Source organism: Jaculus jaculus, chromosome 8 (genome assembly GCF_020740685.1).
Source record: "Jaculus jaculus isolate mJacJac1 chromosome 8, mJacJac1.mat.Y.cur, whole genome shotgun sequence".
Classification (NCBI taxonomy): domain Eukaryota; kingdom Metazoa; phylum Chordata; class Mammalia; order Rodentia; family Dipodidae; genus Jaculus; species Jaculus jaculus.
Window position 1 is genome coordinate 13,104,793 of NC_059109.1, and position 60,948 is coordinate 13,165,740.

The 60,948-nt window shown below is 43.3% G+C and overlaps 2 protein-coding genes across 2 annotated transcripts in view; both read left to right on the plus strand.

Annotated features, from left to right (window-relative positions):
* Window positions 1-1,189, plus strand: part of Paqr8 (progestin and adipoQ receptor family member 8) — a 2,032-nt gene extending 843 nt beyond the window's left edge. The window contains exon 1 of the mRNA XM_004649448.2: window positions 1-1,189. This exon is cut by the window's left edge and continues 843 nt beyond it. Coding sequence (XP_004649505.1) covers window positions 1-283 — 283 coding nt within the window. The 3' untranslated portion in view covers window positions 284-1,189.
* Window positions 1,190-15,018: 13,829 nt separating this feature from the next.
* Efhc1 (EF-hand domain containing 1) lies at window positions 15,019-60,090 on the plus strand. The gene is made up of 11 exons (XM_004649447.2): window positions 15,019-15,192; window positions 20,675-20,896; window positions 28,582-28,869; window positions 33,813-33,962; window positions 36,590-36,782; window positions 43,103-43,323; window positions 46,399-46,539; window positions 50,423-50,636; window positions 50,944-51,091; window positions 58,388-58,598; window positions 59,857-60,090. The coding sequence occupies exons 1-11, from the start codon at window positions 15,130-15,132 to the stop codon at window positions 59,926-59,928; spliced, it is 1,923 nt and encodes a 640-aa protein (XP_004649504.2). The 5' UTR covers window positions 15,019-15,129; the 3' UTR covers window positions 59,929-60,090.
* Window positions 60,091-60,948: the final 858 nt, after the last annotated feature.

Below are 60,948 nucleotides of genomic sequence, written 5' to 3' on the forward strand. Positions count from 1 at the left end.
CTTCTCCTGCCCAGTGCCCGAGAAGTACTTCCCCGGCTCCTGCGACATCGTGGGCCACGGGCACCAGATCTTCCACGCCTTCCTTTCCATTTGCACGCTTTCGCAGCTGGAGGCCATCCTCCTGGACTACCAGGGGCGGCACGAGATCTTCCTGCAGCGTCACGGCCCCCTGTCGGTCTACGCGGCCTGCCTCTCTTTCTTCCTCCTGGCTGCTTGCAGTGCAGCCACCGCCTCCCTCCTGAGGCACAAGGTCAAGACCAGACTGATCAAGAAAGATTCCTGAGGCTTCTAGATGGGGAACGATTGCGGAGTTGACCTGCTGTGACTTGGGTGGTGGTGGTGGTGGGGGGAAACTTGATACAATAGAAGTTGACTTTTTTTTTTTTTTTTTTACTTTTTAAGGCTTGAATTTTTAAATGAATATGGATTTCGGTCTGAGGAGATAGCTCAGTTGGTAAAGTATTTGCCTAGCATGCATAAAGTCCTGGGTTCAATCCCCATCGTTGCATAATCCAGCTGTTGGTAGTGTGCACCTGTGGTCCCATAATTCAGAAGGTGGAAGTGGAGGATTAGAAGGTCAAGGTTATCTACAGCTGGCTAGTGAAGTCCTGGCCATGGGATTCAGGAGACCCTCTCTGAAAAAAAAAAATTAATATTTCTAAGGATATGGCTATAGCATTTGGAAGCCAAGGGCTTCGGGAGTTTTGTTCTTAGAGAGAGAACGTTCTGTTTCCTTCTGGGATATAGCCTTAACACAGGAAAGGATTTTGGCTCAGATTTGAGAAATGCTGAACTACAGAGAACCATCTTTATCCTTGAAAATTTAGCAGAACTTTGGGGCTTCCCAAGAGCAAGTCCTAGAATGGAATGGCTAGTAAAACTGGACTGAAATGTGAGCAGGTGGTTACCCCCCCCCCCCATCATATCAGAAAAGCTACCACCTACTCTGCCAGTCATTGGTAACTGAATAAATAAATTGACCCAGGGAGCATTGAGATTTCAGATTGTCTAGGGTGGAAAGTCAACATCTTCTGTTTGATTCAGTGAAACCCTTAGGCAGAATGAATGATTCAGTTGTTCTGATTTCTGGTCCCTCCTCTCTCGCCCACTGTAACACTGGTCGTTTTCTCAGGATAACTGTCTGTCTGGCTGTTCTGAGTGCTGTTCCCATTCCTGCTCTGCATGGTAATATACATGCTTCCAGGAAATGCTTGAAGCATATGGGCGTACAGGAATTTTCTTCTCATATAATACTAATGTTAATGGTACGAGGACGTACAACAGTGCCAAGAAGCTATCCAGAAACCCAGACAACAAGCATGGATGCCCTTGTTTGTTTGGAATCATGGGACCCTTCTATTTTCTCCCCATAGACTACAGTATTACCTGCAAGCTAGTTAAAGATTGCCTAGTTCTGAGGGTTGATATAGGGATTTTCCTGTAGGCTTGAACAGCATGTTTTAAAAGTTTAATAGGATAGATGGGTTCAAAAGTGGGTTTTTTTTTTGGGGGGGGGAGGTCCTGATTATTTTAAAAGGAACCTAAGATCCAAGGTCTAAATTTGTATGTAACTGCTGTTTCATAAGGGGCCAAGACAACCACCCGATTCAGGGTCCTCGAGCAGGCAGTTCTGCCTGAGATTAGAGAAGGCCTCCTATTAGAATTGTCAAGTCCCAGGATGGGCAAACCTGTGCTCATTGTAGTTGACCCCTGGTGCTCCTTGAGATAAGAATGAGATGCCCTGCAGTCAAGATGCTGTGTTTGTGACATTACCACCCAGCCGCTTCTGTGGGATGGGCAGTGCTTGCAGCGGGCGTGTTCTGACATGCAGCTCTCTCTGAGGATGGGCCTCTGTGCCAATCCAGTGAAGGAGGCTGCATCACAGGAAGGGCCCGGATGCCCGTCTTCACTGGGCACTTCCCATCAGTATAAGGTCCTTGCTTACTGAAGTGTGGGGAGGTATGCTTTGACTGCAGCTTGATGCCACTTTCTTCTCTTCAGCTTTTTTTGTTTGCTGCCTTTCTGTGAGAGTTGTGAGTTTTGTGCCTTATAAATGGAAATGTGTGAACACTTTATTTAATATATGCACATGTGGAATTTCCTGTGTCTTGTTATTGGGATAAGAAAGAAGAAGATATCTCTTTTCAAGCAATGAGTAAAAGCTAGACTTTCAACCTGTATTTTGGCAAAAAAAAAAAAAAAATTCAACTTGAAAATTTCCTATAATCTTTAAACCAAGAAAGCATGTGTCTTGTCAGCTACATTGGTTTGCTAGATGGATTTCTTGTTAATCCTTAAGTTCCTGAATTTTCATGCTACCCAGTGTCTTATGCAAGCTTCCAAACAGGCCAAATCTTCATGGCAAAACTGAACTGTACTGGACTGAGAAAAGGATGGGGGAATAATGCAGATGTTGAAAGTAGATACATTCAAAACAGGAACTGGAAATGTTGGAAATTTTCAGTGTTTTGGATTTCAGACTGTGTTTCTTTTATTAAAGTTGGTCAGAGAAGTGACCCAAAGAGGAGGGGAGGAGGAAGGTGGTGTTCATCAAGCACTTGGATGTAACTGTGGGAGTCTTGGCAGGTCAATGCAGATGCGTTTTAAAGGAGAGAGCAGGAGGTAGACCAGCAATCCCTCCATGCATGCACAGACCAGGCCTAGTCTGCCCCCTGTCAGCGATGGTCTTGTGACCCCTGCAAGTGAAAAAAAAGAAGCATCTGGCTTTGAGATATCACTATATAATTTTTATTTTCACTTACAGAGATATTGACTAACAAGTGGTTAGAAGTTAAAAAGAAAAAGAGTGGAAAAAGAAATGATTTTCTGTGGATCTGGAATTTGAACTCAAGGCGCTGGACATACTAGGAAAGCATTCTTCTGCCGAGTTACAGTCCCAGGCTAAGAAAGAGTTTTGCATTAAAGATATCTGAGAGAGATTGAGCTAGAGGAGTGTGGCATGCTCTCCAAGTGCCAGTACCTAATTAGACAAGCATGAACACGGGGATTCCAGATGGCTTTAACTTCTCAGACTTTGGAGTGGTAACATTCCTTTTAAAACATGTTCATAGCTGGGCATGGTGGTAGATGCTTTTAATCCCAGCACTTGTAAGGCCGAGGTAGGAGGATTGCTATGAATTTGAGGTCAGCTTGAGACAGGATAGTGAATTCCAGGTCATCTTAGGCTAAAGCAAGACCTTACCTCAAAAGAAAAATAAAAGAGTGTATCCATAAGGAACAGACCTGGTTGGCTTACAAGGAATAATTAAGAATTGTATAAAGGAGCCTGGATGCTCCTCAGTTAATCACAGGGATTCCTCCCCAAAAATTCAGCTTAAGGTGAAAAGAGGAAGAAAAAAAAATGGTACAAAGGAGTGGTTATCTCACTCTGCAGCAGCCTCTCCAACTCTAGAAACTGATTATCTTCCTCTATTTAATTAAGACTTTGCCCCTATTACAATGTAGATGCATCTGGTTAAGTTATCAGTCATTTCTATCTCTAATGAATGAAAATTCTGGTAGATTTGTGTGAAGCCCTATTTAGGACAGGACTGTCCTAGAAGCAGTATGCATTTGGGGAACCTGTTTGCTTGTCTCACTGTTTCCCCTGTCCTATATCTACTGATGAGCTGTATTTATTTTTTTGTTTTCAGATGAGTCTCGAGTTTCCCAGGCTAGCCTAAAACTCCTGATTCTCCCATTCTGCCAAATACGTGGGACCATGGGCTGCACGGCCATGCCCAGCTCTGATGAACTAATTTTAGTTTTCCTAAGATGTTAAGGTTTCATTTTCCATTTTGATTGGTAACAATATTACAGGATTTATCCACTGGAAGTCTGCAGTAGTAATAGTTCAGGACCATGAAGTGAAGTTTATTCTTGTCTCTGTTCCTATCTATTCAAGAACCTTAACTCTTGGAACATTAGGTTCTTTGGTTACTGCGCCACAGTTTCAAATAGCGCCTCCAGATGGCGCGCTTGCTTAGGAAGTAAAGGCTTCTGCCTAATTGTGTTGGTCTTATGTTTGCTTGATTGGTAACGTGGAACTGTTTTCTGTATCTTTAAGTGTCTTACACATGAATAACCATTAAACAGTTTTTTTGTATATGTATTTTTTTTAGTGTTAACTATTTTAAAGAAACATCTACCTTTTGGCCCTGGGACAAAATTCATTCTAAAGAAAGGTTTTGTTTATATTAACTCTGTCAGGAGGAGAATGGAACACTTTACATCCATCTAAAGCCAACAAAATATAGAGGATTTTAAAAGTCTCATACACACACCTATAATGTCTATTTGAGTTTAACAAACTCCTTTGAAAAGCTATGGAATTGATTTCTCTGAGGGTTTCAATATAACTGAACAAATATTCCTAGCTTAATACAATAATACTATTAAGGATTTCAGGATTTGGGGCTGTAGAGATATCTCAATGGTTAAGGCTCTTGCCTGTGAAGCCTAAGGCCCCAGGTTCAATTCCCCAGTACCCACATAAGCCAGATGCATAAGGTGGCACATGCATCTGGAATTCATTTGCAGTGGCTAGAGGCCCTGGGGCACCCATTCTCTCTCAAATAAGTAAATAATAAATAAAAATATTTTTAAAAGATTTCAAGATTTTGAATTGTTGGCCTATGGTTTTTGAAGTACAAAAATTATAAATTAGCCAGGCATGGGTGGCACATGCCTTTAATCCCAGCACTCAGGAGGCAGAGGTAGGAGGATCTCCATGAGTTCGAGGCCACCCTGAGACTCCATAGTGAATTCCAGGTCAGCCTGGTCTACAGTGAGACCCTACTTTGAAACCCCCCCAAAAATTATGAATTAAAAAATGATACTGTGTTTCTATTAATGCATGTCAACCAGATGCCTTTGCAGCTTTTGCTCTTAAGTAGCAGCACAAAAGGTCATTGCACTTTTATTCTTTTTTTTTTTAAATTTTTATTTATTTATTTATTTGAGAGTGACAGACACAGAGAGAAAGACAGATAGAGGGAGAGAGAGAATGGGCGCGCCAGGGCTTCCAGCCTCTGCAAACGAACTCCAGACGCGTGCGCCCCCTTGTGCATCTGGCTAACGTGGGTCCTGGAGAATTGAGCCTCGAACCGGGGTCCTTCGGCTTCACAGGCAATCGCTTAACCGCTAAGCCATCTCTCCAGCCCTGCACTTTTATTCTTATCATCACAACATCACAAGTAGATGACATTCCCACAGGTTGAGACCATGGATATCCCTCTGTCCCATCTGCTCGTTTTGCATGTGTACGTGTGTGTGGTGTGCATGTATGTTCATATGTATGTGGGTGCATGTGTTGTGTTGTGTAGTGTGTATGTTTGTATGCATGTGATGCATGTGTATAGGTGTAGTGTGTATGTCTGTCTGTATACATGTGGGTGCATGTGTGGTGGGGTGTGCATGCACACATGTGTGCATGTATATGTGGAGGCCAGAGGTTGACTTCTAGTGTCTTCCTCAACCTCTCTCTACCTTATTGATTGAGAGTCTCTCACTGCACCTGGAGCAAGTCACAAGGATCCTCTTGTCTGCCCCCAGACCTTTAATATATATTTGTAAGCAGAGAGAGGTAGAAAGAATGGGCATACCAGGGCCTGCAGCCACTGCAAATGGACTCCCAGTGCATGCATTGCGCCATTTTGTGCATCTGGCTTTATGTGGATACTGGGGAATTGAACCCAGGTCTTTAGACTTTGAAGGCAAGCATCTTAACCACTGAGCCATCTCTCCAGCCTCCCCACCTTTTTATTAAGTCACCAGCATGGGCCCTAGGAATTTTCTAAATGTTTCTCTTGTCCCTATTCCTTGTTTAACCATTCTTCACTTATTGGTTCAAGAGTTTAATGAGAGATGGCTCAGTGGTTAAGGCAATGGCTTGCTATGCCTAATAATCCAGATTCCATTCCCAGCACCCACGTAAAGCCAGACGCACAAAGCGGCACATGCATCTGGAGTTCATTTGCAGTGGCTAGAGGCCCTGGCTCTCGCTTGCTCTCTGTCTCTCTCTTTCCTTGGCAGGTGCCATGTTAACTCTGGAGCTGTGGCAGAGAGGGAAAGCAGACGCTGAACCTACGGGCAGAAAGCCTTCCACCTGCAGACAAGGACCAGCATCTGGCTCTGGGGCCTATGACAGACAAGATTCTCTTCATGTCTCCGTCTCCATTATAGCCTGAAGGCCAAATAACCCAGAGGCTGGACCTGCTTTGGTTCAGAATTTTCTCAAAAGGACTGTGCTTGCTCAGCCCCTTTTCTCACAGGCTACAACCCTGTCCACCAGTTAGCCTTCTGTTACCTCGACTGCTTGTCCAACCCTTCTCACTCACTGCCCTTGGGTTGTTTTTCCCTTTTTTCTTTTCTTTTTGGTTTTTTGAGGTAGGGTTCCACTCTAGTCCAGGATGACGTGGAATTCACTATGTGGTCTCAGGCTGGCCTCGAACTCATGGGCTCGATCCTCCTACCCTTGCCTCCTGAGTGCTGGGATTTGCTTTTTTCTTTAATATTTTATTTGTTCATTTCCAAGGAGAGGAGGATTGGGTTGTTTTAATTTGGGCCTGGGACACCGGACCCATCCAGGTACATAGAGGAACCCTAAATTTCCACAAACAGGGCAGACTTCTGAGGCATATAAAGTCACATCCTTCAGGGGAGGTCATACGTGGTTTTCAGCAGAGTACGTGTTCTTGATTACTAAGTTGAAAAAAAAATAAAGTCTGGAGCATAACTCAGGTAAAGGTTACCCATATGGTACATGATTCTCACGGGAAGGTGTGTTCACTGCATTCTAAGACTCCAGAAACCTGGGCATGGTGGTGCACACCTTTAATCCCAGCACTGAAAAGGCAGGTATAGGAGGATCACTGTAGTTCAAGGCCACATAGTGAACTCCTAGTCAGCCTGGGCTAGAGACTCTACCTCAAAACACTGGAAAAAAAAAAAAAAAAAAAAGAAGAAGATGATTCCAGAAAGTCTTGTCCAAATCAAAGGCTACAGAACAAAAGCATATTTTTATCATATTTTTTCCCCATGCATAGCTATTTGAGCTTGTAACTAACTGTATGTGGCAAGCGAAGTTAAAAGGTTTCCATCAAACTAAAAAGTGTTAGAAAGGGGGTGACTGCCCGGGTGTGGTGATGCACGTCTTTAATCCCAGAGCTTGGGAGGCGGAGGTAGGAGGATCACCATGAATTCAAGGCCTCCCTGAAGACTACCTAGTGAATTCCAGGTCAGCCTGGGTTAGAACAAGAGCCTACCTTGAAAACCAAAAAATGAAATAAAATGGGTGATGATTGGTTCAGAGTCACACAACTGGTTGTAATGTCTAAACTTAGTTTTCCTACAGAAAGATCCAGGTCTCTGCTAATCAGAAACATCAAGACCAAGTATTTGCAGAGTCCTTTACAGTATGTATGAAACAACCTTATACAGTATGTATACATTACATAATCTCAATTTAACTTCTGGCCCTAAACACCATAAATAGCCAAGTTTGCATTATTTCTTTTTGTCAAGGTGACTCACACGCCATCTCCTAGGATGCCAAGTGGAGCACTGCTTGCTTGTACCTTGTATCAGAGAAGTGTCTCAGAAATCCACTGGCTCACTGTCCATGGCTGGCCTAGATTACAAAGTCAAATCCCAGGGCTGGAGAGATGGCTTAGAGGTTAAGGAATTTGCCTGTAAAGCCAAAGGACCAAGGTTTGATTCCCCAGGACCCACGTTAGCCAGATTCACAAGGTGGAGCATGCATCTGGAGTTTGTCTACAGTGGCTGGAGGCCCTGGCGCGCCCATTCTCTCTCTCTCTCACCCTCTTTCTCTGTCAAATAAATAAATAACTTTTTTTTAAAAAGTCAAATCCCACTTGACTCAGCTCCCTGAACCACCTTTGTAACCTTGCATGAGAAGCTGTCTAGGTTTGATAATCTTGCCTAATTCCAAATCCTGTCTTGTGTTTTACCGGCAGTTCCTCAAATAATTGACTCCCAAATACTTTGACAGCAGACTGGAATTTGAAGATGGGACTTTAAAAAATGTTTCTGCCTTATAAAAGGGTTTTGCCAGGCCAACCATGGTGGCTTATGCCTTTCATCCCAGCACTCGGGAGACTGAAGTAGGAGGATCACTGTGTGAGTTTGAGGCCAGCCTGAGACTAATTTCATGGTCAGTCTGGGCTAGCACAAGATCCTACCTCAGGAAAAAAAAAAAAAAAAAGTATGCCAACTTCATAGATTAGTAGATAGTATTTTTTTTTAAATTAAAAATCATTCTCATTTTAAAGTTGCATATACTTATTTAAGAAAATGTAAAAATGAAACTTATGATCCTGTTACTAAAATGTAATTCCTTTTAGGGGAAAATAAAGGTTTTTTTTTTTCAAAATATTTCTTGTCATAAAAGGTAAGTTAGCAGTGTTATGTAAGGCTTCCTGGAAAAAAAAATGAGCGTGTGGTGATGCAAGCTTTTAATCCCTGCACTCACTTGGGAGGCTGAGGTAGGAGGATTGCTGTGAGTTTGAGGCCAGTCTAAGACTACCTCCAGGTTGGCTTGGTCTAGAGCAAGACCCTACCTCGGCAAACAAAACAAAAACAGAAGCTGAGCATGGTGGTACACACCTTTAATCCCAGCACTTGGGAGGCAGAAGTAGGAGGATCACTGTGAGTTCACCCTGACACTATATAGTGAATTCCAGGTCAGCCTGCACACCCTACCTCAAAAAGCCAAACAAACAAACAAAAACCCGAAATGAGTAAGGTGTGTGTGTAGGAAAGAGATTGAGAACATTGGGTGTCTCCATCACTCATCCATGTATTTCTTCGAGATTTCAGAGCTGCTGATTTCATGAGCCCTAGTGATTCTCTGATCTCTGCTCCCCACAGGACTGGAGTTAGTGACACGCTCTTGACTTGGGTGCCGGGGAATCAAACTCAGGCGCTCTCAGGTCTTCTTGCTTGCACAGAAGTACCCTTACACACTGAGCCAGTTCTCTGGCCCCAGGAACTAAAAATCTGAAGCAACCTAGTACTTGCATTTTATAAAGAACAAAAGCAAAAGCCGGGCGTGGAGGTGCACGCCTTTAATCCCAGCACTCGGGAGGCAGAGGTAGGAGGATAGCCGAGAAAGAGCCCCATGAATAGAGACAGGGAAGAGAATAGAAGGTGAGGAGGGATAGTATAAGACCTTGTAAGGACTTGGACTTTTAAAAAATAATTTTTGTGTTTTTTTTGAGGCAAGTCCAACAGACTCACCTTTTAAAATTATTTTTAGGGCTGGAGAGATGGCTTAGCAGTTAAGTGCTTGCCTGTGAAGCCTAAGGACCCTGGTTCAAGGCTCGATTCTCCAGGACCCACATTAGCCAGATGCACAAGGGGGCGCATGTATCTGGAGTTGGTTTGCAGTGTCTGGAGGCCCTGGCGCGCCCATTCTCTCTCTCTCTCTCTGCCTCTTTCTCTGTCTGTCACTCTCAAATAAATAAATAAAAATAAACAAAAAATTTTAAAAAGGAAATATGTAAAATAAAATTATTTTTAATTTTGTTTATTTATTTGATAGCAACAGACAGACAGACACACACACACACATACACACACACACACACACACACACACACACACACACGGGGGTGGGGGAGAGAATAGGCACACCAGGGCCTCCAGACACTGTAAGTGAACTCCAGATACATGCATCACTTTGTGCATCTGGCTTATGTGGGTCCTGGGGAATCGAGCCTCAAACCAGGGTCCTTAGGCTTCACAGGCAATCACTTAACTGCTAAGCCATCTCTCCAGTCCCCCCCCACCTATTTTTCCCCTATAATCACAGCACTTGGGAAGCAGAGGCAGGAGGATCAGAAGTTCAAGGTCATCCTCAGCTACAGTAAGCTGAGACCATTCTGGGCTACATGAGACTGTTTTTTGTTTTGTTTTTCAAGGTATAGTCTCACTCAAGCCCAGGCTGACCTGGAATTCACTATGGAGTTGCAGGGTGGCCTCGAACTCACAGTGATCCTCCTACCTCTGCCTCTCAAGTGCCGGGATTAAAGGTGTGCGCCAGCCCGGCAGCAAGTGCCTTTTCTAAGCTCTGAGGCACCTCTCCAGCCTGGGCTCTAATTTTACTATGGGGAAAGCACCTTTGCTCAGGTCCCAGGACAAAGTTTGTGTGCAGAAGGTGCTAGTGGCAGTGGCTGTCACTTCATACTGAGCAGGGTGCTGTGGGCTCTCTGCAAACATAGCCACCCTCCCCAGGCGTCTCTGTGCAGACATTTCTGACCAGGGCGGGAGCTCTTTGTCTTTGGGTGTGATGTCGCCCATCAGTGGAAGGGTACAATGTGTTTCCTCTTCCCAGGGAAATTCTGGGGAATTCTGCATGTGTTTTGGTAACTTTTTGTTTTCTCCCATATTTCTTTTTTTTAAATTTAATTTATTTGCAAGCAAAGAGACAGATGGTGTGTGTGTGTGGGGGGGTGAAGAATGGGTATGCCAGGGCCTGTAGCTGCTATAAACAAACTGCAGATGCACAGCTAAGTCATCCCTCTAACCCCTTCCATATTTCTTCTGACACACCTGGTGGTCACAGTCTCTCTCAGGCCTTAGGGGAGAGCCTCTCACAAGGACACAAAACCACTCAGACAGGCAGACAAAACTGCTCATTTTCACCATGATCCTCAAGTGTTCTCTGCCTACAGAAGAAACCTACGGGTCCACTCAATTCATCTTAATGCCATCTGTTATATGTTGAAATATACCCCATGTCCTGACATTTGGATACAGTGCAGTTCTTATATAAGTGCAATGAAGACCCTCTGCTATGAAGTGATCTTGGCTCAACACTGCTGCTGTTCTTATGAGACTTAGGGAAGAAGACAGCCATGTGAAGACAGACACACACGGGAAGAAGGCCACGGATGACAGGCCAGTTGCAAGCTAAGGGGTGCCCAGGATTGCTGGGAAACAACTAGAAGTCTGGAGAGATGAGGAAGCATGGTCTTGCCAAATGTCATGACCTCAGACTTCTTGCCAGCAGAACTGGCAGAGAAAAGAAGTCTGTCATTTAAAAAAAAATTTGCAGGGCTGGAGAGGTAGCTTAGTGGTTAAGGCACTTGCCTATGAAGCCTAAGGACCCAGGTTCATTTCCCCAGTGTCCAGAGAGAGCCAGATTCACATGGTGGCGCTTGTATCTGGGGTTTGTTTGCAGTGGCTGGAGGCCCTGGTACCATTCTCTCTTATCTGCCTCTTTCTCTCTCAAGAAAGTAAAAATAAAATGTTTTTTAAAGTTTGTAAATATTTATTTTCTTTATTTGTTTTTGAGACAGACAGAGAGATTGAGAATGGGCACACCAGGGCCTCTAGCCACAGCAAATGAACTCCACTTTGTGCATCTGGCTATATGTGGGTACTGGGGAATCATAGTTGGGTCGTTACGTTTTGTAGGAAGTGCCTTAACCACTGGGCAATCTCTCCAGCCCACGTCATTTTAAATCACTCACCTTTGTACCTTGGTAACCCTAGGGCAAATCTCATCTTTTTATCACTATTAAGTCAACACAGTCTCTACTCACCAGTAATTCTTGGTGTTCAACAAGGTGAGGAGAGAACGTAATAACAAGACCTCTTTCTCCTCCACCTGTTCCCTGTGAAAGGAAGAGGAGGCATTTGCAGGACTCAGCTGCATGTGAACTCAAGAATTATCAAAATACGAGGCAACAGAGCTTCTGTGGTAGGGAGTGCTATGCAACAGAGCCTCAGTGCAGCTCTGCAAATACCCTAGAGGCTTCCCTTTGAAGGGAGGGGCTCCTGGGTCGCATCCTGGCCACCTTTCGCCTATACTCACGTGTCTGCTCCGTGGCTCTCATAGTGGACTCGCTTACCTCTAAGCACCTTCACCTTGGGCTGAAAGGTTATGGTTCCACTGTCTAATCGTGCATCCCAGCAGTGACAAAAACCAACAACAACAACAAAAAAAAAACCAACCACATAGATGATGAACTAAACCAGCAGGCCTGGCTGTGGGAAACAGCCTTCCAGCCACTTCCGTGGCATACAGGATGGTCTGTGAACACTTTTAAAAAATTCCACCCCCCAAAAACTTAGGCTCAAAAAACACCTGGGTGTGCTGTTCGTGATGTTTATGCACAGTGGTCTGGGAGAGAGCTGTAAAAACAAAAGCCAGACCAGTCACATATGTCAAATCCTTCTAAACATTAGTCTTTAAAATGCCTAACTCTTTTATTTATTTTTATTTTTGATTTTTTGAAGTAGGATTTCGCTGTAGCCAAGGCTGACTGGGAATTCACTATGTTGTCTCAGGGTGGCGTTGAATGTATGGCAATCCTCCTACCTCTGCTCCCGAGTGCTGGGATTAAAGGTGTGCCACAATGCCTGGCTCTTTTTTTTATTTTTTAATTTTGTAATTAAAGAGAATGGGCATGCTAGAGCCTCTAGCTGCTGCAAATGAGCTGCAGACACATGAGCCACCTGTGCATCTGGCTTTATGTGGGTACTGGGGAACTGAACCAGGGTCCTTCAGCCCTTTCTTACATTTTTAAATTTTACTTATTTGAGAGAGGTAGGGAGAGGATGGGTGCTGGAGCTCATTTATAGTGGCTGGAGGCCCATTCTCTCTAACTGCCTCTTCCTCTCTCTCTCTTTTCCCCCTCTCAAGTAAATAAATAACATATTTTAAAAAATGAAATTTTCCATGAAATGAATGAAAAAGGAAAACATACTAAGTGAAATAACTCAGTCCCAGAGAATCGAAAATCACATGGACTCTCTCATAGGCAGGTCCTAACTTGTAATGTTTGCATGTATGTAATGAGGGGATGAGAGAGAAGGTATAGGCTCTAGAGGGGAGCAAAGGTGTTGAGCATAGGAAGGGGAAAAGAAGGAGATGAGGAAGGGAAACAACCAACACAAATTTTCTTTTGTTTCTTTTTTTGTGGTAGAGTCTCACTCTAGCCCAGGCTGACCTGGAATTCACTATGAAGTCTCAGGGTGGCCTCGAACTCATGGCAATCCTCCTACCTCTGCCTCCCGAGTGCTGGGATTAAAGGCGTGCACCACCATGCCCAGCTAACAAATTTTATTTCAAAAATGTCATAGCCATGTGTGATGGATCCCAGCACTCACAGGCAGAGGTAGGAGGGATCACTGTGAGTTCGAGGTCAGCCAGGGACTTCAAAGTGAGTTCCAGGCCAGCCTTGCACTACAGTGAGACCCTACCTCAGAAAAAAAAAATGCCACAGTGAAACCCAATTGAAAACAAGAAGAGTTTTAGAGGAGATAATGAGGCTCTGGAAAGATGAGAAGAGGCTTCCAAATCAGTTCACTGACCAGCCAATATTGAGCAATGTGCCCAACACAAATACACACACACAGACACACACACACACACAGACATACATGCAGCTTTACTATCATTTACACTTGTATGTGAACTAGCACAGCAATTCTTTCCTCAGATTTGTAAGAAAGGTGAGCCTGATGAGGGCTACGGTGGAGGAGGAATTCCCTTCTCAGGCTTTTTCATCCCCAGGCTCACTCCATTGGCCACAAGCCCTATGCTGGAAGATAGCTATGAATGCCAAACTACACAAAGTGGTAAACTTATTTGAAGTATTCTGAGATGTGTTTGTGATTTTCTTTTTTTAAAAAAAAATATTTATTTGCAAGGACAGAGAGAGAGAGAGGGAGAGTGGGCACATTAGGGTCTCTAACCACTGCAAACAAATGAACTCTAGACCCATGTGCCACTTTGTGCATCTGGCTTTTTGTGGGTACTGGGGAATCGAACCCAAACCCTCAGGCTTTTTACAAGCAAGCACTTTTTAAAATTGACAGCTTCCATAATTATGGGGACAATAAACCATGGTAATTCCCCTCCCCCCACCTTGCCTTTGTAACTCCACTCTCCATCATATCCCCTCCCCCTCTCTTTTTTTAATGTCATCATATTTTCCTCCTATTATTATAGCCCTGTGTAGACAGTGCCAGGCACTGAGAGGTGATGGATTATCCAGGTCTTTTTGTGTCTGGAAGAGAGCATTGTAAGCAGTCCTTTCCTTCCTTTGGCTGTTACATTCTTTCCACCACCTCTTCCACAATGGACCCTGAGCCTTGAAAGGTGTGATCAGAGATATTTCAGTGCCGAGCACTCCTCTGTCACTTCATCTCAGCATTATGGTGCCTTCTGAGTTATGCCAAGGTCACCACCATCTGAAAAGAGAAGCTTCTGTAACCAAAAGTGAGTTCATACATGGGTATGAACATTAAGAGAAGTGTTCACTGGTCAGTTTGGTGAGCATAGTATACACACGTAGCCAGACACTTTACAACCCTTGGGCTCACGACTTCCCCTATCATAGGTTTTCAGTATCAGGCATGTATTTCCTCCAGTGGAAGGGGGCCTGCAGTCCAGTTAGAGAGCCATTGGTTTCCCCCTAACAGACATGCCACCCTTGCACCAGTTGGCTCCTTTGGCCTGGCTGGCCAAATTTAAGACTGTAAGCAAGGACCTTTCAATGCTGAACCATCACCCCAGGCCCATGATTCTTTTTTATTTTGTAATTTGTTTATTTGTTTTTACTGACAACTTCCATAAGTCAAACAATATCCCATGGCACTTCCCTCCTTCCTTCCACTTTCCTCTTTGAAACTCCACTCTCCATTATATCCCTTCCCCCTCTTAATCAGTCTCTTGATTATTTTTCTTTATCTGGATTATTCAGGTCTAGGGTGAACTTGGTAGATAGGCGATAAGATAATGGACCCGCCTATATCATGACTCAGCTAAGCACGTGCCTGGATCCCAGGCCGGACAGCATCAGACTCTGCACAACCATTACGGAGCTGGGGGAGCCTGACGAGACTGAGGGGCGTGGCCTCCTGCGCAACGCCCACTAACTGCCCCGTGTTCCCGCGAGAACTCCCAGAGTCCCGCGGCGCACGCGCAGACCTATCCTGCGGGCGCCCCCCCCCCCCAGGTTCCACCTCCCGGGAGCCGCCCCTTCTGGTGTTTAGCGTTACCATGGAGCCCCGAGCCTCCCTCGGACGCGGCTGGTCGCCACGGGCAACCGGAGCGGCCGCAGGCAGACGGAGGTTTCGGCGAGCACACCGGCTGAGATGGTGACTAACCCGGTGCACGGCCTGCCCTTTATCCCGGGCGCGTCCTTTACGGACTGCACGGTGAGGACCTGTCCCCATCCCGGCCGCCCCGAAGTGTTCGGCACGTTGTGCACTTCGATTCCGCTCCCCCAACCCTATGTCCGGTTCTCCCTTCAAACCCGTCCTCTGCGGAGCGCATGCTTTTCTGCGGAGTTCCGGGGTGCTCCCTGCGCATCTTCCTCTGGCGCATCCTCCGCTCCAGGCTTCCCGGGGTATCTGCGCACCCCGGCCTTCGCTATGCCCGCTCCTCACCATGCCCCTGAATCCTCCTGCCCAGCCTTCTCTCACCCAGCCCCTCGTTGTGGTCCAGCCTGCAGCTCCGTTTCCTTTCTTGTATTGTCTCCTTTCTGCCTCTTCACTTCTTCCCGGCCAAGTCTTCACCTGGGTGAAGTGTCTGCTCAACCCTATACCTTTTCCCTTCAGCCTCTGCCTTTTCTAGAATCGAATTCTATCCCTAGCCCGTTAAAAATAAAAAAAAAAAAAAATTAGAGAGAGATGCTAAGAATATGGGTGCACCAGTGCCCCTAACCACTACAAACAAACTTCAGATGCATGTGCCACCATGTGCATCTGGCTTACATGGGTACCTGGGAATCGAACCTGCGTCCTTAGGTTTCACTGGCAAGCGCCTTAACTGCTAGGCCATCTCTCCAGCCCTGTTTTTTTTTTTTTTTTTTGTTTGGTTGGTTGCTTGGTTTTTATTCTTGTGGTTTTGGCTTCCAAATTTGCCCATCATCTTCCCTGCTTTGTAGCATCTCTCCCTTTGCATGTCCCGCAACTACAAATGGATCAGTTGCTGTTTTCACTTCCTTCAGTCTTAACATTTTTTTCTCCATAAAGGATTCCTATGCAGATTGTGTGAGCTTTTTGTTTTGTTAGTTTTGAGACAGTAGTCCAAGCTGGCCTTGAACCTGTGATTCTCCTGCCTCATCCTCCAGTGTGCTGGGATTAGAGGCATGCCAGCACATTGGGCTCTTGCTCAGACTTGAGTACTTCTTCTGTCAACTGTTTTTTATTCAGATTGTCCAAATAAAGTTCAAGAAAAATAAAGCAAATTAGCCTGGTGTGGTGGTACACATCAGGAATCCTAGCTCTCAGGAGGCTGAGACAGGAAGATGTCAAGGTTGAATCCAGCCTGACCCTATCTCAAAACAACAACAGAAACACAAACTAGGAGATGGAGAGATGACTTAACGGTTAAAGGTGCTTTCTTGCAAAGTCTGACAACCGGGGTTCAATTTCCAAGTACCCACACAATAAGCCTGATTCAAAAAGTGGCTCATGCATGTGGAGTTTGCAGCAGCAAGAAGCCTGGTGTGTCCATTCTGTCTCACTCTTCTGTTTCTCACCTTCTCTCAAATAAATATTTTTTTAAAAAGCGCAGCAACCCTCCATACCACCAGCAGCAGCAAAAACAAGCAACAATTTGGCACACTGATTATCATAGAAAATGCCATGGTAATTTTTATTTCTACAATTTAATGATTTAGACTGTTAAGTTCCTCTTCACATCCATTAAGATACAATACTTAGTGAACTTGTTTTCTTTGGGACAGTGAATTCAAATTTAAGCTGTAAATGTGGTTAGAGACTTTGGGTTCTGACTTTTCTGTTCTTGCACCAGGATGGTTTTGTTTTTAAGAAGCAACTTCACTAATGTACTTAAAGTTTTTTGGGGGGCTGGAGGGATTCCTTAGTGGTTAAGGCATTTGCCTGAGAAGCCACATTTGATTCCCCAGGATCCACATAAGCCAGACACATGAGGTGACGTATGCGTCTGGAGTTCGTTTACAGCAGCTGAAGGCCCTGGTGTGCCCATTTTCTCTCTCCCCCCCTCTCTCTCTATCTGCCTCTTTCTCTCTCTCTCAAATCAATAAAATAAGTATTAAAATACTAATTTTTTTTTCTCTTTTGGAAAGGATTTCATTCTGTACCCAGGCTGTCTTGGAACTCACTTATAGGCCAGGCTGGCTTCAGTCTCCCATGTGGTGGGGTTGCAGGCATGAACCTATGCCTGGCTAGCACCATAGAGTTTTAGTTACATTGAAGTGTTCAATTTTATGTAGTTTAGAAAATGTTGTGCTGGGGAGATGGCTCTGCAGTTAAAGGCACTTGCTTGCAAAGCCTGCCTACCTGGATTCAGTTCTCTAGTACACAGGTAAAAGCCAGACACACAAAGTGGGTCATATAGCAAGAGGCCTTGGTGTGCTCATGCACATATGCACACTCCTCTCTCTCTCAAATAAATAACTAGAAATATTTTTAAAAAGAAAATGTGATGAGCATTTTTCTATCCTGTACAGAATCAGTTTAATTATTTCGTGTCAGTCAGAGTTGAGTTGAGTTGAGTTGAGAAATTATAGAGGATAACTGGAAGCGCCAAGCTCTAAATATATACATGTATATATTTAGAGCTTATACATGTATAAATATATATACATATATATGTATATATATATATATATACATAAAGATGAACTGTGCACTGAGCATATTCCATATTTTATTTTTATTTTTTAACTTTTAAAATATTTATTTTTATGTATTAGAGGCAGGGAGAAAGAGTGAAAATGGGTATGCCAGGGCCTCTAGCCACTGCAAACGTACTCCAGACGCATGCACCACCATGTGCATCTGTCTTATATTGGACCTGGAGGATCAAACCTTGGTCCTTAGGCTTTGCAGGCATGTGCCTTAACCGCTAAGCCATCTCTCCAGCCCTGTATTCCATATTTTAAATACATTTGAGATTTGAAAGTATGGCCACTGGATCTTCATCAGGGAGGATAAGATCTGTCTAACTCTAAAGGTGCACCCTAAGCAATGAGAAGCTGGGGAGGCCTACGGATGCCTGGCCTGGGTCCGCGTGTGTCACAGTTGAGTGATACTAGGGGCAAGTGTTGATGTGAGAAAGCAAACCAAAGTCGGTGATGTTGCTCTTATATATTTATTATTGTTTTATTTATTTTGTTATATTATTGTTATTATTATTGTTATATTTAATATATTTATAATGTACAATATACATAATATATAAATATACTTATATATTTATATATTTTTTGTTATCATTTTATTATTGCTTTTTATTATTTATTATAGTTTATCATTTATTGCTTATATATTATTTATTATTTTATTATCATTTTTAAATTATTATTGTTTATTTATTATATAATTTATTATTGTTGTTATTTGATGCTGGGAATCAAATGCAGGTCTTTGATCATGTTACATTTGCATTCTGCCACTGAGCTACATATTCAGTCCCTACTTGTACTGCCTCTGTATTCAGAGATTTATCAACAGAGCATGAAGCTATGTATGCTGCCCAGAGACAAAATCAAGTATGTCTTGTGTAACCCTGAACACACAGCCTTTAAAAACAGCCCGTAGTCCATAACTCATGTAACGCAAGCAGCTTACTCTGTTGTGAATTTGGTGTCAGCTCAGATCTTGAAAGGTGGTAGGGCATGGCGCCAGTGAAATTTGGTGGCAGGCAAGTTATTCTTTTTGTTTTCTTTATAATAATGTGTTTTATGATTAATTCTAAATTATATGTAACTGCAATGGTTACATATATAAAAATTTGAAAGTAACTTCCCCATACAAAGAACAGAAAAAGAAAACCACCAAATAAACATAAGCTCTACTTTACCTTTCTACTCTTATTTAGTCCTATAGCTTTCCACCTACTTAAAAATATGTTCATTATAAAAAATCAACATAAGTTAGGAAGGTGTGACACAGAATGTTCAACAAGTCAAGTCTCTCTTCGTATACATGTGTATTTTCATGCATATAATTGTAATTTTATTTTTATTTTTGGTTTTTGAGGTAGGGTCTCACTCTAGCCCAGGCTGACCTGGAATTCACTATGGAGTCTCAGGGTGTCCTTAAACTCATGGTGATCCTTCCTACCTCTGCCTCCCAAGTGCTGGGATTAAAGGCATGCACTACCATACCTGGCAATTGTTATAATTTAATAAGACTAAGAAAGCAACACATAAAATAGCATGTATATTAAAATTATAATTAAGCTTAAATTATAATTATAATTAACTCATGGCAGTCCTCCTACGTCTGCCTCCCATGTGCTGGGATCAAAGGTGTGTGCCTCCATGCCTGGCAAGACCATTATTTTATGCATCTGGGAATCAAATCCAGGCCATTAGGCTTTTTAACCATTGAGCACTCTCTCCAGCCCTTAAAATCATCATTGTCATCATTATCATCATCATTATTATTATTACCATTATTATTTGGTTTTCTGAGATAGGGTCTCACTCTAGCTCAGGCTGACCGGGAATTCACTATGTAGTCTTAGGCTAGCCTTGAACTCATAGAAATCCTCCTAAGTAAAAATAAAATTCACAGAGCCACATCTTCTAACATCATAATTCATAACCCCTAGAGAAAATAAAACACAACAAACAAACAAACACGAGGAAGCTTCTACAAAATCAGAGTATACAAGAGATAATATGGTAGTTTATCATGTACGGTGAGCTGGTAGTTAATTTGTAATTACAAAGCAAAGCTTTAAATTTTGTCTCAGGGTTGGGGAGGTGGTTCAGTGGATAAAGTGTTCGTTGTACAAGCAAGAGTACCTGAGTACAGAACCCCAAGCCGCACATAAAAAGCCAGAAGCTATGGTGAGAATCTTTAATCCCAGCACATCCACCAGGAGACAGGAGGCAGAGATAGGAGAATTTCCTAGAAGCTCACAAAACAGTTATTCTGGCAAACCGAACAGAGCAGCGAACAGTGAGAGACTCTGCCCCAAAAACAAGATGGAAGATGAGGACCGACACATGTGCACTTTCACTCAAACAAGAACATACATGTGCATATGGAACCCGAAAAATTACAAGTTAAAAATGAATGTGTTTTTACCTCAGTTGGCTACTGCTTCTCTCCTTGTTCCTGTCCAAGTGTTTCAGTTTAAATTGCAGATTCCTTTGATGTGGCCAAACTTTTGGACATATGCTCAAAAGCAAAAGTTAGTTGTGGGCTGGAGAGATGGCTTAGTGGTTAAGGCATATGCTTGCGAAGGCTAAGGATCCAGGTTTGATTCTCCAGGACCCACGTAGGCCAGATGCACACGGTGACACCTGCATCTGGCATTTGTTTGTGTGCCCATTCTCACTCACTCTCTCTCTCCCTCTATCTATAATAATAAATAAAAAATAAATCTTAAAAAAAAAACTTTAAAAAAGTTAGTTGTGGACTGGAGAGATGGATTCGTGGTTAAGGTGCCTGCCTGCAAACCTAGGAACCCAGATTCATTTCCCCAGTACCCACGTAAGTCAGCTGCACAAGGTGGTGCATGCATCTGGAGTTTGTTTTCAGTGGCTGGAGGCCTTAGTGTGCCCATTCTCTCTCTCTCTTTCTGCCTCTTTCTCTCTAATAAATAAAATAAAAATTTAAGACATTAGCTGTTTTGCTTAAACATTTGTATGAGGTTATTAATGGCACACTTCTTTTTATTTTTTCCCCCCAGAAAACAGCGTTTCACAGGAGCCAGACACTGGGCTACAGGAATGGCTATGCAGTTGCTCGACGTCCGACAGTTGGGATCGGCGGACAACGGCTCCAGGTCAACGAGCTGTCCCAGCCTGAGCTGGATGAGTTGGCCAGCAAGGCTCCAACCCTAACTTATGGCCAACCCAAGCAGGCACCACCCGCGTACTTTGTTCCTGCACATGTGGCTTTTGACAAAAAGGTACGTGATAGGATTTTAAGTACCCCTTGAGTTCAGAAGTCTGAAAACCAACGACTTGTAGAAAAGTTAACAGTAAGCCACACTATTCCCAGAGTGCTATGGAGAGAAAATTGTTCAAATGCCTCAACCCTTAGTCATAGACAGCCGGACTTGTGTCTGAAAGAAACTTTGTGTAGGCGGAAAGCTTATTAGAGACCATGATTCCCTGTAGACTTCACTGGAATATTTTCCAAATACAGTTAAAAGTTGTATAAATTCTGAGTTCTTGACTTTATATTGTCCTGTGTTTCTTTTCTGTATGTTTTTGCACGTTTAAAAAAGTATAGTTATGCTAAATCCTTAATCTCTAGGAAATGCAAAATATTTTGAGAACAATAACTCCTCTAAGTTTTAATATATCTAACATCTACCTATCTTTATCTATTATCTATCTATCTATCAATCATCTATTGATCTATCTTGTGTTGGGGGGTTAAAAGCAAGGATATGAGTGTGTTAGGCAAATGCTCTATCACTGAGTTACATCCTTGGGCTTACAAGTTTTCTTGCAGGGATGTTTTACCAAAGGGTAATATAACATTTTTGTTTATTTCTCATTTCCCTTATACCTTTATAGTGATTTGCTTTATTTCCTGACTTTTTGTTTGTTTGTTTGTTTTTCAAGGTAGAGTTTTACTCTAGCTCAAGGTGACTTGGAATTCACTATGTAGTCTCAGGGTGGCCTCGAACGCACAGTGATCCTTCTACCTCTGTCTGTCAAGTGCTGGGATTAAAGACATGCGCCACCATGCCCGGCTTCTTTTGGCATTAAAAATATTTTAAATTTAATTTAAAAATTTTTATTTATTTATTTGAGGGGGGGGGCGGGGGAGAAGGGGCATGCCAGGGCCTTTAGCAAGTGAACTCCAGTCACTTTGTGCCTCTCGCTTGCATGGGTCCTGGAATCGAACCTGGGTCCTTCGGCCTTTCAAGCAAATGCCTTAACTGCTGAGCCATCTTTCCAGCACTCTTTGGACATTTCTGTATAATCCTTGCTCTTCCTTATCAATGAATTTCCTCTATTTACTAAAAGGAAGTTAGTCCTACCCCTGACCCTGTAACAGAATTACTGGTAAAACTTTCAAGAGACTCACATGTCATTTCTGCCCTCATGGGACTTTTTATTTATTTATTTAAGAGAGAAAAAGAGGGAGGGAGGGAAGGAGGGAGGGAGGGGGGAGAGAGAGAGGGAGGGAGGCAGAAAGAGAATGGGTGCACCAGGGCCTCCAGCCACTGCAGATGAACTCCAGACACATGCACCCCCTTGTGCATCTGGCTAACGTGGGTCCTGGGGAATTGAACCAGGATCCTTTGGCTTTACAGGCAAATGCCTTAACTGCTAAGCCATCTCTCCAGCCCTTAGTTTTCATTTTCTATAAAATGTTTGTATCATTTTCATTTAGTCAGCCAACTTTTTCTTTCTTTTTTCTTTTGGCTTTTTTGAAGAAGAGTCTCAATATAGCCCAGCCTGACCTGGAACTCACTGTGTAGCCCAGTCTGGCCTCCAACTCATGGTAATCCTCCTACCTTAGCCTCCCGAGTACTGGAATTAAAAGTGTGGGCCACCATACCAGCCTCAAACTTTTATTGAGTACTTATTGTAAGCTAGCTGCTGGAGAAGAGCTATGTCATTTACAATTTGTTGGTAACACATAAACACTTGTAATCCCAACACTTGGGAAGCTAAGGCGAGAGGATTGCATGGTCAAGGTCAGTCTAGGATGAACAATGAAACCTGTCCCAAAAAATAAATTTAAAAAGTTAATCTAGTGGCTGGGAAGATGACTCAGCAGTTACAGGTGCTTACTTGCAAAGCCTGACAGCTTGGATTTGGCTCCCTAGCACACATGAAAAGCCAGTTGCAGCAGCAAGAGACTTGGGTGCGCGCGTGCGCGCGCGCACACACACACACACACACACACACACACACACACTTTTTTTGTTTTTCAAGATAGAGTCTCACTCTAGCCCAGGCTGACCTGGACCTGGAATTCACTATATAGTCTTAGGCTGGCCTCAAACTCACAGTGATCTTCCTCCCTCTACTGGCTTTTTTTTTTTTTAAGTTTTTTGTTTATTTTTATTTATTTATTTGAGAGTGACAGAGAGAGAAAGAGGGAGGGAGGGAGAGGGAATGGGCGTGCCAGGGTCTCCAGCCACTGCAAATGAACTCCAGATGCGTGCATCATCTTATGCATCTGGCTTATGTGGGTCCTGGGGAATTGAGCCTCGAACCAGGGTCCTTAGGCTTCACAGGCAAGTGCTTAACCACTAAGCCATCTCTCCAGCCTTTTTTTTTTTTTTTTGAGGTAGGGTCTCATTCTAGCCCAGGCTGACCTGGAATTCACTATATAGTCTCAGGGTGGCCTTGAACTCACAGCAATCCTCCTACCTCTGCCTCACAAATGCTGGGATTAAAGGCGTGTGCCACCATGCCTGGCTAAAAGCATTATTTTATTTTTTTGTTTTTTGTTTTTTCAAGGTAGGGTCTTGCTCAAGCCCAGGCTGACCTGGAATTCAGTATGGAGTCTCAGGGTGACCTTGAACTCACGGCAATCCTCCTACCTCTGCCCCTTGAGTGCTGGGATTAAAGGCGTGCGCCACCATGTCCTATTTCTTCTTTTTCTTCTTCCTCTTCCTCTTTCTCTTCTTCTTCTTCCTTTTCTTCCTCTTCCTCCTCTTCTTCCTCTTCCTCTTATTCTTCCTCTTCCTTTTCCTTCTCTTCTTCTTCCTCTTCCTTTTCCTCCTCTTCTTCTTCCTCTTCTCTTCTTCCTCTTCCTCTTCTTCCTCTTCTTCTTCTTCTTCCTCCTCTTCTTTTTTAAAAATTTTTTATTTATTTGAGAGCGACAGACACAGAGAGAAAGACAGATAGAGGGAGAGAGAGAGAATGGGAGCGCCAGGGCTTCCAGCCTCTGCAAACGAACTCCAGACGCGTGCGCCCCCTTGTGCATCTGGCTAACGTGGGACCTGGGGAACTGAGCCTCGAACCGGGGTCCTTAGGCTTCACAGGCAAGCGCTTAACCGCTAAGCCATCTCTCCAGCCCTCTTCCTCTTCTTCCTCTTTTTCTTCTTCGTCTGCCTCTTCTTCTTCCTCTTCTTCTTCTTCCTCTTCTTCTTCCTCTTCTTTTTCCTCTTCCTCTTCCTCTTCTTCCTCTCCCTCTTCCTCTTCTTCCTCTTCCTCCTCCTCCTCTTCTTCTTCCTCCTCCTCCTCCTTCTCCTCCTCTTCTTCTTCTTCTTCTATCCTATTTATTAGAGAGGGTGAGATGGAGGGAGAGGTAGGTATTGCACACACCAGAGCTTCTGGCCACTGCAAAGAACTCCAGATGTATGCATCTAGTGCACCTGGTGCATCTGGCTTTATGTGGGTTCTGGGGAATCAAACCTGAGGCCTTCGGCTTTGCAAGCAAGTTCTTTAACCCCTGAGCCATCTCTCCAGTCCCTCACACTAGTTCTGTTTCAAACAGGCTGGTGACTGTTGCTTGAGCAAGGGTCACAATTATCCAGTTCTAAAATAAAACTCTACCTGTGACTCTTTTAAGCACAAGACCTTGACCCTTCATTTTACTATGAGAGTCTTACGATCTGATGTTTCTCAGCATTAGGCCCAAACTCCTTTTCCTGGTGTCATCCTGATTGCCATGTTAGGCAGGTTCACTCTTCAGCGTCCTCTGGCCTGTGTGCAGTGTGTGGCGTTGGTACCTCCCCCTCCCTTCTCAAAGCTCTGCTCTTCTCTTGCTTCTGTCACTCTCCCTACTGGTTTTTCTCCTCCTGACGGGTCATTCTTTCTCTGGCCTCCCTGCCACCTGTCATTTTGTCATTGTAAACATTTTCTTTTGATTTTATTTATTTATTTATTTATTTATTTTTTATGAAAGAGAGAGGGAGAACATTGGCACACCAGGGCCTCCAACCACTGCAATTGAACTCCGGACATGTGCACCACCTTGTATGCATGTGTGAACTTGCACGCTTGCGTCTGGCTTACGTGGGATCTGGAGAGTCAATCACAGGTCCTTAGGCTTCGTAGGCAAGCATGTCTTACCTAAGCAATCTCTTCAGCCCCAGTGTAAACATTATCTAGGTTCTGTTCTCATTCTTTAAATTATCTTCTTGAGCTATCTCCCCGACTTTTGTGGTGTCATCTGTCTTCTCCTTTCAGACAGCTGTCAACGTTTATCTTCAACGCTGACCTCATTGAAACTCCACACCCAGACCACACGTCTCCATCTTCACCTGGTGAGCTGTTAGCTCTTCAGGTTCCTAGGTCTCTGGCCCCTGCTGCTCCCCTGCTGTGGGTTCTGAATTTGAAGCCTAGCTGTCTTTGGCACTTTCTCCCCTCATTCAGGGGGTTGCCAAGACAGCATTTCTCACCTTTATTTCCACTTTCACTTTCACAGGGCAAGTAAGCAGCATTATCAGTGTAAACCCAGAAGACCAGAGCACTGAACCATGAGCCCAGACTACAGGAAAATTCCATGAAAAAAATAAATTCTTTACACACAAATATCTAAATATTATTTTCCCTCCTTTCTTCTATAAAATGGTATCAAGTTCTTATTCTACCTGGTGAAGCTGATGTTATTCTAGCTGCTTGGTAAAGAGCTTTTTCGTACTAAATTATTTTTAGTTGTAGGAAAAGCATAAAACTCCTTATTTAAAAATCTAACAATCACCGGACTGGAGAGATGGGTCAGTGGTTAAGGCACTTGTCTGCAAAACCTAATGAGCTGGGTTCTATTCCCCAGTAGTCACATAAAAACCAGATGCACAAAGTAGTCCATGTGTCTGGAGTTTGTTTGCAGCAGCTGGAGACCCTGATGGGTCCATTCTCTCTCTCTGCTTGCAAATAAATAAATTAAAAAATATTTATTCAAAAATTAACAAGCACATAAATATTTTTTTCTTTTCAAAATCTTTTTATTAACAACTTCCATGATTATAAACAATATCCCATGGTAATACCCTCCCTCCCCCACTTTTCCCTTTGAAACTACATTCTCCATCATATCCCCTACCCCTCTCAATCAGTCTCACTTTTATTTTGATGTCATGCTCTTCTATTATGATGGTCTTGTGTAGGTAGTGTCAGGCACTGTGAGATCATGGATATCCAGGCCATTTTGTGTCTGGGGGGAGCATGTTGGTTGTAAGGACACATAAATATTTTTAAGGTAGAGTTGTTTTTTTTTTTGAGGTAGGGTTTAACTCTAGCCCAGGCTGACCTGGAATTCACTATGTCATCTCAGGGTGGCCTTGAATTCATGGTGATCTTCCTACTACTGCCTCCCAAATGCTGGGATTAAAGGCGTGTGCCACCATGCCAGCCATAAGAATATACTTTACCTGAGACTTCACATGAGCCTCATATATATTAGCATAAAACTAAGTGCTTTAGTGGACAAAGTGTTTCATATTAAATGGCCAAAGGATAATACACAATCAGGAAAAAAATGTGGGGTGTTTTAACAGGTAAAAATTTTTACCATATGCAACTTAATGTCAGTGAACTTCTAAATAACCAGAGGACTTGAAAATTTAATGCCCTAGTGCACTGAATATAAGCTTCTTAGATATATATCAAACATACCATAAATATACCCATTTTCTATAGAATCTGAGCATGAGTGAATATAAAGCAAGAAATGAAATACACATTATTTAGTCTTTCTAAATTGTTGGATTTTACCAAATGCCCACAAAATATAAAATGTGATTACAAAATAATTACAATTTATTCTGTAGATGTGACAAGAGAAGAGAGTAGGATTAATCTGTACTGATCATGTACCAGCCTAGAAGGCTTGTTCCTAAGAATGCATTATCATTATCTGCTTATCTAAGCCTTTCTAACATACATACATATAACACACACACACACACACACACACACACACACACACACGCTAATATGTCACCTCCCATTCTGTTTTTAAAAATATTTTTATTTATTTGCAAGCAGAGAGAGATAGAAGACAGACAGAATGAGTGTGCCAGGGCCTTGAGCTGCTGCAACCAGGTTCCAGATACATGTGCCACTTTGTGCATCTGGCCCCATGTGGGTACTATGGAAGTGAAGCTGGGTGGTTACGCTTTGCAGGCAAGCACCTTAACCACTGAGCAATCTCTCCAGCCCCACCTCCCATTCTGAGCCAAGCTCCTATTGCCTTTGGCATTTCACCCCTTCCAGTTTTAGGAAGCAGATGGTTCAGGAACATGGTCATGGGTCCAGAGTCAGTCCTGGGCCTCTTCTGTGCACACTCCGTTAGTGAGAGGTCCTGACTCTTCATGATGATAAGCTGTCCTATGCATGGGCACTGCCCCTTTGCTACCTTCCCTGAATATCTAAGAGACATCTCGAACTTAACATGTCTAGCACTGAACTAATTTCATCTCCCCGCCCCACTCCCTAATCCGTTCCATTGCGATCTTCCACATTACTGTAAACTTGATAAAATTCTATCCTTACTGCTCATTGGGCCCATCCTTGTCTATTTTCTAATATTGACTTCCTTCTCCAAACTCAGCCAACATCTCAAATTATCCCTTACGATATCAACTTGTGCTGTCATTTAAATTTAGAAAGTCTAAAATCAAGTTCACCATGTACCCTGTTAAAATCATCTTCTCCATAATTATGTTTTCCTGTCTATGGGCTCACCACTATTTCCCTAGCACTGTGTTTTCCTCAGTACCTCAGCTGGCTTTCCCCCTTACCTCGCCTTCTTGCTATCAACCCAGCCAGCCTTCCTCTGCTATTCACACTGGAACCTGTCACTGCACACCCGATTTACAGAAGGGGTGCTCACTCTGCTCTCCACGCCCTGGTCTGTTTCCTAGCAGGCAGGCTACTCTTAGCATCCTTCTCTGCCTCTTTTCTCACCATTGTCTGGAGCTTCCTCTTTGCTCCTGTGGAAGTGAGGAGGGAAGTCCCGCTTTTTCTCATCATCTTCTCTTGTGCAGCCACCAGTCCTAGTGAGTCAGGGCCTCACCCTGCAGACCACATTACAGTCACATTGGGGGCTGGGTCTTTCATACATGAAGTTGGGAGATGTAGTTGAATCCATGATATCAGCCCAGATATCTCTATCACATCTAATCAACTCCATCCTTGTAATGAAAGGACATCCATTATAAATATTAACTAATTACATAATTGTCTTTTGTGTTAAAAAATAAATTTGGATTTCATGTAATTACCATGTGACCATACAATTTCATTATAATGCCCATGGCATGTAAAATATTATTTCTTTTTTATTCCTGTAAATCATTTAAGTATGTAAAAACATTCTCAACTAACAGATCATAAAAACATGAGCTGGGCATGGTGGCATACACCTTTAATCCCAGCATTTAGGAGGCAGGGGTGGGAGGAGCGCTGTGAGATTAAGGCCACCTGAGACTGCTGAATGAATTCCAAGTCAGCCTGGGCTAGAGCAAGACCCTATCTCAAAACAAACAAACAAACAAAAACCAGGTAGCATGTCAGATTTGTCCTATGGACTATACTTTGGCATCCCTTGATTTAGAGAAGTGGCATGGTTAGATCTGCCTCCGCAGTTCTCATCATGGGGAACAGGTGCTGCTTTACGGGTGACCGTGACAGACCAATGCTGCCCCGCTTCTCCTTCTCCTGTGTGGTCCAGGTGCTGAGATTTGATGCGTATTTCCAAGAAGACATTCCTGTGTCGGCCGAGGAGCATTACAGGATCCGTCAGGTGACCATTTACTACTACCTAGAGGATGACAGCATGTCTATCGTGGAGCCCATTGTGGAAAACTCTGGGATCCCTCAAGGCAAGTTAATCAAACGCCAGCGGCTACCCAAGAACAGTGTGGGAGACCACTACCATTGGAAAGACCTAAATCGAGGAATCAACATCACGATTTATGGCAAAACTTTCCGCATCGTTGATTGTGACCGATTCACAAAGGTATAGTATATGATTTTGAAGACCAGGGGTGTGAGACATCATCTTAATTCATGGCAGGACACATTTCATTTATTAGGGTAGAAGGAGGCCACTGGCAATCTGTTTCTTTTTATTGTTTATTTTTTTGGGGGAATGGGGCAGACACACACAGAGAATGGGCATGTGAGGGCCTCTAGCCACTGCAAACGAACTCCAGACACGTGTACCACCTTGTGCATCTGGCTTTTGTGAGTCCTGGGGAATGGAACCTGTGTTCTTAGGCTTAGCAGGCAAGTGCCTAACCAGTAAGCCATCTCTCTAGCCCTTGTTGTTGCTGTGTGTGAGAATTATTAAGCAGATATGTGTTCTTATGTATGTCAGTGTTTATTTGTGGGTTGATTTGAGACAGGATCTCACAATGTAACCCTGGTCTAGGACTTGCTTTGTAGACCAGGCTGTCCTCAAACTTATGGCTGTCCTCCTTTCTCTGTTCCCCAAGTGCTGGTGTTATAGGTGTATACCACCATGCATGCTTGTAACATCATACTTTCGAAGTCCACTGCAGCTCAGTAATTTGATAAGAAACCATTTCCAGATCTGGTGATGTAGGCCAATGTTAGACTGTTTCTCTCACATGTATTTGGCCCTGAGTTCAATCCCCAATATCACAGACACGCACAAAGAAAAAGAAACCCATTCTCATGACAGGATAACACCTCTGGTGGAATGGAGCAGGGAAGAGCCACTGAACACTTCACATCTGTGAATATAAAAACAGTACTACCTTTGCTAGTAAGTAGGGGCCTAAATTTTGTGTGACTTATATAGCTTTTTTTTTTTTTTTTTTTTTGGTTACATAGACTTTTTAAGTGGTACCTGCTGAATTCCAGGAAAACTTATCTAGAGGATTCCTGAAACAAAGCCACATTTATTTATTTATTTATTTATTTATTTATGGCGGGGGAGGGAGAGAATAGGTATGCCAGGGCCTCTTGTCACTGCAAGAAGAGGGAGAGGAAGAGAATGGGTATGCCCGGACCCCTTGCCACTGCAGAAAGAGGAAGAGGGTGAGGGAGAGAATGGGTACACTAGGGCCTCTTGCCACTGCAGATGATATCCAGACACATGCACTACTTTGTGCAGCTGGCTTACGTGGCTTCTGGGGAATTGAACCCTGGGCCATCAGGCTTTGCAAGCAAGAGACTTTAACTTCTGAGCTATCTCTCAAGCCCCACAAAACCATTTTAAACAAAGAAAAAATGTTTTAAAATTTTTATGTTGCTTAGCAATTAGAGGAATGCTACAATGAACAAAGGTTAGGGGTTTACTAATAAAAACTCACAGAGCATTTCATGAAAAACAATGGAGCCCATGAAGCCGGAAGACTAGGACTCATCTGCTGAAAATGACAGGAGCAGTAATTGTGGGAGGCTTATCCTTCTTTCAGTATCTATTATACCATGTCATTTCTTTTAAAAAATATATTTTTAGTTGAAAGAGAGAGTGGCGGGGGAGAGGGAGAGCGGGGGGGCGAAGCAGTCAGACAGCAGATAGAGAGAGAGAAGGGAGTATTGTGGGGGTGGCAGGGCCTCCTGCCCCTGCAAACGAACTCCAGATACACATGCCACTTTGTGCATCTGGCTTTACATGGGTACTGGGGAATTGACCCTGGGCTGTTGGGTTTTTTAAGAAAGCACCTTTAACTGCTAAGCCGTCTCTCCAGCCCCATGGACTTCTTAATACAAAACCAACCTAACGAAAAGTTATGAGGGATATGGATAACCATTCTTTAGCACAGAGTATAAATATTGGGAAGCTAATTCCAAATTTGTCTTAGTTTAAAAAAGATGTTTCTGGTAGCATATCTGTCTCCTTTCCTATGCTGCTTATTGCCAAATATGATTAATTTTTACATGCAGTGAGCTCCTATCGATTCATTCTTTTTATAAAATAATGAATTTATAACTTCAGTAATTTATTTATCAAATACTTATTGGGTAATGGCTTTGTGCTAGGCACTGAGAACTGAGACTTGAGGGAAATAAAGAAAGGAGCCAGTCAGTGCCACGTTAAAGCGCAGAGAAAGCAGAGTATAGAAGCTAGAGATGCTCGGCCATCGTTAGAGATTGTCTCCTTGAAGACCACTTGGACCTCGTGCCCGTTAGATCTCTGTGGCCCTGTTCATTCTAGGCAGTTTTAGAATTGTTGTACCAACAATGAGAAATTATATATTACCATCTCAACTTAAGTATTAATAATTACTTTGACAGTTGCTTTTTAAGGCAAAACTCTTTCGATTTTGTCAAACAGTAGGTAACTTTTTACATGCTGTTTTCTGTTAGAGACACCTTACTTAACGTATATTGTAGACTCACTGGCATTGAGCTCTGGCTAGCAGCACTATCACATCTGAATGAAGCTTTACGAGCATTAAGTTTTCTTCTGAAGGCATGTCACAACCTTCGTGTGCAGTGTGGCGTGAAACAGCACTTTAGCACTGTGCTTGAGGACCGTTTGAAACAGGGAACTCATCAAAGAGCAGAAAACTATGCAGCCAGGCATGGTGGCATCCATCTCTATTCCCAGTGCTCTGGAGATCAATGTAAGGAGGATCACTGTGTGTTTGAGGCCAGCCTGAGACTACATAGTAAATTCCGGGTCAGCCTGGGCTAGAGTGACACCCTTCCTTGAAGAAAAAGAAAAAAAAAAACAGTGAAAAAGCAGTGAAGTACATGGCAATGAATATACTGTACAAATGGACGCTTGTTTACAGCAGGCAAGAATGAGCATATTCAGGCAGCTCCATTTTAAAGAACATTTTATTGACAATTTCCATACATGTACATACATTTATTTTGATAATATCCTGTCCTGCTCCCTTTTCCAATGAATCCCTTCTCCTTCCCAACTGGTTTCTATTCTCCTCTGATGCCTTCCCCTCCTTCACCACCCACGGCAGGATGTTGATGGACCCAGTGTTGTGCAGATCTCGCGCAGGTAACTGCTGTGAGGTCACGAACGCAGTGCTCCCCTCACGTCTGGAAGACAGTGCTCCCAGTCCCTCCTCCCCACCCCCTGGCTCTCACATTCTTCCCACATACCCTGTGCTGGCATATTCCCTGCGGCTCCACTTTCCTACCTGTCATTTTTATTTGTATATTTTGTTCATTCCTATCTTTATTTTATATATTTATATGAGAGGTAGATTGAGAGTGAGCGAGAGAGAGAGAGAGGGACATACAGACAATGGGTGCTCCAGCCACTGCAAACGAACTCCAGACGCATGCACCACCTTGTGCATCTGGCTTTACATGGGTCCTGGGGATTCAAACCCAAGTCCATAGGGTTTGCATGCAGGTGCCTTAACTGCCCTCTACCTTATTTTTTTTTTTGACATCTTCCATAATTATAGACAATAAACTATGGCTTTTCCCTCCCCCTTCACTTTCCCCTTCGCAACTCCACTCTCGATCATGATCATACCCCCTCCCCCTCTCAGTCAGTCTCTCTTTTATTTTGGTGTCATCATCTTTTCCTCCTATTATGTTGGTCTTGTGTAGATAGTTCCAGGCACTGTGAGGTCTTGGATATTCAGGCCATTTTGTGCCTGGAAGAGTGCATTGTAAAGAGTCCTATCCTTCCTTTGGCTTACCTTTTTTTTTTTTTTTTTTTTTTTTTTTTGAGGTAGCGTCTTGCTCTAGCTCAGGCTGACCTGGAATTCACTATGTAGTCTCAGGGTGGCCTCAAACTCATGGCAATCCTCCTACCTCTGCCTCCCGAGTACTGAGATTAAAGGCGTGCGCCACCACACTTGGCTTCTCCAGCCACTTAAAAAAATTTTTTTTGAGGCAAGCCTAACAGACTACCCTTTTTTATGTGTGTGTGTGTATATGTGTGTGTGTGTATATGTGTGTGTGTGTGTGTGTGTGTGTGTGTGTGTGTGTGTGAAAGAGAGAGAGAGAGAATTGGCATGCTAGGGCCTTCAGCCACTGCAGTCAAACTCCAGACATGTACACCCCCTTGTGCTGATGTGTGACCTTGCATGCTTGTATCGTTGTGTGTCTGGCTTACGTGGGACCTGCAGAACTGAATATGAGTGCTTAGGATTTGCAGGCAAGTGCCTCCTAAAATATTTTCTGGACTAAATAACTATTGAGAGTTGGGTATGGTGCCACACTCCTGTAATCCCAGCATTCATGAGGCTGAGGCAGGAGAATTGAGAGTTCAAGGCCTCAATCACAAAGCAAGACCTTGCCCACTTCCCCAAAAAGTAAAAATAAAATTAAAAAACTGGTGTGCTTTCTTTTCTTTTCAGTAAGGGGGAAGAACTTAATTATATAAGGCCTTAAGGGAGTTGGAAAGTTGTAACATTATTTCATCCTCACTTGGCTATGGTAATTAGCTCCCATACTAGCAATAAAATACATATTAATTACATAAATGTTTAACAGCCACACCTTCCAACTAGCACATGTCATTGACTAAGTTTACAAAATAGAATACTTTAGGCAGTTAACAGTTATTATCTGCATTACAGAGTTGGGTCATTGGAGATGATAGTATTCCTAAGTCATACTCAAGCTGCATACTAATGGTTAATTTGAGCATTGGCATAGACATTATTATACTGCTTTTATATCACTTGTTTTTTTTTATTTTTTAAGTATATTTTATTTATTTATTAGAGAGATCTAGTGTGCATGCACTTGAGAGAGAGAGAGAGAGAGAAATCAAGAGTGTGGCAGACAGAGAGCATGGACTCGCCAGGGCCTCCAGATACTGCAAACAAACTCCAGGTGCATGCGCCACCTTGTGTATCAGGCTTACATGGGTTCTGGGGAATCAAATTCAGGTCCTTAGGCTTCACAGGCAAGTGCCTTAACCACTAAGTCATTTCTTTAGCCCTTCTTTATTATTTTTAAAATCCCCAAGAATTATGATGATTATTAATTTTGAAAACTTAGGATTTTTTGGAAAGTCAAGGAATTGAATTAAATCCACCAGAAAAGATGGCTCTGGACCCTTACACTGAACTCCGGAAACAGCCTGTTCGGAAGTATGTCACCCCATCGGACTTTGATCAACTGAAGCAGTTTCTCACCTTTGACAAGCAGGTCAGTGAGCCCGACAGACAGGCTTGCTCCTTCCCACGCATGGGTATGTGTTTATTGGCAAAAGGTTTTGGTAGCCTGCATATAAGTTGACCGTTTGCCCATAGTGGCTTGATCTAGGGCTAAAGATAGGCTTATTGTCTAGTTTCTTACTAGAGATCCAAGGAAAATTGTGGAGTTGCCTGTGAATCTCACCAGTGTTTACACAATGAAAGAATTCCTGCAGTGTATTTGCTTCTCCCTTTACATTTCGAATCACTAATTTCTTTTTCCCAAAATGAGTGACCTCATAGTTGCTTTGGAGAACCTGAGGCAAATTACTGGGCAATTTCAAAGCTGTTACTTGTTTGTCTGGTTCTGATGTTAGAATAATTTCACAAAACTCCACCTCAGCCACTTCCCTGGGAGGCGCTAGGGCTGTGTGAGAGCACAGAATGTCCAGTGTTTCCAACCGCCCTTCCCCTGTGAGCCGAGTGCCTTCATGCTGTCCTCTCTTCTATTCCTAATAAAGGGGAACAGAATTTAAGACGAATTACCCTAAATGTTTCTTAGCTGCTTCTCCTTTTCAATTTCTTAGAAACTTCTTCTTTTTTTTTTAATTTATTTATTTGAGAGCGACAGACACAGAGAGAAAGACAGAGGGAGAGAGAGAGAATGGGCGCGCCAGGGCTTCCAGCCTCTGCAAACGAACTCCAGACGCGTGCGCCCCCTTGTGCATCTGGCTAACGTGGGTCCTGGGGAATCGAGCCTCGAACCGGGGTCCTTAGGCTTCACAGGCAAGCGCTTAACCGCTAAGCCATCTCTCCAGCCCTAGAAACTTCTTTTACTTGAGAAAGTTTTACCTAGTGATGGACTTTGAAAATTTTTTCTTTAATATTTTGTTTATTTATTTGACAGAAGGAGAGAGAGATAGAAGCAGATAGAGAGAAAGAGTGGGCACACACACCATGGCCTTCTAACCACTACAGACGCGTGCGCCACCTTGTGCATCTGGCTTTAAGTGGATACTGAGGAATTGAGCTTGGGTCCTTTGGCTTTGCTGGGAAGCTCCTTAACTGTTAAGCCATCTCTCCAGCCCGAATTTTTTGTTGTTGTTGATACAAGGTCTCACTAAATTTCCCATGCTGGCCTCAAACTTACTATGTAGATCAGGCTGGGTTTGAACTCATGATCCTCTTGCCTCGGCCTCCTGAGTGTTGAGATTACAACATGTACCACTATGACCCTTATGCTATTGTTTTGTATTTAAAGGTTTGTGTTGGTATTTTTACTGGTGTGCTTTGATGATACAAAAAAAAAGTCTGATTAATAAATGAGGGCTGGAGAGATGGCTTAGCGGTTAAGTGCTTGCCTGTGAAGCCTAAGGACCCTGGTTTGAGGCTTGATTCCCCAGGACCCACGTTAGCCAAATGCATAAGGGGGCACACGCATCTGGAGTTCGTTTGCAGTGGCTGGAAGCCCTGGCGTGCCCATTCTCTCTCTCTCTCTCTCCTCCTCTCTGTCTGTCACACTGAAATAAATAAATAAAAATAAACAAAACTTAAAAAATAAATGAGAATTCTTTCTACACTGGTTATATATAAACAATTCACTGTGTATCTCTATTGATTTATATACACTACCTTTATAGGGGATCCCATTGTTTTTTTTCTTTATTTTTCTTTATTTATTTGAGAGTGACAGACAGAGAAAGAGGAAGAGAGAGAGAGAGAGAGAGAGAGAATGGGCGCACCAGGGCCAATGCACGTGCCCCCTTGTGCATCTGGCTTATGTGGGTCCTGGGGAATCGAGCTCAAGCTGGGGTCCTTTGGCTTCACAGGCAAGCGTTTAACCACTAAACCATCTCTCCAGCCCCCCATTGTTCTTTTTTAAAAAATAAAACTTTATTTTATTTTATTTATTTGAGAGAGAGAGAGAAAAAAAAAAAAAGAGGCAGATAGAGAGAATAAATGTGCCAAGGTCTTCAGCTGCTGCAAATGAACTCCAGATGCATGATGTATGTGCCCCTTGTGCATCTAACTTACATGGGTTCTGGGGAATAGAACCTGGGTCTTTTGGCTTTGCAGGCAAGCACCTTAACTTCTAAGCCATATCTCAAGCCCTACTGTTCTTTGTTTTAAACTTTTTTTTTGTATTTTATTTATGTGTGTGTGTGTGAAAGAGAGGGAGGCATATAGAGCATGGACATACGAGGGCCTCCAGCCACTGCAAATGACCTCCAGACACATGCACCACCTTGTACATCTGGCTTATGTGGGTAGTGGGGAATCGAACCTGGGTCCTTAGATTTCACAGGCAAGTGTCTTAACTGCTGAGCCATCTCTCCATCCCCCCATCGTTCTTTAATTCAGCTTCTCTCTCACTGACTAACATGTTGGATCACAGTAATGTCTTCTCTCTTGGTACATACTTAAAAGCCCATGATATTCTTTCTTGTTGTTGACAGTTGGAACATAATTTGGAATGTTGTATCTTTGGTGAATATTTCTTTTTCAGTTTACCCTCTGAGCTAATTTCATAGTCTTTCTACCTAATCCTCATCACTGTTTGAGAGACAAATGCCAGAGCAGCTCAGTTCTGACTCCACTGTAAGTGTTTGTGCTTAGACCGTGACTCTATGTTCTTGTAAGGTTCTTCGATTCTACGCGATCTGGGACGATACCGACAGCATGTTTGGTGAGTGCCGTAACTACATCATCCACTACTACCTCATGGATGACACTGTGGAGATTCGGGAGGTCCACGAACGGAATGATGGCAGAGACCCTTTCCCGCTCCTGGTGAACCGCCAGCGTATGCCCAAGGTGTTAGTGGACAATGCAAGTATGTTTGATTGAGTTCATCCGCTGTGACTTGAGACGAGTTTTGTATTTCAAGGGCGTTACCCAGTCATTGTGGTTATTCTGTTGCTCTTGGGAGGTTCTCACTATGTTTTCCTAGGTTTTAACACATGGTTTTTCCACAAATTTCTTCTTTATCAGCTGTGCTGTGGTCCAGGTATACCTGCCAGACAACCCTGTAGAGATGACCTTACAGTAGATAAAAACAATGAGCCAGGCGTGGTGGCGCACACCTTGAATCCCAGCCTTGGGGAGGCAGAGGTAGGAGGATCAGCATGAATTCCAGGTCACTCTGGGCCAGAGTGAGACCCTACATCAAAAAACAAACAACAACAACAAAAAAGAAAACTATACGAGCTTCTTTTTAAAAAATGTAGAACTGTGGTGCGCCCATTTTCTCTCCCTCCCTCCCTCCCTCCCTCTCTCTGTCTCTAATAAGTAAATAAATATCAAAAATTTAAAAACTAAAAAAAAAAAAAGATAATCAGGGGCTGGAGAGATGTCTTAGAATTTAAGGCATTTGCCTGCAAACCCAAAGGACCCAAGTTTGACTCTCCAAGACCCATGTAAGCCAGATGCACAAGGGGGCACATGCATCTGGAGTTTGTTTGCAGTGGCTGGAAGCCCTTGTGTGCCCATTCTCTCTCTCTCTCTCTCTACCTACCTATTTCTGTGTATCTCTATTTTAAATAAATAAGTAAAAATAAAATGCATTTTAAAAAAAGATTAAAAAAATGTAGAACTGCGGGGAGGGAGGGAATTAACACGGGATATTTTTTTATAATCATGGAAAATGCTAATAAAAATTAAAAAAATACAAAAAAAATGTAGAACAAGGCTTATAAACTGGACTTTTTTTAATGGTACTGGGGATTGAACCCAGGGCTTTGTGCATGCTAGGCAAGCACTGTATCAGAGCTATAGACTTGGCCCTCTTTTCTTTTTTTTTTTTTTTTAAATTTTTTTTTTTGGTTTATTTTTATTTATTTATTTGAGAGCAACAGACAGAGAACGAGGCAGAGAGAGAGAGAGAGAGAGAGAGAGAGAATGGGTGCGCCAGGGCTACCAGCCACTGCAAACAAACTCCAGACGCGTGCGCCCCCTTGTGCATCTGGCTAACGTGGGACTTGGGGAACCAAGCCTCGAACCGGGGTCCTTAGGCTTCACAGGTAAGCGCTTAACCGCTAAGCCATCTCTCCAGCCCCCTCTTTTCTTTTTGAGACAGAGTCTCATTAAGTTATCCAAGCTAACCCTGTGGCTCAGGTTGTCCTTGAACTTTCAACTCTACTTCAGCCTTCAGAGTAGCTAGGTTTGCAGACATATGCCACCAGGTCCACCTAGTATTATATTTTATTTATTTTAGCTATTTTTATTTATTTATTTGAGATAGAGAAAGAGAATATGGCTCTCCAGAGCATCTTGCCACTGAAAACAAACTCCACATGCATCAGCCACTTTGTGCATCTGGCTTTATGTGAGTACTGGGGAATTGAACCCTGGTGGCAGGATTTGCAAGCAATCACCTTTAACTGCTGAGCCATCTTCCAAGCCCTAGTATTAGGTTTTAAATATATTTTTCAGACAGGCTTGTTCCTACCTATGGGCACAGATTGGCATTTCCTTATGTGCTTTCCTGACATTGTGTCTCGCCTCAGCTGCTTTTTATTTTATTTTTGAGGTGGGTAGTGTTGAGGTGGGGTCTCACTTTCTCCCAGGATGTCCTGGAACTCACTCAGACCCAAGCTGGCCTTGAACTCACTGTGATCCTCCTACCTCAGCCTCCTCAGTACTGGGATTAAAGGCATGCACCACCAACTACTTTTTTTTTTTTCTAAGGTAGGGTCTTACTCTAGCCCAGGCTGACCTGGAATTCACTATGTAGTCTTCGGGTGGCCTTGAACTCATGCATTCATCCTACCTTTGCTGCCCAAGTGCTGGGATTGAAGGTGTGTGCCACCACGCCTGGCTCTGAAACTACTTTTTTGTTTGTTTGTTTGTTTTTGAAGTAGGGTCTACCTCTAGCTCATGCTGACCTGGAATTCATTATGGAGTCTCAGGGTGGCCTTAAACTCAAGGAGATCCTCTACCTCTACCTCCACCTCCAAGTGAAGGTAGGAAGCTTGTATGTGATTTCAGTTCCCATTGGGAAAGTCACGTATGTGAATCTTAGAGGGCAGAGGCCCACTGCACAGATCCCAGCTCTTCTCACTGGCTTAAAATAAGCTGAAATGTTGGATAGTGAGAAGACAACCAAATGGCAGTGGATACCTGCTCTCTGCTGCCTTGTATGGTATCAACTTGACCATTGAAGGATTTGCTCTTACAAAAATGCCATCTTAGTTACTTGTAATGGTATTTCTCATGTTTGAATGAGTACACAATTCTGTCAGTATGTCCATTAACTTTTTTTGTTGTTGTTCCTTTCAAGGTAGAGTCTCACTGCAGTCCAGGCAACCTGGAATTCACTATGGAGTCTCAGGGTGGCCTCAAACTCACAGTGATCCTCCTACCTCTGCCTCCTGAGTGCTGGGATTGAAGGCGTGTGGCACCATGCCTGGCCCAACTTTTTTCTTTTTACTGTTTTTGGAAACCAGGAGATAAGAAATTCTAGGTATGAGGAAGAATTTTGTCTGGGTAGAGGCTATAAATGAATTTGAAACATCTGAAATCTAAATTTACCCTACCCATATATATTGCTTTGACTGTGTAGTGTTGCTTTCTAGTTTGTTTGTCCCGTCTAAATATAGTGTTTTGTGTAGGCAAGGAATTGGAGGTTTGTATTGTTGGGAGAGTATATAAAATATGGTGAATTTACATCTTGATTCATGTACAGTAGTTAGAAGTAATACAAAAAGCAAATGGAGGGATCTTCAAAATGCAGGGCTATGTGGAAAATGACATAACACAATGATATTTACATGGTGTAAAATTCATTCAAAACGTAGTACCCATGGTACACATTCAATTAAAAATGTATAAGTATAAAAAAGCACATGGCATGGGAGCCTGAGGCTGGTTCCCTCATAGTCACTCTGCCCAGAGTGCTGTGGTGTTTGACCACAAGCTGGGTTCCTGTGGCTGAGGGCTGTAGAACTAGGTAGACTACCCACGTTACATTCTCTTTGGTTCATGCTAATCTCAAGCAGCTGTCATTGTATCATAAGGAGGTAGAAAGGCAAGAACAACCCAATCCTCAAATTAGTAGAAAGAAGGAAATGATCAAGATCAGAGCAGAACTAAATTAGGAACTGCAAGGAAAAAAAAACATTGAAACAAAGAATGAGCTCTCAAAAAAGATGCATGGAATTAACAAACCTTTAGGTAGGCTAAGAAATAGAATCCAAAATCAGAGATGAAAAGAGACATCACAACTGGTACTATAGAAATGCAAAAGTTCATTAAGATTATTATATGCAAATCTGTGCCCAAAAGTAGGAATTGGCAAATTCCTGAACAGACCTTTCCAAAATAAAATTGGCCATCGTGGTTGCAACAGTAATAAGAAGCCTCTCAGTAGAGAAAGCTCCAAAGCAAGGCGGCTTCACTGACGCACTCTGCCAAACACTTGAAATTTTTCAATGCCAATTTTTAAAGGATTCAGAAAACTGAAGAGGAAAATTCTTTCAAACATACTCTGCTAGTTCAGCATTACCCTAATGCTATGACCTGACAAGGGCACAACAACAGACAAAAATCCTTGATGAACATAGTTAAAAACCCTCAACAAAATGCTAGCAAACTGAAGTCCAGCAGAATATGGACATTATTTACTGTGATCAAGTGGAATTCATCTTAGGGACACAAGGAGGGTTCACCTGGGAGCTGCGAGATGTCTCAGCAGTTAAAGGTACACGTTTGTCAATTCTGACAGCCTGGTTTCAATTCCCCAGCCACCCACCCACTTAAAGGCAGTAGAAAAAGTAGTACAAGCACCAGGTGTTCTGTTTGCAAATGAACTCCAGACACATGCGCCAGCTTGGGCATCTGGCTTTATGTGGGTCTTGGAGACTCTAACCTGAGCCCTTTGGCTTAGCAAGCAAGTGACTTAACCACTAAGCCATCTCTCTAGCCCTCCAAAGTTGATCTTGCTGCAACTCTGTGGTATATGCCTGTATTTCCAGCACGTGGGAGGCTGAGGCAGGAGGATTTTAAGCTCCGGACTGAACTGAGCTACATAGTGAGTTCTTGCTTCAAAATGACAGTAAAAGTTGGTGCAGAGAAGCTGAGAGTATGCGGCATCATCAGAAGGTGGGAAGAGTAATGGGGAGGGCACATGGGCAGAACATGGATCAGTAGGTGCTAAGTTTCCATTAGGATAAAGTCTGGTGTTGAGAGCACAGTATGGTAACCATGGAAAACATGTACTACATATTTCAAAAAGCTAGAACAGCCAGGCATAGTAGAACATGCCTATAGTTCTAGCCCTCAGAAGGCTGAGGTAGGATAAATTACAAGTTCAAGGACAGCCATAGCCTGGGTTACATAGCAAACTCAAGGCCAGCCTCAAAGCCAAACAAAGCAAATTTAGAAAGTACAAAACAGGGCTGGAGAGATGGCTTAGTGGTTAAGGTGTTTGTCTGCAAAGCCAAAGGACCTTGGTTCAATTCCTCAGGACCCACGTAAGTCAGACGCACAAGGTAGCTCATGTGTCTGGAGTTCATTTGCAGTGGCTGAAGGCTCTGTGTGTCCATTCTCTTTCTCTCTCAAATAAATAAATAAAATTTTAAAAAGTGAACAACAAAGGATTTTTGGCACGTGTGGTATATGTGCACATTTGCATGTTTTTATGTTTGCGGGTACATGTGTGTGCATGTGGAGGCCAGAGGTGCATGCAGATAGCCTCCTCAGCTCTCGACCTCACTTTTTGAGTAAACACTTCTACTTATTTTTTGAGACAAAGTCTCTCTCTGAGCCGAGACTAGCTTGCTTATTTGTCTAGACTAGCTAGAAAGCAAACCTCCCAAGGCCTCCTGTCTGCCTCTCCGTCCCTGGGATTATATCAGCCCACCACTGCTAGGACTTTACGTAGGTACTGGGGGTCTGAACGAAGGTCCTTGTGCTTCATGGCAAGCATCTCACACGGAGTCGTATCCCCAGCCGCCGAGATCCGCAGCAGGGGGTTTCCACTGTGTTCACCATAAAGAAATGATACATACTTAACCTGATTGAAGCACTGCACAACGTATACATGCATCACGGCCTCACGCAATAGCCACTAATATGTGTCATCTCTGTTTTTATATCAGCCGACAAACGGCAAGGACTGCAGCTCAAGCTTTTATTTCTCATATAGAAGTTGAGTCGTCTTTCCCATTTTCCACCTCTGCACTTGGCAGCTGGGAGAATCCCAGCCTGCTTGTGGTTCCCTGCAACTGTGCTTTGTGGTCACGGTCACATGCTGTCTAATGGTACCAGAATCTCCTCTTGTGAAGTCCAGGAGGCTAGCCTGCCAGAAAACAATCTGAAATGAGTTACCTTTCATTAGCTCTCACACACACTGATAAAACTAGATTTATTCCCCACGTGCAAGACTTGTCAACCTTCGTGGGTCCTCTGATGCCACACAGGTGGATTATTGTAATCTCATCAGCTGTCCTTGTCCTTCACCTCCAGGACTAGGTCAGCTGTCCTAACGCCAGCGATTGCAATCAAAATGAAACCATTACTTGTGTAATTATTCACTGTCTTTCTCACCAAATCAACTGTTTCTCCATGAAGATGGGAATTGTGCCTGCACAGTTGCTGAAATCCCCATGCTTAGCAGTGCACTGCATATAGATTAGTCATTAATAATTGTTGGGTGACTACATAGGTAAGTGCCAGGTTACACCAAGTTACCTGGATCTTTCCCAGAGCTAATTCTCTTATATGACTATTGATTTCATCTAAATGTTGTGACTTAACGTAGGAAAGGGATTTTAAGATAAACATCAGGCTTATTTGTTGTGGAACTTGTCAACAGATTGATTTTTTTTTTTTTTCATTTTTTTCAAGGGAAGGTCTCACTATAGCTCAGGCTGACCTGGAATTCATTATGTAGTTTCAGAGTGGCCTCGAACTCACAGTGGTCCTACGGTGGCTGAAGGCCTCCCAAGCACTGGGTCTAAAGACGTGTACCATGCCCGGCTTGTCAACAGATTGAAATACACAGGCTTATATTCTTACGGAGATGAAGGGGGTCTGTGTCCCTTGACCAGAGTAAAATGCTCCGTTCCCCCCAAGTTCTCAAGTATACCCAGCTCTTATGTCAGTCTTTCTTCCTATATAAATTCTTTCTCTTCTCTCTAACCCCATCTCCATTAGAGAACTTTCCTCAGTGTGTGCTGGAAATCTCTGACCAAGAGGTGCTGGAATGGTACACTGCCAAAGACTTCATCGTTGGGAAGCCTCTCACTATCCTCGGGAGAACTTTCTTCATTTATGATTGTGATCCTTTCACACGACAGTACTACAAAGAGAAGTTTGGGATATCTGATTTACCACCCATTGACATAAGCAAGCATGAGCCACCTCCTGTGAAACAGGTAATGGACAAGTGTGGGGGCAGAACTGCCTTGTAGTAGTAACTGGAGAAGAAGAAAGAACTCTTACCTAAACGCTTAGCAGAAAATGGATGGCAGGGCAAGGCTGGGGATATGGCTCAGGTTAAAAGCACTTGCTTGGCCACCCATATAAGCTGGCCACAAAAAGTGACACAAGCATCTGGTATTCATTTGCAATAGCAAGAGGCCCTGATGCACTCACTCACACACACACACACACACACACACACACACACACACACACACACACAGTTTTAAAGGGGAAAAGTGTATGTAATAGAGCATTCACAAAAGAAGAAATACAGGAAGCCCATGAACATATAAATCTAGCTGATAATCAGAGAAATGGAATGTACAGTATTGCCCGGTGTGAACAAATGAGATTTCCATGTTAAAAGGGAAGGCAATTAGTATAACCTTCCTGAAGGACTGTCATCATTTTAAAATATTTTATTTTTATTTATCAGAAAAAGGGGTGAGAAAGAGGGAGGGAGGGAGGAAGGGAGAGAGAGAGAGAGAGGGAATGAATGGGTGCACCAGGGCTTCCAGCCACTGCAAATGAACTCCAGACACATGTGTCCCCTTGTGTATCTGGCTAACGTGGGTCCTGGGGAATCAAACATGGGTCCTTTGGCTTTGCTGGCAAACACCTTAACTGCTAAGCCATCTCTCCAGCCCTATGTCATCATTTTAGTTATTTGAAATACAATACTCTATATCGTTGGCCTACAAAATATGGTTTAATGACTGCAAATATATATGTATGTATATATGTTCTATAATGAAACAGATTGACAAAATCTATTTATCAAGTTGAAAACTAGAAGGCCTATAAGAGAGAAAATAAATCTGAGTATTAACACAAGATAATTCTCTGTAGATGTCCTATTTCTGTAAGTTTCTGCACATAACATGTAATATCTGCTTCTATATGCTGTGGGAAAGAGATGGAGGGATTAATGATCATTGGTTCAACAGGTGGGACTAGGAAGGTAAGAAGTGACCAAGATGACCAGATAGTTGCCTTCTGGTAGTTTTTGAATTTTTATTTTTATAAAAGAGCTTGTATTAATATTTAAAGTATTTTCAGTTTTCCAATTTTTACATTATGATCGAATTCCCATAACATAACATCTTCACCATTTTAAAGAATATTGTTCACTGGTATTAAACAACCCCTTAAATTATATTAGTATTTTTTTGTATAAATGTGTATGTTTGTATTAGGGATCAAACTTAGAGACTTGCACATGCTAGACAAGTCCCAAGGTTATAACACCAGGTCTCTTAAATTATGCAGAAGAGAAAGGGTTGGTTTCCAGCCCAACATCACAGAGACACATTTGTCTCTCAGTTCATCTCGGTGCCCCGCTCTGCATTCCAGCTGTTGTCCAGTGCTCCTCTCTGGGCTTCACTCTGCAGGCCTGGAGCCTTTCCCTAGCTCAGGTGCAGTGGGTGCTCACTCCCTCAGCCTTTGTTTAGGGATACCTCTGTCCTTGGGAAGGACAGCTTTGATAGAAGCCTTGGTTGGTAGGCTTTGTTTGTTTTCATACTTTGAATTTATTTGTCCCACTGCCTTAGGACTGCAGAGTTTCTGATGAGAAATCTGCTAATCATCTTGTTCTGTGACAAGATAGTTCTCTCTTGCTGTGTTGTCTTTGGAATGTTCATTACAGTGTACCTTACAGTGAGTCTGTGAATGAATTTTATTTATTCATTGAGCTCCTTGGATATTTTTGTTTATGTCTTTAATCAAATTGGAGGAAATTTCAGCCACTGTTTCCTCACGTATTCATCATCTCCTTCTTTCTCTTCTTCTTCCTCGTGAGACACAATACAAATGGGGTGCCCACATAGTCTTCTCAGTGGTGCCTTAAATGCTGTTCATTTTCCTTCAGTCTTTTTAATGTTTCTCAGAGTCAATAATTTCTATTATTCTAATTTCATTAGTTATTTTTTAAGTTTAAAAAATATTTATTTATTTGAAAGAGAGTACGGGCACACCTGGACCTCTTGCTGCTGCAAATGAACTTCACATGCTTGTACCACTCTTATCTGGCTTAACATGGGCGCTGAGGAATTGAACCTGGCATGGTAGGCCTTGCAAGCAAGCACCTTTAACAGCTGAGCCATCTCCCCAGAACATTTTTTAAAGACAGGGTCTTTGTCTTTAAGCAAAACTGACCTTGAACTCACTGTGTATAAAGTGAATGATCTGAGGATCTGCCTGCTGAAGACATGCTGTATAGGAAAGAGATTAGAGGCCCGTGAGCTTCACTTTCCTAGGATGACTACGTGGTCTTCTGCAGTTGGGACCCCTGTTTACTTCCAAAAGTTAGTCACTCCAGTCATCAGTGAACTTGATGTAAAGTCCGAGAGAAGGGGAATAAGCAGTGTGTTATTTTTCCCCATTACATTGGCTGTTGTATTGCTGATTGTTACTATGACTACAACACCTGACAGAATAACTTAAGGGAGGAAAAGGTGATGTGACCCACTGTTGAAGTGGGTTTCAGCCCATCACAGCAGAGCAGTTGAGTTCCGGGCAGAGAAGCATGAGGTGGAGGAATTATGGCTGACCAAGAAGCAGAAAAGGACAGGAAGTAGAAGCCAGGTGCCCCCTTAAAAGGGCACACCGCCACCACTCCACACATTCACCAAGACCTGCTTCTGTCCGTGTGTCCTGACCTTGTAAAGGTTTCACAGCCTCCCCAAATAGCACCACCAAATAGCTGGGGGAGCCTGTGGGGTGAGGGGCATTTCAGATTCCAATGACAAACTTTGTGTATATATAGAAAATGATTTTTGTTTGTTCAGCTGGTTCATTTGGATTGGTTTTGGTTTGCTGTGTAGCCCAGGGTAGCCTGGCCATCCACTTGTGCCAATTTACCCATTATGGTCTCCCAAAGTGCTGGGATTACAGGTGCATCACACCAGGCTCATAAATTGCTTTTGAATTGTGTTTTTTCAAGTTGGGACTCTTGATATCAAAGTTACAGTTCTCCCTGATGTGATTTTAACACAGCATCTGCTTCACTTCTTGCTCTTTCTCTCCAGGAGTTACCCCCGTATAATGGTTATGGACTCATTGAAGATTCCGCTCAGAATTGTTTTGTTCTCATCCCAAAACCTCCCAAAAAAGATGTCATTAAAATGCTGCTGAATGACAACAAGGTGCTTCGTTATCTGGCTGCACTGGTGAGGCTGACTTTTACAAGCTAAGATTCTTTTTTTGCGTCAGTATGATGTAAAATTGTTCATTTTACCTGTGAGCTATCAAATCACAGTTGTCAGAGTTCCATGTTCACTAAGACAGACATTGGCTCCAGTGCCCACGCTCAAGGCCAATGTCAAGTGCTGTACATTTGAACCAGGACCCAGCTTAAGTCTTTACTCTCCCGTGCACCTTTCTGAGATTATTAATGCCTCCTACACCTCAAATTTTGAGAGACCATTTTGTCTCTTTACTAAGCAATTGTGAATTTCTGTATTGTATTTAGATCTCTTGTGTATCTGTTTACCTTTCCAGAGTATTGTGATGTCCTTAAAAGTAGACTATGTCTTACCAAATTTTAGCCTTAGCTGTGATATCTAGCGCTAGTTGTACTTTATATTCATTAAATATAGAAAAATTGAATTATACCAATTTAAGATACAATGTCTTTGACGGAATATATAACTAGTGGTTGAAGTGTGAAGTATGGAAATAGACATAAGCTCAAAGTTAAATTAAAGTTTTTGGGGGGGTTTCTTTGAGGTACATTTTCACTCTAGTACAGTCTGACCTGGAATTCATTAAGTAGTCTCAGGGTGGCCTTTTACTCACAGTGATCCTCCTACCTCTGCCTCCTGAGTGCTGGGATTAAAGGTGTGTGCTACCATGCCCAGTGTAAATTTAAATTATAAAAAATGTTTACTATGTTTGAGGAGATAAATTAGATTGGGAATTTCAACTGAGAATGAAAGTCAGAGCAAGAAGTCTATTTCAAGTTATGAAAAATTATTATTACAGAAAAATAGGTGCTTAAAATATTTGTTAAAGTTAATTCATTACAATTTGAAAGTAACTATCTGGGGCTGGAGAGATGGCTAAGTGGTTAAGGTGTTTGCGTACAAAGCCAAAGGACCCAGGGCTGGAGAGATAGCTTAGTGGTTAAGCACTTGCCTGTGAAGCCCAAGGACCCCCTTTCGAGGCTCAATTCTCCAGGACCCACGTTAGCCAGATGCACAAGGGGGCGCACGCGTCTGGAGTTCATTTGCAGTGGCTGGAAGCCCTGGCGCACCCATTCTCTCTCTCTCTCTCTATCTGCCTCTTTCTGTCTCTGCTACTCTCAAATAAATAAATAAAAATGAACAACAACAACAAAAAAAAGCCAAAGGACCCAGGTTCAACTCCCCAAGACCCACGTTAGCCAGATGCACAAGGTGGTGCATGCATCTAGAGTTCATTTGCAGTGGGTGAAGGCCCTGGCATGCCCATTGTCTCTCTGCCTCTTTCACTCTCTCAAATAAATAAAAATAAAATTAAAAACATTTAAAAATAAATCTCTTATATATGGAATAAAAGGGAAATTTCTCAATCTTATAAAATGTATCTACCAAAAAGCTACTATAAATAGCATGTATGGTGATAAAATGTTGAAAGTTTACTTTCTGAGATTAGAAGCAAGGTAAGGATGCCATCACACCTTATGTTCTACTTGTCCTGGAATTTCTATCTATAAAAAAAAAAAAAGCAGTGAGGGCCTGGAAATATAGCTTAACAGTTAAGGCACTTGCCTATGAAATCTCAGGACTCAGGTTCAATTGTCCAGTACTCATGTAAGCCATATACACAAGGTGGCGCATGCATCTGAAGCTTATTTTCAGAGGCTTGAAGCCCTGCCATGCTCTCTCTCTCTTTATCTCTCAAATGAATAAGTAAATAAAATATTTTTTAAGTAGTGAAAGAAGAAGGGAAATAAAAATATAGAAGGAGGGCTGGAGGGATGGCTTAGCAGTTAAGGCATTTGCCTGAATAGCCAAAGGACCCAGGTTTGATTTCCCAGGTCCCACATTAGCCAGATGCACAAGGGGGTGCACATGTCTGGAGTTCCTTTGCAGTGGCTGGAGGCCCTGGCATGCCCATTCTCTCTTTCTCCCTATTTCTCTGTCAAATAAATAAATAAATAAGTATTTAGAAAATATAGAAGGATCAAGGAGGACGAAATAAGACTTTCATTATCTGAAGTGAATAATAATGTGTAGAAAATAAAAGAATCTACATTCTATGTTGATAAAGTCAATATATAAATGGTGATTAAAAAATAAAAGTCAAAACTACTACTTTATGGGATGGAGAGATTTCTCAGTGGTTAGACACTTACCTGTGAAGCCTAATGACCTGAGTTTGATTCTCCAGTACCCACGTAAGCCACATGCACAAAGTGGTCCATGCATCTGGAGTTTGTTTGCAGTGGCGAGAGGTCCTGACACACCCATATTCATATTCTTTCTCTTTTTTTCTCTGTATCTCTCTTCTTGGAAATAAATAAATAAAATATTTTGAAACACTACTACTTTCTATAACATGGGATTTTTTTGGTCATGATTTCTTTCTCAATAAATTTGTTATTAGTACATATAAAATGCTACTGATTGGGTTTGAAGAGATGGATCAGTGGTTAAGGCACTTGCTTGTGAAGCCTAAGGATCCAGATTCGACTTCCCAGTACCCACATAAGCCAGATGCACAAAGTGGCACATGCATCTGGAGTTCATTTGCAGTGACTGGAGACCCTGATATGCTCTCTCTCTCTCTACCTCTTCCTCTCCGTCTCTCTCAAATAAATAAACAAAAATGAAACTTTTTTAAAAAAGTTACTGATTTTTTTTTATGTTGATCTTATAGCCTGCTAATTTGCTGAAAGTATCAACTCTAACAGTTTTATATTGGAATTTTAAACATAGAATCATGTTATTTAAAAATAAAGAGAATTTGATCTTTCTTGTTTTTATCCCTATTACTCCTTTCTCGTGTCTTATTGCTCTGACTAAGACTTTTGAGCATTATAATGAATCAGTGAAGAGCGTGGGCGTCCTTGACTCTGCCCTAATTTTTACAGAAATGCTTGTAGTTTTTCCCCATTTAGTAGGATGTTGGATAGGTTTGCCATATATCTTAATCTTTATTATATTGAGATGTGTTCCATCTGTTCCTAGTTTCTACAGGGATTTCTGGTGGAAACATGTCTCCCCCTCAGTTAATCCTTGCTGAAAATGTGCTCACAGACCTGCCTAAGAGGCATGCCTCTTACTTGTCCTTCATCCAGTCAAGTTGACAAGACATTAACCAGTCACAGGCTTTCTTTCTCTTGCTGGGGCTTCTGGATTCAGCGTCCCTGGCTTGTGGCTGTTCCCTGTTCTCCGGCCTCCAGAATATCTCATCTTAAACACAGGTTCTTTCTCAAGATGGTGCCCAGCCACAGACTTCTGAGCCAGGGGGTCTCCATTTACTGCTGACCTGTCTGTCCCCGGGGAGAGGTCACTGTTTAACCAGAACATGGACGTGTGGCTTACGAGCGCTGCGGGCTTGTCTCGTGAGTGAGACTGCCAGTCTCTCCACCGGGGACTCGGGCTCTCGCTGTGGATGGCGTTCTGCTGCTTCTCCCCTCTGGGAAGCCACGTGGCTGCAGTGGTGTTTGGCTTGGCTGTCTTTTTCAGTGCTTCACCCTTCTGTTTCTGTGTGCTTTTCAGCTGTTCTACCTCTCCCTTTGGGACTTCCAAAGCTCTTCCTCTCTTTCTCTTTGGAATCTTAAGTCAACATTTTAAAGTCAGAGGTTTTAAAAAGCAACCCAGATTGGGGTGTTATTTTGAAAACTTAGAAGATCCAGCCCCACCGGGCTACACCCCACAAAGCACAGGGGCCTGCGGTTGAAGCAGCTTAGCTTTCCTTAGGAGGCCTTCCGTCCTCGGCATGTCTGCCGCATGACTCCAGCTTGGCTTCGTTGTATCATTCACAGGGCCCTGGAGGCATTTTATTTTGGAGTGCCTGCATGGGTCATGAAACCTTAATGATACCCTCTTTTCATCTTCTGTCTAGGAATCTCCCATCCCAGAAGACAAAGAACGTCGATTTATCTTCTCTTATTTTCTAGCCACTGATATGATCAGTATCTTTGAGCCTCCTGTTCGAAATTCTGGTATTATTGGGGGCAAATATCTTGGTAGGACCAAAGTTGTGAAACCACTCTCTTCAGTGGATGACCCTGACTACTATGGCCCTGGCGATTTTTACATTGGTGCTGTGATTGAGGGTAAGCCCAGACGTGGTTCGGTTTCCTCTTGGCTAAGAAAATGAGCTCTTCGTAGTTGTAATTTAATTCATTGATAAGTCTTAAAAGGGGCAACTAGTCTATGTTAAGCTGAGATGGTACTGTAAGTTTCTTAATCTCTTTGCTAATTAATCAATTCAACTCTAAATTGATGCTATCTATTGGCAATTTATTTTTGGTTCCATTTGTTAGATGTTAATGAGTCAACACTTAGAAAACTACTGCAGAGTTATTTACGTTGGTGCAAATGCATAGCTGCGTTCTAAGTGTCATGCTGCCCTCTCCTCAGTGTTTGGCCATCGGTTCATCATCCTGGATACAGATGAGTATGTTCTCAAGTACATGGAGAGCAACGCTGCCCAGTACTCACCAGAGGCCCTCGCGTCGATTCAGAGCCGTGTCCAGAAGCAAGAAGCCCCAGCACCCGCTCCCGAAAAGTATGTCTGACGCCGAGAGTCCTTCTAGGATTCACATGTGCAAGGCATTCAGAAAGCAGCTCTTTAAAAAAATATATTTTTATTTACTTTCTGAGAGAGAGAGAAGAGAAAGAGGCAGAACAGAAAGAGAAAGGGTTGGGGGGAGATAGGGAGAAAGAATGAATGAACGAGAACAGGTGAGCCAGGCTCCAGCCACTGCAAATGAACTCCAGACGTGTGCACCACCTTGAGCATCTGGCTTATGTGGGTCCTGGGGAATCAAACCTGAGGCCTTTGGCTATGCAAGCAAGTGCCTTAACTGCTAAGATATCTCTCCAGCCCTATTTTTATTTGTTTATTTGTGAGGGAGTTAGAGGGAAAACGTATGAGTGCACCAGGGCCTCCTGCCACTGCAAATGAACTCCAGACCCATGTGCCCCTTTTTGCATATGACTTTATGTGGGTACTGGGGAATCCAACCCAGCTCATCAGTGTTTGCTGAGCCATCTTCCCAGTAGAAAGCAATTCTTGTTAAAAGGAATGTATAAGCACTTTTATATTTTCAGATCTTCCTCACCATGTGGAGCTATACATACATAGGAGGTTACATGGATCTGGTACAATAACTACTAACCTAGAACTTTTCCCAGTTTTGTCTGTTTTGCAAATAATCATTGCACGCCTTTGTTTCAGGTGTTGTCACTAGACTACTGGTCTTATCAATAAACAAAATAGACATAAAATGCTGGCTGCCCTTCTGGAATTGACCTCTGCCGGAGCTGATTAGACAATAGCATGAATAAATTATAGTTTATATTTAGCAATGACTGTAATGGGGCAATAGAACAATGCGTGTGATAAGCAGTTTTGGACGTTGGCAGTGGTCTGCAGTTGTGCAGACTAGGTGGAGGCACGTTGAGAAGGTGGCATTGATGGAACAGTTGGAAGTAAGGCAGTTCTGTGGTGTGTGACTAGAGGAAGAGCCTTTCGTGAAGAGAGAGTGGTGAGTGCGAGGGCTCAGGGTGGTGGCACGCCCGGACTAGTGTGCTCAAGTACCTGGCAAGAGTAGCCAGTGGGGAGCCAAAGTGGAACGAGTGAGAGAAGAGGAGCGTGCAATCGTAAAACAAGTGAGGCTCGCTCGGCCCCGAGACCTGCTAGATACTTGGAAAGATGCTGGCTTCCCGCCAAATGAAGTGGAGACCCACTGGGGGTTTCTGAGGGGAAAAGAAGCAAGATTTGATGCGTGGATTGATTTTTATTTTCTTTTTAACAATTTCATACATGTGTCTTGCATACATAATGTTTTGATCATTTCAATTTGTGTGTGTGTGTGTGTGTGTGTGTGTGTGTGTGTGTGTGTGTGTGCGTGTGTTTGTTGGGGGACACGTGTGTGCCACAGTGCATGTGTGGAGGTCAGAGGACAACTTTCAGATCAGTCCTCGCCTTTCCACCTTATTTGAGGCAGCATTTCTTTCACTCTCTCGATTCTTTTATTTTTATTTATTTATTTGAGAGAGAGAGAAAGAGAAAATGGGGGGGGTACTAGGGCCTTCAGCTGCTACAAACAAATTTCAGACACATGTGCCACCTTGTGTATCTGGCTTATGTGGGTCCTGGGGAATTGAACCTGGGCCCTTTGGCTTCTCAGGCAAGCACCTTAACCAGTAAGCCATCTCTCCAGCCTTCTCTCTGGATTCTTGATCTGCTATTCTTTGTGGTACTCGCCACAATCCTCTGGGGAAATTCTTCTCTGTCTTTTCTCTGCCTCCCATCTTGCTCTCAGTGTGCTGGGGTTACAGAAGTTCACAGGGACTTCCAGCTTTTCCGTATGGGGTCTGGGAATCAAACTTGAGCACTCCAGCTTGAGCAGAAGTGCTTTATCCACTGAGCAGTCTCCTCAGCCCCGACATATGCTTTAAGAGGACGACCCTGGCTGTTGTGTGGAAGAGCCAGGCACGGTGGCACATACATGTAATCACAGCACTTGGGAGGTGGAAACAGGAGGATCATGAGTTTAAAGCTAGCCTCGGCTACCTAGAGAGTTCAAGGCCAGCCTGTGCTACATGAAACACTGTCTCAAGAAAGGAAGATAGGGGGCTGGAGAGATGCCTCAGCATTTAAGGCACTTGCTTGCAAAGCTTAATGACCTGGGTTTGATTCTCCAGGACCAACATAAAGCCAGATGCACAAAGTGATGCATGCATCTGGAGTTCATTTACAATAGCTGGAGGCCCTGACATGTCCATTCTCTCTCTCTCTCTATGCTTGCAAATAAATAACTAAACAAATTTTTTTTTTTTTTAAAAAAAGGAAGGAGGAGAGGGAGGCAGGAATATTACTGAAAATACTACAGGAGATGATGGACCATGGAAATGGGAGAGGTGATCTGATTGGCATATAATGTGAAGGTAAAGCTAATATGACCTCAAGTAAATTACACAGGGGATGGGATGGGATGTGAGAGAAAGGATAGTTAAGGAAGACTCCAAAAATTTTGGCCTGAACAGGTTAGTAGAGTGCTTAGTGTGCACAAAACCTCATGTTGAATCCCTAGTCCTACATAAAAAGAAAAGAAAAGAAAAAGAAAGAAAAACAACTAATATGTGAGATGATAAAATGGTTCAGAAGGTACATTACACAGATTTATATATAAGGAGTGCTGACAAAAATAGGTAAAAAAGGTCAAAAGAATTATTTTTTAAGTTTTTAAAAATTATTTTTATTTTATTTTGAGGCAGGGTCTCACTCTAGCTCAGGCTGACCTGGAATTCATTATATAGTCTCAGGGTGGCCTCGGACTCATGGTGATTCTCCTACCTCTGCCTCCAGAGTGCTGGGGTTAACAAAGTGTGCCACCACACCTGGCTATTTTTTAAGATTTTAAAAATAACATTTATTTATTTATTTATTTATTTATGACAGAGAGAGAGAGAGAGAGAGAGAGAGAGAGAGGGAAGGAGGGAGAGGGAGATTGAGAATGGACACACCAGGGCCTCTAGCCACTGCAAATGAACTACAGATGCATGCACCACCATGTGCATCTGGCTTACGTGGGACCTGGAGAGTCAAACCTGGGTCCTTAGGTTTCACTGGCAAGCACCTTAACCACTAAGCCATTTCTCCAGCCCTAAGATATTATTTATTTATTTATTTGAGAGAGAGAGAGAGAGAGGGGGGGGGGGAGAGAGAGAGAGAGAGAGAGAGAGAGAGAGAGAGAGAGGGAGGGAGAACAGGCATGCTAAGGCCTTTAGCTATTGCCAAAAATAACTCCAAATGCACACGTCACCTTGTGCACCTAGCTTCATATGGGCACTGGGGAATCAAACCTGGGTCATTAGGCTTTGCAGGTAAGCACCTTAACCACTAAGCCATCTGTCCAGCCCAAGAATTATTTTTTAGGTTTTTTTGTTTGCTTTTTTGAGGTAGGGTTTCAGTGTAGTCCAGAGTGACCTGGAATTCACTATGTAGTCTCAGGGTGGCCTTACACTCTAGATGATCTCCCTACTACTGCCTCCCGAGTGCTGGGATTAAAGGCATGTGTCACCACACCTGACTAAGAGTTATTTTTTAAAAATAATTTTATTTATTTGCACATGTGTGTATACAGGCACATAGGCAGTTTGGGAATTGAACCCTGGGCTGGCAGGCTTTGCAAGTGAGCCCTTATAACCACAGAACCATTGTCCCAGCCCCAGGAATTCTTTGAATATATAGATTATAAGGAGGTCAAAGCATGTTTTCTTTTATTTTTATTTATTTATTTGACAGAGAAAGAGGGAGAGTGAGAGAATGGGCGTGCCAGGGCTTCCAGCCACTGCAAATGAACTCTATATGTGTGTACCCCCTTGTGCATCTGGCTAATGTGGGTCCTGGGGAATTGAACCTGAGTCCTTTGGGCTTGCAGGCAAACATCTTAACTGCTAAGCCATACCTCTAGCCCAAAACATGTTTTCTTTAAAATATTTTAATTTATTTATTTATGAGAGAGAGAAGCAGAGAGAGTAAGAATGGACACACCAGGGCCTCCTAGCTACTGCAGATGAACTCCAGATGCATGTGCCATATTATGCATCTGGCTTTACATGGGTACTGGGGAATCAAACTCAGGTCCTTAGGCTCTGTAGGTAAGCACTTTAACCGCTGAGCCGTTTTTCTAGTCCTCAAGGCATATTTTGACTATAAATGTGGCTCATCATGTTGTTCATAAGATTTTGTCAGAAAAGGGATTATGGTCCATTGCAAGTATTGGTGTCAACTAGTAAGGGGCTTGAATCAGATTCCAGGGGCAAGGGCTTTGTTCATTTCTCTTAAGTATTACATTTTCCTATCCTGCTTCATCTGGACTGAAGATGTCTAGAAAATAGGAGGCTAAGGGGTGGCTGACTGGCACTAAGAGCCCACTTGACAGTCATGGCTATTCCATTCACTTCTAGAACTCCTCAAAAGTTGCTTCTGGACTCGAGGGATGGCTTAGCGGTTGAGGCACTTGTCTGCAAAGCCAAAGGACCCAGGTTCCATTCCCCAGTACCCATGTAAGCCAGATGCACATGGTAGTGCATGCATCTGGAGTCCATTTGCAGTGACTAGAGGCCCTGACGTGCCCATTCTCTCTCTCCATCTAATAAATAAAAAAAGTTTTTTTTTTCTCTTTGTTTTCCCATGTCTGTACAAACACCAGACCCTGGACAGGTGTTTGCATACTAAGAACAAAATCATCCTTTTAGTTTTATGCCTGGCAACAAGGAAAAGATTCTAGGGTCCTTCAAAAATTGTATCAATCCAAATAAGAAGAAAAGGGTTAGGAGATCTCTCTCTGCCCTTGTTTGATCCCCACCCTTCTGTTCATCTGTGAGAGGAAAGGCTTGGGGATGATGGGAATGCAGTGCTTCTCTGTCTTCTGGCTTCTACCTGGTCATAGCCCTGCTGGGGGAAGCACACATCCTTCACGTGACTAAACATTGCTAAGTCGGGCTGGAGGGGTGGCTGAGAAGTTAAGGCATTTACCTGTGAAGCCAAAGGACCCAGGTTCCATTCCCCAGGACCCACATAAGACAGATGCACAAGGGGCACATGCATCTGGAGTTTGTTTGGAGTGGCTAGAGGCCCTGGCATGCCCATTCTCTCTCTATCTGTCTCTCTTCTATATCTGTCTCTCTCTGCTTGAAAATAAGTAAAAATAAAATTTTTTTTAACTTGCTAAGTGTCACAAAAAGGAATCCTGAGTACTTGCCAGCCATGAGTAACTTATACCAAATGATAATTATAAAAGGATAAAATTTCTAGTCAGCTGGTCATGTGCTTTCTCTCTGGGCCAGAAAGTTAACACCATCAACAGGTAACACAGTATTGATTTCAGCTTAAAGTTAAGTTTTGGAGATTAAGTTTTTAAGATTTAGAGCCTTCCTTGTAATATTTTAGATTCAGATTTAAGGCTAATAAGTGTACATTGCTCATAAACCATCCTGTATACAAAACCTATACATGTGAGGGGCACAGACATGTATCCCCATGTAGACTATACTGTGAGGGGCACAGACATGCATTCACGTGTAGATGATCCCGTGAGGGGCGGGGATTGATGTCCACATGTAGACTGTATGTGTGAGGAGCTCAGACACGCATCCACGTGTATTCTGTTCCATGTAGATTACATGTGTTAGGGGCACAGACACACATCCACATGTAGACTCTACTGTGAAGAGCACAGACACATCCACGTGTGGACTATACATGTGAGGGGCACAGGCATGCATCCACATGCAGACTACACGTGGTAGGGACATGGGCACACATCCACATGCAGACTATATTCTTGTCTGTGAGCCCACGTCTCTGTGTCCTTCCATATCAGAGGACTCCCCTTCCAGGCTCAGTGATTCCTCTAATGCGTTCTTTTCCACTTCCAGCCACATTTACTCATCCTGTGTCCAAGAAATGCTGTGTTCTTTTGCTTTACTCTGTGCTCAGCATCTCTCCTCTGAAATCTCTTCCAATTACAGCAGGCTGTCCGTGGCAGTTAAAGCTGTCTTCCCTGCAACCGCGACAGCAGCCGCAGCACCCAGCTCCCGCTGGCTCAGCCCAGTCAGGCTGTCTCTCATGGAGCACAGTGGCCCGAGGCAGACACTTGCCTGCAGCTGGTACGATCATGCTGTGATGCCAGCTGGGCTGACTGATCCCTCTCTGTTCCAAGACATCCTTATCCTTAGCAAGTAGATTTTTTTTCTTTTTCTTTTTTTTGAGATAGGGTCTTGCTCTAGCCCAGGCTGAACTGGAATTCACTATAGTCTCAGGGTGGCGCAAACTCAGTGATTCTCCTTCTTTTGCCTCCCAAGTGCTGGGATTAAGGGCATGTGCCACCATGCCCGGCAGCAAGTAGATTTTGTCTGTTATTCACTATTTAATTTGATGTTTTGTTTTTTTTTTAAACAGGCTCTCACTCTGTAGCCCAGGCTTGTCTTGAACTCATGACTGTTCTCCTGCCTTGTCTTTGGAAAGTGCTGGGATTACAGGCATGAGCTATATACCATGTCTATTTTAGCAAGAGCTTTTGACCTCATGCTTTTTACTCCGTGGCCACAGAGGGAATATTCCATTTCCAGTGCTCCTTCTGTATCACAGGCCGGAAACACGGGAAAGGCAGTAAATGACCGAAGAATTAATCTTGCCGTGCATGCCTTCCTTGTTTTTCAAGGAATTTTCAAGAAGACTAGATTGTAGCTCAGTGGTAGAACACTTGTCCATTGCCATTGCCCTGACTTAGATCCCCAGTATGGCAAGAAAAGGAAAAAATAATAATAAAGTCGCTTAAATCCAGCTCGGTGGACAAGCCTGTAATCCAGGCGCTCAAGAGCCAGAGCAGGAGGGTGAGAAGTTCACGTTACGAGCAGTCTGCTAACTTCCACAGACGGCCTTTCCCCAAGCTCACTGAGAACTTCAGCGGGAACGCTAACACTGTGAGATCCACCTGCATGGCTACAGTGCAGTTCCCAAGCACTCGGACGCTTAGTCCTGGGTGAGGGAGTGCCCATCTGCAATATTAGTAGGAGTTGATCGCGTGATTCCGTGAAGACCACGTCGGATGGTGGTGTACGGGACGTGGCTGTCTGTGGGGGTTGGTTTTACACAGGGCAACGGGGAGACCTCTGATGTGAGGTCTGCTCAGCCAGCCTTGCGGTAGTGTGTGTGCTCATCGTCAGCGTCCCTGCTGCTGGTCCTCAGAGACTTCCTCGACCGCACCACTGTGAGAACTTTGGTCGCCGAGATGAGACTGGTCAAGCAGAAATGCAGCGCCCCGTCATTTTCTTCCTTTCTTGGCAGCATGCAAGCCAAACCGGATCTGAACGTGCAGGGCATGGAGGCGCTGATAAGCGCCATCAAGACGCACCTGAAAGATCACCCCTGCAAAGACGGCATTCGGGACGCATTACAGGCTTACGACAAGGAAGCTTCAGGATACATGGACAAGGAGGTGTTCTTTAAAATCTGCGAGACTCTGAGCGTCCCGCTTGATGACTCCCTGGTAAAGGAGGTCAGTGTGGGTGTTTGTCGGTGGTCGCAGAGGCTGGGCGGGCGTTGTTGGTTCCTCTGTCCTGCAGACAAGTGCATGTGTCCTTTGTTTTGTTTTTGGTGGTTTGGTGGGTGGTGGTGGTGTCCTTAGTTTCAAATGGGAAAATTTAGCATCCTGATTGTAGAACTTCACAGATTCTAGCCTTGGCATTTTTCTCTAGTCATTGCTGTGGGGCTAGGGCCAGAGAGCAAGGAACAGTTGGTAGACCAGCTAGTCGGTGCTGAAGGGGAGCAGTAGAGGTGCTCTGGGGGTGGCAGCTGCCAAAAAGGAACCTCAAGTTGACTGAGCAGGCTGGTTAGTAGCCCTTGAGGTCCTCTGCCAGCCGGTCATTAGGACTAGCATGGAATAATGGCCACTGCCTAGCAGGGTCTGTAGGCAGCATGGCCAGCTGCAGATGGAGAGGATGTTTTCCTCCATTCAAATTTGAGTTAAAGGAGTGTTACTCCTTTTCTTCATTATAAATCCCTCCAGCCAGGATACCCCAAAAGTTCAGAAAATAATCTCCCCTACACTAGCTTACCACCATTAAAATATTCTTGTTAATTAAGAACACTGAGGTGCTGTTACTTGAAGATGTTTAAGCAAGGAGTGCTCAGAAATGGCCATCCCTGGGAGTGGGACACGCAAGGTGGGCCAGATTTGCATGCTGTGTACAGAGAACCACAAGTTACTGTTGGCAGACACTGTGGAGTTTCAGGGGACACGGTTTAAGCAGTGACAGAACTAGATTCTTTTATTAGGCAGGGCTAGCAGGAGCCTGCTGTTAAAGGGTTTTAGCTCTTAGTGAACAAAGTCTTATATTTGAATATAAAAGTAACTTTGAAGCTAGGTGGCTAGCACACTCTTCTATTCCGAGCATGTGGGATGCTGAGGCAGGATTGTGAGTTCAAGCCCAGCCTAGACTCCATAGTAGATCTTCCCCAAAAACATGGAAGGAAGGGAGGGAAGGAAGAAAGGGAATGAGAATGTGTGTTCACAATAACAATGCCCTTATAAATGTGGACGTTGTACGAGATCTTGGGCAGGCCATTTACTCCATCCAGCTGTGGTTTCATTAGGTATAAGGTAGCGATTAATGCCTGGCCTCCATTTCAGGACCACAGGGCCACTTCAGAATCCCCCGAGCTTTGGGTTGGCAAGGGCTGGGGCTCACTATGCTTCAGTGTGAACTACCGCTCGTTGGCGGAAGGTCTCACCTCTGCTCTCTGTCCCCCCGTAGTTAATTGAGATGTGCTGTCATGGAGAAGACAAGATCGACTACTACAACTTCCTTCGTGCTTTCTCAGACTGACCTGGCTGACAGAATGAGACATAAAGTTTTGGTGTTGGAAGTCCACCTTGTTTGTACTCCACACAGAAACATTTATAGTGCTCCTGGAGTTATGTTTCTTTTCTGGTTCTTCTATGTCATTACTACTACAGTCACCATTAAATTGGATTTCACATGATCAAAGATGGGTGCTTTGTCTGCAGTGTTGTATTGGGTAAACTTCATGTGGCAACTTGATGGGCCTGTGGGTGGTTGGGATTTCGTGCAACACTTTTCTGATTGTGACAGTGGGGGTGTATGGGATGATACTGACCACTGGATTGGTACTCAGGGAAAATAGATTGTCCTTCTTAAATTAATAGGTCCCGATAGTAATTGGAAGGCTTGAAAATAAGGAGAGCATTTCTCCTGCCTGCCTGGCTGGCTTTGAACTACAACATGGCTTTCTCCTTCGTTCAGACTCAGATCAAAATATGGAAGACTCGGGCTGGAGAGATGGCTTAGTGGTTAAGGCGCTTGCCTGTGAAGCCAAAGGACCCAGGTTCAATTCCCCAGTACCCACATAAGCCAGATGCACAAGGTGGCACTTAAAGTTTGTTTGCAGTGGCTGGAGGCCCTGGTGTGCCCACTCTTTCTCTCTATATATCTGCCTCTTCTTTCTCTGTCCCTCTCCCTCTCTCTCAAATAAATAAATAAAATATCAAAAAAAAAAAAACCAAAAAAAAACATGGAAGACTCTTCCTCAGTCTGGCGCCTACAGCCTGCAGCTGTACTGTCAACCCTCCTTTTTCTTCTCTCTCTCCTTCCTTCTTTCCTCCCTCCCTCCCTTTCTCTCCCTTTTTCTTTCTTTTCTTCTTCTTCCTCCTCCTCCTCCTCTTTTTTTTTTTTTTTTTTGTAACACTTCTCCTTGTTTTTTGAGGTAGGGTCTCACTCTAGCCCAGGCTGACCTGGAATTCACTGTGTAGTCTCAGGGTGGCCTTGAACTCACAGCCATCCTCCTACCTCTGCCTCCCGAGTGCTGGGATTAAAGGTGTGCACACA

Bases quoted from the DNA above. Each gene is read 5' to 3' on its own strand.
- Efhc1 (XM_004649447.2), top strand. From the start codon at position 15,130: ATGGTGACTAACCCGGTGCACGGCCTGCCCTTTATCCCGGGCGCGTCC. The intron at 28,870-33,812 runs GTATAGTATATG...TTGAAAACTTAG, and splicing joins ATTGTGACCGATTCACAAAG to GATTTTTTGGAAAGTCAAGG. The intron at 43,324-46,398 runs GTAATGGACAAG...CTTTCTCTCCAG, and splicing joins AGCCACCTCCTGTGAAACAG to GAGTTACCCCCGTATAATGG.